Here is a 59,031-nt window from a genome sequence, read left to right on the forward strand (position 1 = left end):
AACTCTCACTAACCTATTAAGTCTTCATTGTTTTACTTTACTACAATATAGTTATGCTATGATACATCAGTTTAAATGTTAAAAGTGGGTCACTGACCTGTTTTTAAGGAAACGGGCAAAAATCTATATAAATATATATATTTATGTATGAATCATGCATCAAGCACAGACATAATTGACCTTGACAGCAAATTATTTACTTTAATTACATTTGGCACCCCAAGCTATGAATGTGTAATTAGCATGAGTTTCAGCTGACAGAAACATGCTAGAGCAAACCTCCAGAGGTGTACTTACCTGCTCTGGTGTGTGACATTGCTACACAACAACAGAGGGTAACAGGGCCAGAGAAGGTCAATGTGTCCCTACAAACTGCCCAGATTTGGGCTCTCAACAAGAAGAGACACTCCTGGCCTGCAGTGAGACACAGGTTACAACAAAATGTGCGCATGTTGACAAACAGATAAGACACGGTCTCACACAGCAATAGAGTGGAGAGGCGAATTATATATATATATATATATATATATAAACATAAAACAACAGTGGAAAAACAGACTTTTTGTGGTATGTTTCCATATGAGTCATGCACTTCCACTGAATCATTACTGCAAAAATAAATTCCATCTTTTGCATCTGGAGAGGAGAATGTTTGTGCTGGAAACTGCCAGGGTGTTGAGAGAGAAAAGATGAAGAAAACACTCACACAGTGCCATTCAGCACATCTCAGTTCCTGCCTGCTGCTCTATGTCGGCGGCTCTTTCTGAGAAACGGACACAATGTCTTACATTTCGAGTCAGACGATATTGCAGTCTTCTTTCTTTAAAGGTGCAGTGTGTTCACCTGGCTCTGTTGAAGCCTCTTGCCTTTAATCACCTGTGTGGCACCTTTAGGTAACCTTCAGGGTTGAAAACAATCCTATTACAATACTTCATATATTTACAGCACAACACAAGTTCTGTTATAGGAGAAACCGTGGAGCAGATTGTTTTTATCGTTAAACTCCTCTAAAGACACACACAGTCTTTGGCCCATACCCAGGCGCTTTACAATTTAGATGTCTGTCCTTAAAAGCTACCATCATTGACCTCATTCTTCTGCTGATGCAAAGGTACTTGTGTGTGTTTCTCAAGGCCAGAGAAGTGCGATTCTAGGAATCCATCCTCCTGCGAACTGAGATAACAGTGCAGGAAGTGAATAACAGACTTGTTTTGCCACATAGCATTTGCAAAATGTTATTTGAATCGGATCCAGAACGCAGATGGACAGCGTGGCTGGCATTACGTGAAGCTGGGACTCTAGAGAGGGACACATCTATTGGGCAGAAGTAAAGAGAAGAGAGGAACGCATCCATTCATCGACCAGTACAGCAAAGAAAACCAACCAGGGCCTCCGATCGGCTCCTCTTCCCGGAGGCCTCGGGTGAGGAGGAGTGAGCGGAGGGGCGGTTGATATGGCAACAGACGGCTCAAGGACTCTGCTCTGACCCAGCGCCGGTGCTTTTAACACACACTACAGGGCACTGCCAGAGAGAGAGAGAGAGAGGGAAGAAAGGAGGGAAGCAGAGAGAGGGGGAGGAAGTGTTAGAGACAAGAGCAAGGAGGGGGAAGGGGGGATGAGAGGAAGGGAAGGAGAATAGAGGTATGGAGGGAGAGAAGAATGGAGGACACAGGAAAAGCAGGGAGGAGAGAGAGAGATAGATGGAGAAAGGGGAAAGGGAGGTGAAGCAAGACAGAGGGGAGAGAAGGTAGGAAGATGGGTCAGGGAGTTAAGTGCATGCGAGACCAAGACAAGGGGAGAGTTCAGAGGAGGGACCGAAAACAGATTAGCGACGGGGGGAGTGACGGGGGGGTGAGCGAGTGCTTTAGAGCGTGTGGGGAAAGCGCAGGGGAGAGAGAGAGAGAGGGCACAGCACAAGACAGCCGGATTAGTTTCTAGTTATCGAGAACGACAGGACAAAGACAGAGCAAAGGCTATTAATAGCGAGAGAGCGCGGAGGCGGGCTGTCTGAATGGAGCCGAGACTGATGGAGCATCTCTCGGCAGACCTCACGATCTGGGTTGTTTCAGAATCGCACAGTGGATATCTGTGCTGCCAGTCTGATCTAGGCTTCCACCATAGCTCTGCTCCCTGGTGGCCCTTTTCCAAGAGGGTTCGAGGCAGCAAAGTCATGAAGTGGCTCTTAAAAGAGACGACAGGTCAACCGATCTCCCAGCACCTCCGTTGTCTCCTTGGCTGAGTCTTTTGGACACTGGAACACTTTGAAGAGGCTGCGAAGGTGCCTAAAAGCAGACCAGAATGTGCTGTTGGATCTTCTCGTTGCATTTTCTAGTTTCCAAGCAGTGGCTGGTGCTTTCATGGTCTTATAGCCCCAAAGGATAGATTTCAACTTCAAGGAGAAAGAAAAGACGGCTCAGCTTTTTGGGTTTTATTATAATATTTATTGTGTATTTGCAAACAAATGTAAAAACATTGAGATTTCCAGTACTAAGGTCTACGGCTACCTATATAAAACAGTATAGACATGCAAACAAAATCCAAGAAATGGGCACACAACACTCACACACACACAGACACAAGTCAAAAGAACCGAGACACAAAATAAATCGCATGAGTTTAAGAGCACAGTTTGTGTTAGAGCAAAGCGTGTGGCTGCTTCCACTCCTTTTAGAAGAACCACTTCAGTTTTCCACTCCTCTGGACCAGCTGCCGTGGCCTCCTCCTCACACATATTCCAGCTCTGCCTTCGAACGCAGGCCAAGGATTTGATAGATGATATACGGATAATTATAAAAACAAAACCGAGATGAGATTCACAAATACTTCCAGATAGTTTTAAAAATACAAAGCAGGAGCTGGTCTTGCATTGTCTAACAGTCTCCTTTAAGAAATAGGAATACATTATACCAAGGAAAATACCAAAACAAGAAAAGATCAATGAATGGTCTCCATGTTAGTACGAGCCTGAGTCTCTTCAAGCTTGGGTGTAAGCTTTCAAATGCTATGAGCCTCTTTCTTAGACGGGGACATCTCATCACGTTAAGCAAACCCTCAATACCTATCTTTATAAAGCTGTGTTGTGTTTAAGAGAAGAAGCTCCCTTCAGTGTTAGCTCATCGTTTGGTGCCTTCTGCTAATTACACCCCATTACTGTCCCATCAATCAGTCAAACCGTGCAACGTGACCGGGCTCAGACTGGCCCTAACTGGTACTGGGAGGTCCATATCTCCAGATTTACAACAGTGAATCACGATAAAATGCCCCGACACAATCCCCCCCCAAAATGCTTTTGACATCCCATGGTCGTCCTTCACAGGGATGCCTCTTAGACCCATTTTCCCAGGACATTTTGAATCCGGAGTTTAAAAGGTGCCCCTAACAGAGAAGGAACCCATTTCTGAATTGTTTTCATTGGCTAAAAGACGCCACATAATAATACAACAGTTTTCTGAAATGTAAATGTAATACAAATCCATCTTTAATATACATACAAATTGAAACTAATTCACACTGACACTCTTTCCTATCATGTGGGTTAAGTGGCCCTGCTGAGCTATGCCTATGCGATCAATGCAACTTGAAAATGAGGATACGGTTAATAAATAAAATCAAGAAAGCATGGTAATGGCTAGAATGAATAATTTAAATAAAAACGTGACATGCAAAAAACTAAAAGTGAAACAATATAGCAAGTTAACAACACTGTTAATGCATTCACAGATTCTTTCCTTCTACACCAGGGGCCACTTTAAAAACTCGTCTCCCTGGGACGGAGGGTAAGGTGTCCACTATTTCAAAACCCATCCCTGGCTTCTCTGAGTGAGTGGCGGTGAGTGGAAAATGCCGCAGGCCGTAAAGATCCACACAACGAACACAGAGCGGCTGCCTCCTCCTCGCCGCTCCAGCTGCTCGATAATAGGAGCCAGACATCTGTGCGGGGTGGGGCTCTGATAGTTTATGACGAGAGGTTTTATTGGCCTGCGATTGTTTTCCATGGCTGTCGAGGGGGAACATTCCGATGCAGCTGATTATATCGAAAATAAAAATAATAATTGGCAGCCGATCCACATGTGGAAAGAGATGCACTGCGGTACACCCAGCATTAAGACCGAACACACACACACACACACGGAGGAGACGCGGCCGCACCCCCAGGTTCGAGTGGTAACACCTCTGCTGTCCCGATCGATGCCTCTGCCGTGACATCACTGACCTGTTTAGAGAAATGTGCAATCCTTTCTACGGCTGGCTATGAACTGGGGATATTTGAGCCCAGTCGTGTTTCCCACTCTGGTTTGCTTTCAAAAGGTATTAACTGAACAGCTGGAGTATTAATGGAAAAACAGCCGTCCAGTATTGCCTCCCAACATCAGGGCAGTTTGCTCGGGGACAGAGACCCCACACCTTCAGAGGGACAGAGCAGAGTCTCACTGCTTTTCAGCTCCCGCGACCGTGTTCCTGTCGCTCCCATTCACCCCAACAATCTCTACATCACTGCCGAGTTCACGGATATCCCTGCTTAAACCCTCCCACCCCCCAAGCCTATAACCCCTGAAACTAAACTACATTGCACACAAGGAAAGGCAATCATCCAATAGCCTATCAGTAACTAAGACTATGTGATTCTTGAAATGTCTTCTAGGACTGCGTAGCTCAGCTGGTATGAATGGGAAAAAACACAAAGATCTGGGGTCCTTGCCTTTCCTGTAAGGCAAAAAGCCGTGTTCTGGGGAGCAGTCGAACACACCGACATGGACACAGACCGTAATCCTGAGCGTGCGCCGACGTGGCCACCGTGAGCGCCCATGATGCCCTGCATGCGCGGGCAGGCCGTGCTACACAACGGTGCCAAACTGCTCAGTCTTCCTCTGGATGGTTTGTCCTCTGTGTTCTCAATGGTATAGTTACATCATTGCTTAACCCCACGGAGCAGTTCCCGTGATACAGCCGTGTGCATAGGCCAAGTGCGTGACCTGCACCTACACAGACAGTTCATTATTTTTTAAAAGGCAACGTATATACAAGCACACCAAAACAAAAAAAATCCAATAAAACCAATCTTTCTTTCCCATCTCTGAGCTACGCGCTATAGCAGCTCCCATGACTTTTAAATTCATTCCTTCTAGTGTTCAACACAATCACCAGCTCCACAGGAGGCTGACCCAACCCTCCACCAGCGAAGGCCACGCCGACCCTCACCCGTATTATCGGATGTAGTAAATGTTCTATTTGTACGACAAGTAACAATCCAGCGTCATCATCGAATGCCAAACATCCAGCGACACTAACTCATGCAGAGTGGGAACACATTACAGAAAATACCGTCTGAAAAATGCTTGCTCTCTCGTGTTGAAAAGAGGTTCCTGCTGGACTTACAAGGCACAAACATTACTGCATTTCAGTGTGTAGCATTGGGTAATAACTGGTACCTGATATAATAATAGTGTCATCTAGTCAGGTACACACCGCCCCTGACCAGTGCTAGCGTAGCAGCTACTGCACCGGGTCAAATTCATATGATCATAAACTGGACTAACAACATCTTTTATAACAGTTCTGATGGAAGTGTGCCCACTCGCTTGACAGCCTGCCCGGAAAGCAGCGGAGCGATCTCTGCCTGCTCGTTTACCGGACACGGAGGGGAATTCCCGGCCGAGGATCTCTCGTGTCACAGCCCCTCCATAGCTGTCCTTCTGTGATTGGAAGGAAAGAGAACAAACGCCGCTTTTAATTGGGATTAGCCGTCTGTACTGTAGCCCCGGCAGTGCGGCTGTGCAAAGTGTGGATGGCAGTCCCTGTGCCCTCTCGGTCGGAGTAGCGGTTGTGGGCTGGTGGAAGAAGTAGGTGAGTTACTGGCAGTGGCTCTGGCATGATGCGGGGCGGAACCAGGGCTCCGTGTGGGTGTGGGTACAGCACACATTTTAATACTGTTCATTAGTGTATTGGTTTAATATTAATCTAAAAAAATACACACTCATCACCAAAGCAGAGAAAAAACAAGGCCTTTTAAGGTTCTGGTCACATGCGATCAATAAGACTGGCTTTAGATACGTAGTGCAATCAGGTTTGCAGCTTCTAAGGTCACTGTAGAATGATCTGTTATATATATATATATATACACACACACATCTCTTTCCCTGGGTCTCTAATCAGAGGGCAGGTTAGGGCCTGCAGTCCTCAGTGGTTTATATCTGGGGTGTGTTGTCAGGCAACTGTGACCAGAATTCCCAAAGGACAGAACTGGATAAGAGCCACAGGGTTCAGTGGTTTTGCTTGTAGGCCAGGAAAATCTACTGGTTTGTCAGTGGATGACGGGGAAACTTGTGCACCTGCAGTGTTATCATTTGTAGCAGCGTCCCGATGTTCTAGCTCTGCCGTTTGCACTGTGGGCTTATAAAAACAAAGAAGTGGCTGACCTGACAGTGCCCCTTCAGAGAGAGCGCGTGTATTCTGGCTTGGGTAGGGAATGAAAACTCTCTCTCTCTCTCAACAAAAATAGATCGCTAAGAAGGATGCTTATGAGGTAATAAACGGCAGGGGGCAGACTGTGACCTGAGATGCTACGGGAGTTTCGCCACAAAAGGTGTACAACATGTACAAAAACTATGTCCCAGAAAAAAGACATGCATTGGTCCCCTCATTTCCTTCCGTAGAGATGATTAAAGATTCTGTATTTTATTTTTATCAAGTCTATTAGGAAAAAACAGACCAAACATGGTGGACAACAGATGCTTCTAGGGTATCTTACGATGATGCCGAATGAAAAACACAGCACATAAATTTCACTGCGCTTATCTAAAGGGCTTTAAACCTGAAATAGAGACATTCTTTAGAACTCAGCCAGTTATAGCACTTAAATCTTTCATAACAGGGCTGGAGAACTAGGACAAACCATGATAATACTTGAGTGCAGCAGCAGCTATAAAACCAACATCTACATCTATGGATCAAAGCAAATATGTAAGAGACAGATCCCTCATAAACGCCTTCTTAGTCAGAAGCAATCATACAAACCATAATGTCATAGCTTTAACAATACAAGAAAAAAAAAATCCTACGGTTCTCCAATGTTCGGGAAAAGTCCATCAAAAACACGGATAACACACAATACAACTATCTAGTGTAAGGAGTAGATTTCATTCACACTGTGCAAACTTATTCCAGGCCTAGTGCTCGGCCCGCTTTTCAAAGCCACGGTCAACTGAAAGTGACCGCAAGGCTTCTCCGCACCATCTGCTTGCAAACATCAAATTATTTACTTCACTTTCGGGATGACGGCAGGGGAAGGAGGTGGGGTCACATGAAACTACACAGGACGGTGTGCTAGTGTGAAAGAAGCTGAAGAGAAATTCCCATCTGGGATATATAATGCCCTACAGATATGACCTGTAGATACTTTTTTTTGCATATCTTACTGTGTGTGCTGTATTTCCATCTCTTGTGTTATCAGTGCTTAGTTCCTAGATTTAACACGGTGTCTTATATGCTTTTAGTAAAAGGTCTTGAGAAGCTTCAGCCGTGTCTCTGGGAAGGAAATGAGTGTGACACAGAAATCCTCTTCAGTTCAGGTGCGACACTGATTTGCTTCCCCTCTGCACTTCCTGACTCAGCTTTGACTTTTAGAAAGAGGTTTAATTGCAGATCAGCTTTGTACTCGGGCTCAGAAACTAGAAACATGAGCAAAAACAACAGAGAATTACACGCACACAAACATTAAAACAACAAAAAAAAAAAACAGCAAAGGCAGGGTGCAGACCTGATTTAGTGGCGAGTGTCTCTGAAAGCATGACCGAATAAGATGTATAGGCATTAAGACACACTGGCTTTACAAAAGAGTTCCCGACTGTAATGCTTCTGTTACTCGATTGTTTTGTACTGTAAGACTGTGCAAGAACAAAGCTTCTTGAGATGCTGGGATTCAGATCTGTCTGGATAAGGACTTAACCAGGCTCTAGCTAAAGGATATGGTGGCAGGTCAAAGAGAAGGAGGAAGTCTTCAGAATCATCAACGCTGCCCAACTGCACAATGTGACATCTTTGACTAAGGCCACTGCTTCCGAACAACTCATTCGACAGATATTACACGCAAACTGAACGACCAAAACAAGACAATGTTGTCGAGGCGGGTAGATTGACATTCTTGGCACGCGTGCGGTGCGTGGGAGACACTGCTGTGCGAAGGCTTTACGACTGCGGTCACACGCCGGTTCCTCCCAGGCAATCCGAAGGAGGTTGGCGTGAGTGAGCCTCGGACAACAACAGGAGACAGTGGGCTCCCACAATTAATTTTGTTGAAGCAGAGAAGGAGTGTTAGATATTGGATTCCCCCCATGGCACTTCCTGCCCACATGGTGACTCTTCCCAGCTGTAGTACCAGTTGTGTAGCTCTCCTGGTAACAGGCTCCCAATACAACTTGTTCAACAGTATCTACAGTGTGCCTAAAAAGAGAGATGTATCTTTATAAAAAAATATACGTTTTCTGTAAATTACCCATAAGGGCAAAGAACATCAGATCATGCTTTGCAAATTTACTAATCCGAACTGTAGCTAGGCTTTCTACCTGTACTACCTCTACTTTCCTCCTGTACTTCCAGAACCACTACTACTTGCCTCCCATGGGCCCACTGATAAAATATAAAAGATCTGGGTATAAAACCAACTTGACTAACAAGATGACTCTCCAGATTGCAGTGTGAAGACCGTCCTTCATATGGGAAGGAATTGAGAAGTGGCCAGGGATTAAGAAAGCAAATTACACCTTCAGAGGCAGGTAGGGACGGCAGAAGTGAATATTGAGCAAGTACTAAGCCTAACTGTAGCATTTTCAAAGCATGATCCCGAGTCCGTCCCTGTACAGGTCTGTTACGAGGCATTTAAGGACAACTTTTATATATGTCTATATAAAAGCAAGGGAGGCATCTGTGAGGGGAGACCCTGACTATTAAGTAGATGAGAGAAGGAAGTGCCAATATCACCGTATTGATGAGAGCGCTCTTTCTCCTTCCCCACCACTAGAGGGAGCCTAGAAATTCAGGTAAACAAAACCACACATACAACAAAAATCCTTCTATCACAGAACTCGCACAACGTCCCCAGCCTGCCCGGCAGAACTGAGGTCTGGTCCACACACCGGGTTCTGGGTAAACAGTTAGGATCTGCTAGATAAACCTAGGCTGAACTCCGTTGAGAAAAAGAAGGGGTAAATAAAAACAATCCCAGCACACCCACACTCACTCACTCACGAGCACGACATCACTAAGATAACAGACTAAGGGAATCAGATTGGTTAATAACAGGACAGCTTAATAAGAGCCACAACTGAGATGACTTGGTGCGTACTGTAAAGGGTGCAGCATTGACTGTAGCTTCTAATAAACATTAAGACGAGTTGAGTCCTTGCTCTGCCACTACTGGAGACACCGGGGGACAGAGTAAGGTCAATTTGAGCTCAATGGCTAAAACCCGAGGAGAATTCAAGCCTCAGAGAACCGCTCTCCTGGCAGGAGCCGTGTAAATCAAACCAGGGGCGTTAATGCTGGCAGTCAACTAGCTCACCAAAAAACAACTGAAATCGGTTTAATACGAAGAGTTAAAAAACAAAACATTAAAATCATAAAAAGAAAGAGGTTAAAACTCTATTAAAAGAACAGCCCAGAGGAACCCTGTTAGGATTTAGAAAATAACAGTCTTGGAGTGTTTTCTTCCATATTGTGTAATTTCAGACTTTTTTTTCTGTATTTTTTGCGATAGGTGTTTTTTTGGTTTCAAGTCTTCAGTGCAAAAATAAATAGCTTGATAAGAATACCGTCTCGGTGCGAAGGGAAGGGGCAGAGGCGCGCTGGGCCCCGTGGTGGGGGGGAGCTCCCACAATGCACAGCAATGTGGCGACCTCTCCTCCCAAGATGCACTGTGCGAGCGCTGCCGATCGTGTCGTCGCCGGGCTGGCCGTTCTGCCCCAGGGTGCTGTTGTGCCGTTGGCTACGCCCCGTCCTGAAGCTCCTTGGCCTTCGCTAGGATGTGGTGGACGTCGGTGATGGGGTAATCCTGCCCAGATGGAGACAGACAGCCAGTCAGTCAGGACCACAGCCCTCACACACACACACAAACACACGGGAATGGCCCGTCTCAACCCGGGACACCCCTACGTCCAGTTAGATGCTGGTTTTAAAATGTTGGTTCCTCTGAAAAGGAGCACATGGTCAACACTGGGAAGCCTGACCTATTTTGCGGTCTAACTGTCAGAGCTTAAACATTCATCAACATCTGAAGTCATGCTCTTCACTTGCACTGCCTTCAGTTAGAAGTATGGCAGCTCTCCACAGCTGACTTCATCACATCTGGGTTTGGTTTCTCCCCCCGAATGACTAATGCGTTCGTATGAAATGTAAACATCAGCAATTTAACTAGACGTAGAACGAACAACACCCACCCACTGTAGGGGTTCGACCGGATTCCCTTGGAGAGGATCAAGGAGCCTCCATTCGAAATGAACCCCAGGTGATCAGTAAACGGACACACACGCACACACAATTACACTAGGGGTCCTTCAATGTGTCCTGGGGATTCATAAGTGGTGTGTGCAAGGAGGTGGGGGGGTGTTCAGTACCTGCAGCAGCCTCATGTTGATCGTGAAGTCTCCTGCCAGCAGCTGATCCCGAATCAGACTGAAACACAGGAGGGATGAACAGGACCAGGAGGCACAGAGCACATGACCGGGGATGTATAAACTCATATTAGAAGCCAATCCTGACTCTAGCTACACATCCTAGCCTTCTACCTGACACAAGCTCTGGCCTTATTCTAAATCCTAGCCCCAAGTCTAGTCCCAGACTAATGCCAGCTCAGAATGAACTATCTGTGACGTAAGTGTCACCCCAGGCTTGACCCGAATGCTTTGGGCTAAGCTTTGACCTCATACCCCTACACTGAACTCTACCCTCAACGGCAGAAGGGAAGAAAAGAAAACCTGATCTTCCCTTTGATGACCATTAGCAGCTAAAGACAGACAGGGAAGCAAGAGACAAATCAGGAGATAGATGGGCAGAGAGAAAGACAGAGAAGCCACAAGGTCACAGAGAAATGGCCCGAGACCGAAAGACATATTAGAAAATAACGGGAGAATGAGCGAAACAGAGAAACCATCAGAGAGAGACAGAGGGATGAACAGATGGACAGAGGGGCGCCTCACATGAGCATGGCGCAGCAGACCAGGATCAGGAAGTCGAAGCGGTCCTTGTCCGAGAACAGCGTGTCCCAGATGCGGATGACGTCGGGCAGCAGGAACTCCTGCGACAGCAGCAGCGTGAGCCAGCGGAACGTGAAGTACTGCGGCTTGATGTTCTGCTCTTGCTGAAAAGGACAAACGGGGGGGAGGACTCGGTCACTTGACCCTGCTGCCGCTGGCGTTGCCCGCCGTTTACACAATCGGCCCGAATACGTGGGGGGAAATAGAGCTGGTATGACGGTATTTTTTAACGGCCATTTCATACTGTTATTATTATTCAATTTAGCATAGAAAACTTTAAAATACCGATATGAAGGTGTAGTAAAAGTCCAAACCGGTCCGTAAATGAATACTGGTATATAGTTTTTTTACGGTATACCGCCCAGCCCTAGGGGGAATGAGTTTAAACAAACAAACAAACAAGCACGCTGTGGAATGCTGAAGCACACGGCCAAAAACAATCCTCACTGTCCGTTCATTTCTCCAAACCACGGTGAGTGTTTCACATGAATGATTAAGGGCTGCGTGGAGCGAGGACCCAATTCCATGCTTTGGAGTTTCTACCTAAGCAGGAAGAAAGGAACAGATAAACCGGGAGGCGAGCTCACCAGCTTGAGGTAGAGCTCCATGTCCTTTTCCTTCAGGGTGGAGTACACGCTCTCCATCTTGTAGGTGATGCCGCACTGGGAGTCGTCCAGGCTCTTGATGAAGTTGTCCCGGTTCTCCGACATAAGGTTGGTGAAGCAGAAGAAGGTGTCGGCCTCAGCGTGCTCTGGGGGGAGAAAGCATGGCGGTACCTCCGGGTTAGGAGCGGTCCTGCGGATTTACCCTCGGCGCAGAGAACCAGGGCCTGGGTCCCAGGTCCCGACACCGCCCCTGTCCTGTACTGAGCTTGTTTTAAGGGATCGGCAATGGCTATTGTGCAAGGAGTTGGGGCTGGGATGCTGTAGGGGTTCTGTGAAGAGTCTCGGCTGTGAGAGGTGAAGACGGGAGGGTACAGGTTTCTGCACTTACCCTTCCACTCACTGTTGGGGTCGGAGGCGAAGGTGTAGTAAATGGGCCCCACGATCTCGTTCATGCCCTGCACGTAGGCGATGCCCGGGTTCAGCTTGGCGTAGATGAACAGGATGCGCTCCACCACCTCCCAGTGCGCCTCGCAGCCGTTGGGCAGCACCTCATACTCGTTGGAGGGGTACAGATTCTGCGACTTCCCCGGGGAGCCCACCTGTGCCAGAGGACACCACCCACATCAGTGCCCTGCTCACACACGGACCGGCAACACCGACCGAGCCGCCCTCCTCATCACAGTCACAGTCAAAGCGGGATCAATCAGAGTACAAATCACGCCGATGGACGCTGGGAACGTGTGTGCGCGGTGAAGACGAAGGGAATGGTTATGAACATGTCCGTGTCACTACATGCCAATTTCGAACTGGTTCACAGGCTTGCCGAAAAGATTGTGCTTCGAGTGAACGACCACGAGGGAGGCTGTTGACCTGTGGCAGGGTAGAGTTTTAAAGCCGCACACAGAGTGGCTCTCCGGCAGTGTGGAAAACATCAGAGCGCTGGCCAATTACAGCTGGAGGGGAGAATCAATTCAGTGGGAGCCACATAGCAAACCCTGTTCCTGGAAGACCCCGATCCTTCAGGTTCTACCGGTCTCTCTAAATCACCAATCATTGGGTCACCGAAATACATGGACTTTGAGCCTGGATCTGGATAAAACATGCTAGCATTGTGGCCCTCCAGGACCAGGGTTGGCGACCACTGTGTAGAAGATGAGATTCTGGCATTGATTAGCTACTTGCCCACAAACAAACAAGATGGACTCTTGGTCACTCCTTATGCCTTCAGAACAACTGTTAAGTGCTAGGCTGTCCTGCAGTTCCTGTAATTTCTCATATCCCTCTGACTATAGACATGTTTCCTTGCATGCCTGCTGAATCACTATGGGAGGAACAGAACTAGATGAAGTAACGCATGAGAAAGACCTAGAAATCTACATGGACTCCTCACTTTCTCCATCTAAACAATGTGGGGAAGCAATAAAAAAGGCAAACACAATGCTAGGGTATATTGTCAAAAGTGTAGAATTGAGAACAAGGGCAGTGATGTTCAGACTGTACAATGCGCTAGTTAGAGCTCATCTGGATACTGTGGACAGTTCTGGGCTCCACACTTCAAGAAAGATATCGCTGCTCTAGAGGCAGTTCAGAGGAGAGCAACCAGACTTATTCCAGGTCTGAAGGGAATGTCCTACTGAGAGACTGAGGAACTGAACCTCTTCACCCTGGAACAGAGGAGACTACGTGGGGACTTGATTCAAGTCTTCAAAATCATGAAAGGCATCGACCACATCAAACCAGAGGAGCTTTTCCAGATCAGCAGGGACACACGCAGCCGGGGACACAAATGGAAATTGGGCTTCAAGGCATTCAAGACAGAAAACAGGAGACACTTCTTCACACAGAGAGGCATCACAATCTGAACAAACTCCCCAGCGATGTGGCTGAAGAGACAATTTGGGAACATTCAAAAACAGACTGGATAGGATCCTTGATCACTTAGTTATTAATGGACAACAAACGAGCACAATGGGGCGAATGGGCTCCTCTCGATTGGACACTGTCTTATGTTCTTATGTTTCTGGACACTGCGGTCAATCAGTTAGTTTTTTATGCTACGCACTGTATGCATTGTAAACCACTACTGTGTTTTGTAACCCTCGCCTAAGCACTTGTGATATACGGTGTCATGCTCGAAATATAGTGTTTTATTGATGGTACTGTACTCCTGCATGGCTTTGGTTAAACAGATGAATGCGAATGCTGTGAAGGAGTAGGAGTAGATGATTATGGTGACATCGGCGACAGCAGCCAGAGGGCAGCACACACTCACGTTGGTGACTCCGCTGCGGTTCCGGTCCACGGTCTGGGACTTCAGGGTGGTCTGCTCCACGCGGCGCCGCAGAGTCTCGTAGTCGTTCTGGGGGTCCAGGATGAGCAGGCAGGGGTAATCTGTGGGCCGCTGGAAGAATGCCATGTCTGGATACAGCCGCCTGCAGGAGAGAGGATGGGAGAAATCAGCTGTTTTGTTGAGAAGTCTGGTTGCTCTCCTCTGAACTGCCTCTAGAGCAGCGATATCTTTCTTGAAGTGTGGAGCCCAGAACTGTCCACAGTATCCAGATGAGCTCTAACTAGTGCATTGTACAGTCTGAACATCACTGCCCTTGTTCTCAATTCTACACTTTTGACAATATACCCTAGCATTGTGTTTGCCTTTTTTATTGCTTCCCCACATTGTTTGGATGGAGAAAGTGAGGAGTCCACGTAGACTCCTAGGTCTTTCTCATGCGTTTGATAGGATTTTAGCAGTATAATTTTAAGGCTTCGGGCCCAGAAACTGCTCTGGGAGCTTGTATGATGTCTGCCCCCTAGTGGGGACAATGTGACGTGCACTTGCTCAGGATGAAGTGATAAGACACATTCTGTTCCCAATTCATTCCTCTAAGTGACAGGAGAGATCAAAGAAACCTCATCACTGCTCATTTCACATGTGTGACCCTTGTATAGACTAATCAGTGCTAATTCACCTTGGCTACAGAGGTAATTACCCCTAATCAGAATAATTTACTGTCATTCCAGAGAGCACCACCTGAAAACACATCTTTTAAGTGTTCAAAATTATAGTGCGAGACACGGCAACAAAGGCCTGCACTCAGAGGTAGAACGCTCTTAATCGCCCCAGTAGGAGAGGGCGTTCAAGCAGATGTCTTATGACAGCGGCCGAATCACTGGCATTGACGTCAGCTGCGAAAACGGGAAACTAAATGAGCAGAAACGCTTTTACACCCCCTCCTTGAATAACTGCGCTCCCTATGATTGAACAGGAAAGTGAACCCCAGGGAAATCTCCATCCTGCTTCACAATCAACGGTTCTCTCTCTCCCAGAAGCTCGTCACCTGCCTCTATCTCTGCCCTCAGCTGCTCGGTCGGCTGTCGTTTTCAATAAGAGGCAGCCGTTGCTCATCTCGGTGAGCTGTGGTTGTGGGTTGTCAGGTCTGATTTGCACAGGGAATGGTTGTTGTTGTTGTACGCAGGATTGGGCTTTCCTGCAGGGCCACAGCTCTCTGGGTACGCTTGGGTTTTGCAGTGCCATCACTAATCAGCTTTTGCCCTTTTCGATCTGGGCCTTGAACCCCTTCCTTTTTAGAGCTCAGCACCCACCTGACATCCTTATCGATCTGCAGCAGCACCTCGTTGTCCTTGAAGTAGTTGTTCCACCGGCTGTCGGGGTTGGGATTCAGTGGCTGGCGACAACGAAATGACAGCAACATGAGTTACAGCAAGGCTATAAACACAACAGGCTTTTCAAATGCTGTTCCTAATGCTATTCCTGTTGTTGCTGTTATGCATGAGTATAAATCCGTTTCCTTTTCTAAATGTAATAACAACATCACACACGGCGCAAATAAAGGCAGCGAAGAGGGAACGACAAAGGAGAGAGGACGTACGTGGTCCTCCATAGTCACGTCTTCTCTGGACAGCCCCATGTTGGCCTTGGCGATTCCAGGCTGGATGATCATCTCCTTTAGGAACTGGGCGTAGACCTCCCTGACGATAGCACAGGGAAACACGGACGTCATTACGATGCGGCGCAAACACACAGCGCTCGGGAGAAAAAGGACTCTGGGATGCTGGGAATCTCAATGCAAGAACCCTACTCTGGCTGGATGATGGTGAAGTGGAGGTGATGGGATTAATCATGGGAGGCAGCTCTAGTATCTCAGACAAAGCCCTGCCGAGAACGTCACTCCCCTTGCCCTTGACCTGGGCTACACTCGCAGACACTTCAAAATGTCTCATTAGGACAGGACATGGGAAGCGAGACAGGGAGAAGATGCACTCAACAGGGCTCTGGGGAAGAGTGGGAGGTGGGGACGAATCTGTTACACAGGTAAAGATCTCAGAAAAGCAGAGGAAACTTAAGAAGTCCATAACAATGCTGCTGCCTTTTAACTTAATATCCTACTATGTTACATTTTCTCTCAGCTTTACGGTTACAACACTGCCCAAGGCGGGAATGCAGTTCATCACAATGAGTGAAGGTGCAAAGCATGTGGACAGCCTTTCTCCTCCGCCATGCATGTGCTGTCAGTGGAGCGGCCTGCTGTGGGGCTCCATTAAACATTTAACAACCGAGGAAATTTAGGGTCAAAATAGGCTGGGTGCCAAGAGAAGAGGAGGTTAATCTCTGAATCAAGAGAGCAGACAGCCATGCACTCCCACTGGCAGTGACGGGGGAAGGAACGCAGGCAGGCGACACCATTAGCCGTTTGGAGGAGAAGGCGAGAGCAACTAGGATAATGAAGGCTTTTCGAGATCAATACCTGCAGACAGTGAGTGCCTGAGTCAAGGGGAACTTCACAGTTTTAAAACAAAACTAGAAACCAAAGAGCTAGAGAGAGAGGTGCCCTAGAGCGACAGGCCTTTCACCTCGGCACAGTGGGTTCAAGCTGGCCTCGGTCCGACAGCTTGGAGAGCCTGATCGGACCTGCTCCAGGGCCATGTTTATAACACGCTGAAGAGACTCATCACCTCATCTTACCCCACAATGCAATGCCAGCGGGACCACCTGAATTTCAAAAGGTGCAAAAGTCCGGTCTTGGCACTGCGTGTGAATTGGGCAGATCGTTTTGAAACCGCTCTGGGCATGACAGCGATTTATCCCGTTAGCGCCGCGAGTAAAGACTGCTGTACTGGTCCCTTTGGCGGAGGCTCTGGAGCCAACAGTCCTACCTCTGCTTCTTCAGGAAGGAGTCCCAGATCGCCTGCTCCAGGGGAAGATAATTCAACAGGATCTGAAAACGAGAGCAGCACTTAGTGACTGACGTCAGCCATCCCGACTCACCAGACGCAGTTATTCCCGAATACTTTGATGGATGCCTTCAGGACAAAGAATTGTTGAGTAAGATCTTGGTTCTTCCGGTCCCGGGCTCTGATGAGAGCAGTTTGCTCTTCACACATTTCAGACCACCTTCAGGTCATGCCTAGCCGTGTTCTCAACATTAAAATCGGTTTGTTGTGTTCAAATCACAGGTATGGGCACTCGACTAGCTGTGGAGACTTGCAGCAGGTAGAGAAGGATTTATTCTAAGCTATTCTGGTGTCCCTAGACAAACAGGGTGCACTCTATTACTTTTAATATGAAGAATAATTAAAAAAACATCTTTCCAATCACCCTGCGATTCTGTTTAGTTTGACCACATAGATGATCACCTTCACAAATCTCCATTTAACACAACCCTATTTAGTGTGTTGATCTCTCTCATTTGTGTTCGAACCCACAGCTGCCGTTTCAATATGTACGAGTCTCTTAGGCATGCAGCAGAATTCAAGACTAAAGGGACAAAAACGAAGCTGCCTCTGTAGCCTGTAAAATGTCACAACACCAAGAAAGATCTATTATTGTGGTACTAAATGGACTATGACATTTACTAATGATTGTATGTGGCCTCTTTCACCATAGGGCCAGTGAGGGAATGAAAGCAGGCGATGAGTCAGTGCTGTGCGAGGCGTGGATAGTGAGAAGAGGTGGCGGAGGGGGGGAGGCACTTTGCACTATTGGCGCTGCTGGGTTCAACTCATTGATTCGGCTCCCTGGCTGGCTGGGAGCTTATTGGATTAATAGGAGCGCTTCAAAAACAGGTGATGTCCCTTCTCTGGCACAGAAGTCAAAACTCCCTAACAATAACTAAGAGGGACAAAGAAAAGGATTTGCTGTGTATCAACAGACAGTGCAAACGTCCTCCAGGGTGGGGTGCAGGCGTATCCGGCAGGCTTTGTTGAGGAACAGGTATTTCCGCATCCATCCTTCGTACTCTAGTGAAGGAAATGATCAGGGAGGGAGGAATGACGAAGACAAACAAACAAAAAAACAACTCACCTTCCAACAGAGCGATCGAATGCCCCCTTCAAAAGGGATGCCTGCCAGAGAGGGGAGAGGGACGAACAAAGTGAGCTCGTGACGCCATATTTCACCCTTTCATCAGGGAACAAAAACAACAGCATTCTGTCTGATTTCACAAAGGGCCCCCCCATGATGGGATTAATCTCAGAGCTCTCCACAATGAGACGGTGTACGATGACTCATTTACAATAAAGAGCAAGTGACGTGTACACTATGTTGACGGGAGTGGAGGCCCGAGTAGCTACACAAGCCTCACTACTGGGCTATGGACTTCCCATTGCTAGTGTCTTAGTGAACTCAGACAGGTTTCACTGATCCGAGACGTTTGCTTCATAACCCTAACAGTGTTTCATATTTTTCCCCACTCAGAAATGGACTCATGCACTAGTTAATGTAGTAAGATGTTACATAACGTTAAGTATATCTGGCACTAATCAGAAGTTATTTCCACACTGCTATATATAGGTTTCTATTGCAATGTTGTATTTTGGATTCAATACTTTGTTTTGGTTCTTTACTGAACCGGAGTCTCCTTGGACCAAGATGTCAGTCAGATCCAAAAATAGTAATAATGATTCAGTCCTAGAGTGAAAGACACTTAAGGTTTTAATGGACTTCTTCAATCACCAGCTCTAGACCTGAGGGTCAGTTGAATGTAGCGGGTCAGGGCTCCCCAGAAGCAACCCACCCTGAGGCAGCTGGAAAACCACCAAGGACGTCACATGACCACAAATTAAACGTAAAGCGCTGCAGTAAAAGGGACGGTGGCAGAGCATGGTTTAAGGCAGTGATCCTGGACGACACACCCACGCATCCTGGATCACATTACCGTCGAGCCGGAAGGCCATCGATCGTTGAAAAGCCTTGCCGCAGAAACGCTTACCGCTGAAACAGAGCTCCCTCAGCGCATGGAGGCTGATCTTCTCCTCGCCAAGCGCGGCGTTGAACTCCTGAATCCTGCACAGGGGACAGTCACCAGAAAGAAGAGATGAGGAAACAGACTGTGGCAATTTCAACCGGCAATTTATTCCACTGATCAATAAAGGGGAAATGAATAGCACAAGCAGCAGCCCAATTTGATCCTGTCCTGGGGCAGAGTCCTAGTAGAGAACTAACCGGGCGCCTGAATTTGGCTCTGCTGAAGCACGAGGGATTTCCCAGTTTCCATTACACCCGGCCTCAGCAGTTTCTCTGTTAAAAGATTTATTGTTTCTATTTTCTGCTTAAGCACGGAGTCATGGCCGGCTTATAGCGATAGTGAACGAGCTGCAAAGATTACACTCCCTGCAAGTTGGCACAGCTGGTAGTAACATGCCTGACATTTTTTCCAAATTGAATATCCTGCTTTTATAAAGTGAAATACTCCAGTCTGTTTTCAAGACTCTCTCTCGCACTGTTTCAGGACTACTTGGTCTCTCAGGTGTTTCCCTTTTGACCCTCTTGCAGAAAAACTAAACTGAATTATAATAAATGCTTTTGTTTCCCTGTACTGTATGATATTACAGATTTGTATTCCTCTGTTACTATTTTGAAGACTTGAACTATTATAATAAACAATTAAATTGTATCCTAAGTATTTACAGAAGTATTAACATATCGCTTTCAGGTTATGTCTCAACACTTATGTCTACCTTGGACAACAAATCATCACCGATGGAGATCTTATGATGAAAGAAATCAAAGGAAAAAAGTGGATGAAATAGGATAACAGAGGGACTTTAATTCACTACGTAAATACATATTTCTTCTATATACACCTCATTGGAGCTCATTGAAACCAACAGCAAAAATGGACTCAATTAGCACCTAGAGCTTCCTATTATCACAAAACTATACCATCCATCTGAATTCTAGAATGTGCTAACATCAAACACTAGCCAAAAAACAACATACACTACATTACATATAATCATTCCTCTGCAAGGGGACAGAGCACATAACCATACCAGACAGACAGTGTTCAGAGAGTGTCATGCTTTTCTACTGTGAATACGATGTTGAAATACAGATGTGTCACTGAAACAGCTGTAGCAACACCTACAGGAAGGCACCGCTCTGTGGCTTGAGGACCGCAGTGCCTGGCGCTTTAAGAACTGGGGTGTCAGGGTCCAATAGTCAGGTTTCATGACCCTCAAGAGAGAGGACAGCAGCGTGGGCCAGGCCTGGAGGGGACAGCCTCCCCTTTTCACCTCACCCGCCTACATATCAATACATCGTCAAAAGTGCTGACTGCCAGCAATGTGTGCCTCACCTCAGGGCAAGGAAAAGGAAAACACAGCAATCTGTTTTTTATCACCCCAGCTCACAAGACTGACACCCTGACCTTGACAGTCCCAGTTACACATGCACGTTTAAATAGGGCTTTTTATTGCAGCCGTCTGCGCTAACCTTCTTGGATTCTTTCCAAACCAGATATTAAAATGCAGAACGGTGTGGAAACAACTGAAAGGAGAAGCCCAGGTTCACTGTTTTTTGGTGTCCACTCTCTTCCCTTTCCTCTCCAGAAAGCTCCATCCTGTCATGAGCCTCTCATTAGGGGTCTTCACAAAACATTTGCCAAGTTGTTGGATTTTCTTCTCTTGTCTTTAACCCTTTATTGTCAAATGTGCATCTGCTTGGCCTGCATAGAAACTGATGGTGGGCACTAATACAGCTCAAGTTCTCATTTTCCCAGTCCACACATAAAGCGTTTAAACTGCATTTATTTTTTTAAACACGTCTAATTAAAGAAAACAACTCCCACATAAACCTAATTAGATTGAGAGTCAGTGTGAATATACTAGGTACGTTTTTAGTCTTACTTGATATTGACTTCCACAGACTAATATTGTGTAACCGTTTTGCACAATTAACTGCGTGTTGCTTTCCTTTATTTCCACTTCTGTAGACAATCGATTCTAGTCCAGCCTAAGCAGGGTGTTAAATAACGTATAAGGTGCTCAGACCGTGTAATTATGGATTTGTCATAAAGCTTTTTACACGTGACAAGATTGACACATCAAGTATACAGTGTCCGTAGAGGAGGAGTCGCTTTGATGATGCTGGCAAAGTTACAGGACACTGTTAAAAATTAAAATGCATAAACAAATGTTGGGCTTTTTCAGATGATATGCATCACCGAGTCTTGAGTTAATTATTATTTTATGAGGCTGAAAAAAAAGGAATATCATGTGAACAACCACTCTTTAAGAAACCACTTAAAGCATGCAGCTACTTATTGTGAAATGCAAGCTTTTTTATATGTATTATTCATAAATAATCAAATGTCCACCTACGAAAGCAAAGTTATTTGTGTTTTAACGAAGAAGAGAAAGACGAAGAAAAGAAAAGAAATGTCAGCTCCTTATTGCATTTGAAGTACAGGCAATCTGGAGGTTTTCCCAGGACTCTGGACAATAGACAACCCTGTGTTCAGATGAATAAAAACTGCATTTTATAACATCCCTGGTGACTAACTCGATTTATTTTATGACGTTGCTTTCCAAACAGCTGCTGCAGTAGAAGCGTCCAATTCTTCTCTATATCCATAAGCTAAAACCATAACCAACCAAATCCACAAGCTATTTCCAGTTGGACATGCATGCATTTATTTAACAACAAGTGTAAACCTTTAGTTTTATTTTCTTCCCCCACAATAACTACACAGTCCATTCAAACACGACCCACACGGCCCCGCGGCTCGGAGCGCTTCCTATTCACAAGGCACGGTCCCTCCCATCCCCAGCTTTTAAAGGAGAAACGCGGCCCCCCAGCCCCAAAAACGCACACCTGAACCCCCTCGCTGCATGACTGCCATTCACACGGACCACGTCACAGGCCGCAAAGCAATGCAATCCGCACGCAAACACCCGCTGGCCGGCGCTGGGGCTCACCTGCTCCTGTATGAACTCGACATGTTGACTTCCTCACCGAGCAGCAGGAACTGGGTGTCGCCAGAAAAACAGTCCGCCGGGAAACAACCGCCCGAGGACTACAAACGAGCCGAGCGGCGGAAGACTGTCGCGCCTCTGATGTAAAGCGAAAGTATGTCAGACCACACACGTTGGGGTAGCTGCTGTATTTTACCACCCAATTATCCAATTCCTGCCCATGCATGTGGTGCCAATGACTTGCACAAGGTCGCCATGTATATGAGGAAGTCATAACTCGATGCATTAGTTACAATGAAGAAACAGCTCAGAAAGCCTGCATTTCAGATGGACTGGGTCTCTACATTATATGTCAAACTGCGGGGGGTGCCCTTCCTTGTTATCAATGACTGATAAAAACTATTAATTATTTAGCTGATTCATTTCAACTGCATAAAAGCTTGATACACTTCTGTGCAGGGCAGCCACCACTGTCTAAGCGTGCAGCGCCCTGGCTGCGCATTGGCATCACTGTGTGGGCTCGTCTGGGTGATAACTGTGCCACTTCCGGTAGCAGGTATGCGAGAGGCTCTCGTGTGTGTTTGTCCGGCTGGGGGCTCGGGTGGGCGTGTGGGGGTCGCGTTTGCCCCTCTGTCCCGCACGGTGCCGGGCAGGAAGTATTTCCCCGGGTCTGGAATGCGTGACCCGGAAGTAGAGGCTGTTTTGTTGACAGCGGAGGAGAGTCGGAAAAAAGCGAAACGGAGGACAAAAAGCATCCGAGATTAAAATAAAAGGAAACTGCCGGGCGCACCCAGCCTCCGTCCAGGTAAAGACAGCGGCGTGCCCGGCGGGACCCGTCCTCGTCCGGGGCTGACAGCTCCTGTGACGCCCGGCGGTGGCGTGATGCTGCTCCGTGCCCGGGTGCCGGCGCTCCGCGGGGCTCGTCTGAGGCGCTGCGGCTCCGCGGTGCCGGCCGGCCGGGTGTCGTCCCTGTCCGCGGCGCTGCACAGCTGCCGTGGAGGACGTGGCGTTTGATACATTGAAAAGTCTAATTTCTCTTTGTGACGACGCGCTGCCTCCTAACCTGTCAAGTAGTGATGTCAAAAAGTTGGCATTCAATTGGGGCATCTCGGACCCTCGCATTAGTAGCTCGGTAGCAGCGAGTTGTCTGGCTGGGTTTCCCGTCCTCAAGAAGGCGACCTTATTATAGTTGAAGCCCATCTTTTATATTTTAAGTTTTAAGGGATTCTGTAAGATAATGACGATGATTATAATGTCGCTTTACGTGTGTGTTTTATTTGAAATCATTGTAACTGTAACTCATCTTCCAGTGCAGACAGCCGTATATGAATTAGTGTTTGTGATGGTTATCGATGGTGGTGATTATAGGAGCAGATTACCTTTACAAACATCCGTGATCCTTTTCACCAGCTTCATGAAATGAATACCTGGTTGTCATTTAAATTCATGCATGCATTACAAAGCAGGCACAATCAGACGTGCTTGACGGCTGTGTCTGGTGCTGCGTGCGTGCTTATGTCTTTATCAAATGCCTATTTAAGCCGACATGTTTAGTATGTATTGCAGTGTGTTTAAGAAAAGCGACCCCCGCAGATGGATGCACCGTCTTGTTCCACAGGCGCCGCTCGCGTCTCTAGCGAGTCTCCGACAGCGCAGTTCCCGTGGCCTGTCCTCCCCCGATGTCTGTGTGAAACCCCTCCGCCTCGTCGGCCACTTCAGCCCTGACAGGAGCTGCCATGGCGTCCAAGGCGGGGGACAACCCGGAGTCGCTGATGGCTCTGTCCACCGAGTACTGCCTGCGCAACCTGCAGGGGACGCTGTGCTACCTGCTGGACAACAAGACCCTGCGCCTGCACCCCGACATCTTCCTGCCCAGCGAGATCTGCGACAAGCTGGTCAACGCGTACGTGTCCGGCATTGGCACCCATGGGCTTAAGAGCAAGAGGGGGAAGGAGAGGCCTTTTAAGTACTTAATTGACCCCCCTGCTTAAGATCACTGAAGTAATTACCGATTAGCGGCTTTACAATGAAAAGAATATCATCTATATAAACAAGGAGTGTGATAGAATGGCCAAGGGTGGGCACAAACCGTGGGAAATAGGTCTGTTCATCCAATAAAGACAAACGCACTAATCAAGATAAAGCTTGTGATTTGCAGAAGAGCAGGGTTTTGATTTGCTGCAGGCCTTTAGTTTTACTCTGAGAAAGTTGCAAGCAAATAAAATCAACCTGCCATGCTTCAAATTAAAGGGATTTTTAAAGACAAAATATTATAACATCCATGTGATTTTAAGTATTCCAACAAAAAATTCTCACCCGCAACAAGAACCCAGCGTCAAGGTTTGAATTTTTTGTATTTGTGGTTTGTGTATCGTTTATATAATATCAACACGCCAGCCATGATCCTGCATTCTGCCATGTGGCAGTTTGCTCACGCTCTGTCCTTATGTTGTATGTGTGTCATGGCGTGTTCAGGTACATGGAGCTGGTGCACACAGATGGCACCTTCGAGATGCACAAGACCTTCTTCCTGCTGTTCTCGGACCCGCGCAGCACCAGGCTGACCCGCGTCCAGCTGAGGGAGAACACAGTGCAGGACCGGGACCTGGAAGCCATCAGAAATCAGGTTGGGTCTCGCCACTCACAGCGGCTCTGAAAAGTAAATGATCTGTAAGCATCTGCACCAATTGAATATAGTGACTTGTAAGCACACTGCTACTGCCTGGTCCTCTCCCTCAGGACTTAATAGAGCTCCACCTGACCAACTGCGAGAAGCTGTCGTCCCGGAGCCTGCAGACCCTGACCAGCTTCCGCCACACCTTGGTGTCCCTCAGCCTGTTCGGGTGCAGCAACATCTTCTACAAGGACGACAACCCGCGGTGCTTCGACGACACCGAGCGCCTGGTCAACCCCATCCGCCAGGTGCTGGTCACGGACTTCACCTTCCAGGGCTTCAGCCGGCTGCGGCTGCTCAACCTGGGCGGGCTGACGGAGCAGGTGGACGTGGAGGCCCTGCTGCGGCCCCTCGGCACGCTCACCTCCCTGGACCTGTCGGGGGTCCAGCTGCCCCGGGGGGCGTTCCTCAGCCAGTGGAGGGATCGGCTGACCTACCTGGTGCTCTACAATGTGGACCTGGCGGAGGAGCACGTCCACACCATCCTCCAGCTAACGCATCTCCGGTGAGCAGGGCGCCGAGCTCTAGCCTGGCTCGTGCAGGGTGGCTTCATCCAGGCTTTGCCCTGTGTCTGTAAGCTCAAAACTACCGTTTGTTATAATCCTCCCTGCTCTCCCTCTCCCTCTCTCTCTCTCTCAGGCACCTGGATATCTCCCGCGACAGGCAGCGTGACCGGCAGGGCTACAAGTTCAAGCTCACCCGGAAGGTCTTGACCGCGATCATACAGAGTCTACTCAACCTGGGCTCCCTGGACATCTCGGGACACATCATGCAGGATAACTGCGCCGTCGCTCTGCAAGAAGAAGCCATGGGACCCCCCAGGTGAGTCCAGTCCCATATGCGCATCACATCCGACTCGAACGTGTAGACATTCGTGCTCAACCCGGGTGGCGGGCGGGGGTGTGTGTGGGTTCTCGTGGGCAGAGACGGGCGCCTCGGAAGGGGGAGGGTGGCCGGGAAGTGTCGTGTTCCGGAATTAGATGCCGAGGGGGATGAGAGGCGAGGGAGCCGGGCCTCCAGCCAAGCGACTGACTGTCCCCTTGTCTCAGCATCGAGCCTTCGAAGAGCAGCATCTCCCCCCTGAAGGAGCTGAAGAGGCCGCTGCAGTTCCTGGGGCTGTTCGACACCTCGCTCTGCAACCTGACGCACATTCCAGCCTATAAGGTACGGCCCGCCCCCTGCACGCGGCTCGGTACGGTAGAGTCACTTTGGGTGAATAAGATTATAGGACAGCAGCAAACGCAACTCTCACACCACGACTTCAGAGCAGCCAGTAGGACCTGTGCCAAGGTTTTGGATGATCAGACCCCCCCCCCCCCCCCCCACTCCACAGCTCTTTTGAAGGACGCAGGTTCAAGGTCCCGTTGGCAAGGAAGCTGCAATAAAAAATCCTTCATCTCCAGCTATAATAGCGATTCAAAACTCGTCAGACAGTAGGGAGGGACGCTGGCGGTAATTCTGCACTTGTGTATCGTTTAATTATTGTTGTGTTTTGTGTGATGATCTGTTTTTCTGGTGGGGGGGGTTCTTTTGAGGGCGCACTGCTACAATGCTGTTTCGTTTTTTTTTCCTGGGCCCCCACAGGTAACTGGTGCTAAAAATGAAGACCAGGTCCTCAACGCCATCGAGGCGTACACCGAGTACCGGCCGGAGGTGGCATCGCACGCCATCAACCACCTGTTTGACATCGCCAGGATACAGCACTGCAACCAGCTGCTCAGGGCGCTGCAGGTACCGGCGCACTTATAGCTACACACACGTACCCGTTGAAACATGACCACGCGTGTTCAGACATCACATCTTTTAGCGTGGTGTGGTATCTCAATAAGATTTGCTCTCAACAACTTTGTTTTCCACAAATCGATACAAAGACTTCGATAAAGGGAGAATAACAAATCTCCTTTGCCAAAGTGGGCATTTGCAGTTTAACACCCAAATGTCCAGATTTGTAGTGGGGGCTCCCAAACTCTTCTTTATAACCACCAAGAGGATGACGCAGCCGTAGCAGAGAGACACGAGCGCAGTCATCAAGCCCCTAGCAAAATGAGTCTGCGAAATACCAAACCTAGCCGGCACTGAGACACCACTCAGCCCCCGCGTGCCGCATCCTCGCCCCGAAATGAGCCGTTCGGCCAACTCGAGGGCCCGCCCGCCCGCTCTGACGCTCCCGTCCCTCTACCACCCCCGCCCTGCCTGTTTCCCCCAGCTGGTGATCTCCGCCCTGAAGTGTCACAAGTACGACAAGAGCATCCAGGTGACTGGCAGTGCAGCGCTGTTCTACCTGACCAACACGGAGTACCGCACCGACCAGAGCATCAAGCTGAGGCGGCAGGTCATCCAGGTGGTCCTCAACGGCATGGAGCACTACCAGGAGGTGACGGTAAGACAGGGGGCAGGGATTCCTTGGTTATGAGTTTTGAATTTCATGGGTGTTCCGGTCCCTGTGTGTGTGATTGTCTTCCCCAGGACCTGCATTCAAATCGAGGCCATTCAGATCTCTACTTGTGTGCAGAGAAAAGTGAACAAGCGACATTTTCCAATCTGGATATCTCCAGATAGATCCACAGGAAAAGGACCAATAATTGCCTCTCACTGCACTTTTTTAAGAGTGTGTATAAGGTTGTTCTGTCCCTGGCTGCCTGGCTCCACTAACTGAATTACAAAGGACAAACAACTGTCTCCTATAGTAGAGGAGCAATATTAAATCGTAAACCCCCTGGCGTGCCGTACCTGAGTGCCGAGTTGAGCCGAATGTGCCGTGTCCCTCCCGCCCCGCTGCAGGTGCAGAGGAACTGCTGCCTGACGCTGTGCAACTTCAACATCCCGGAGGAGCTGGAGTTCCAGTACCACCGCGTCAACCAGCTGCTGCTCAAGATCCTCAACTCGTCACGAGAGGATGAGTCCATCCAGCGCATCGCTGTGCACCTGTGCAACGCGCTGGTCTGCCAGGTGGACAACGACCACAAGGAGGCCGTGGGCAAGATGGGCTTCGTCACGGTACGGGGTGGGGGGATAGGACACCGGGGGTCAGGAATAAGGGGTGGGAGATGAGATTGGGAATAGTGGACAAGGGAAAGGAGAGGGAAGACAAATGCCTTAAATCATAGTCTTGGTAAATATCAGAACAAAAAACTTCCTCATTGTCCGTGAGTTGATACCACAGCGATAATCATCTCAATGACCACTCGCATGTACCATTTCTATTCTCCTCTTTTTCTGTTTTCAGACAATGTTGCAGCTGATTCAGAAGAAGCTGACGGACAAGATGGTGAGTGGATATTTTGGGGCTTTTCTTTTGAAGATCCAGCCTGCTGGGGAGTTTGCTGCCGCAGCTCTCACTGACAGCACTTCAGGGCTCACGGCACCCCCAATAGGCTATAGTTTTAGTCTTGTGTGACAACATGAGGAAGCCCAGGCTAGCTCAAGCCCACCCGACCCCCGAATTGGGTACGTGGCTGTAAGGAATCCCAGTCCTAGTCGGCTCTGGCATAACGCAGTTTGAAACTAGACCTATCTGGAATAAAAATCTGACCAAGGCTGCGATATTTGTACCGATTTAGTCTCTTAATCAAGGTTTTTCCACTAACTGAGTTCAGATCCCAATACAAGCCCATCGTCGCCTTCCTTCCACTGGAATCGCTTTTTTCCCCCCCCAAAGCCTTTTCCTGATTCTGGTACGTTGATTGTGTCCCCCCTGCCCCCCCACAGTGTGACCAGGTGATGGAGTTTTCCTGGAGCGCACTCTGGAACATCACGGACGAGACGCCCGACAACTGCGAGATGTTCCTCAACTGCAGCGGCATGAAGCTCTTCCTGGAGTGCCTCAAAGTGAGACTCGCGCTCCCACACGTACAACTCCCTCTTCTCCCCCCATCTTGGTCGTATCCGGCCTGTAGGAATCGTGATCAGAATGGACCTGATACCAATTAGTGTGTTAGTAGTTGATGAACTATAGGACTTGCTTTGGTTGAAGTGGTCTACTTGTTGCCTCAGTAGTCATCATGAGACACTCATACAGTACAGACCCTCATTGGCACTCTCTGTCAGTCACACTCAGTTTCTGTCCCCCCCGCCCCCCCAGGAGTTCCCTGACAAACAGGAGCTGCACAGGAACATGCTGGGTCTGCTGGGCAACGTGGCAGAAGTGAAAGCGCTCCGGCCCCAGCTGCTGACTCCACAGTTCATCACGGTGTTCAGGTGAGACCGGTGGTGGGAATTTGGTTCCCCCATAGAGGCGCAGCACGGGAGCTGGGGGGGAGTGCCGCGGTGCGAGGGGAGCGGGGCAGTCTCTCAGTGTGCCTCTCGGTCTTGCCCACAGTGACCTGCTGGACAGCAAGGCGGACGGGATCGAGGTGTCCTACAACGCCTGCGGGGTCCTGTCCCACATCATCTTCGACGGGCCGGACGCCTGGGCCATGGAGGAGCCACTGAGGGACACCGTGATGGACCGCATGTGGGCTGCCATCCAGAGCTGGGACGTCAACTCGCGCAGGAACATCAACTATAGGTGGGGGCTTGGGTTTCGAGACCCCTAGGTGGGAGCCTGGGACCACGACCGTCGCAGAGGAGAGCCTGTGTGGGAGAGTCTCTCTGTCTCGCTCTGTGTCTTTCTGTGTCTCTCTCTCTGTCTCTGTCTCTGTTTGTCTCTCTGTCTAGAATGAAAATAACTCTGCTTTTCTCATCTTTGTGATTTTTCCTCCCAGGTCCTTCGAGCCCATCCTGCGCCTGCTCCCTCAGGGTATCGCGCCCGTCAGCCAGCACTGGGCCACGTGGGCGCTCTTCAACCTCGTATCCGTCTACCGTGAGTCCGGCCCCACGCACGCCGGCCACACCCCGCCAGTCTCGCTCTGTCCAGCAGGACCAGTCTATTGGTTGTCAATGACCATGTGCTAAAAAAAAGCCTACCTTAAAAAAAACACACACACCTACATAGATTTTCAGGATCGGTTGCCTTTTACTGACCTGGTCCTCTCTCTCCTTCTCTCCATCCCCAGCGGGCAAGTACTGCCCCCTGCTGATCAAGGAGGGGGGCATAGCGCTCCTGCAGAAGGTGCTGGAGCTGGACACTGCCAGGGAAGAGACCAAGGACATGGCTCGGTAAGGCCGGGACCGCCGTTCGTCTCGATCACACGGGCTGCGCTCGCTCACGGGGCGTGGCGTCCAGAGCTCTTGATTGACTCTCGGAAGAATAAAGCTCCATCAGCGCGAAGGAGCGGTTTAGATCACACCTCCTGATTGGCTTACGATTGATATGTGTTGATTGCTTCTCAGTATATCACTCCAGACCCTTGTTCATCTAGCGTCCTCTTTTTCAATATATATGCATTTTTAATCTACAAGGCCTTCCCTTTCTTCTCAAATGTCCTCTCTCCCTGACTTTTGCAGGAAAGTCATAGAGCACTGTGGCAACTTTAAAGAAGACCCCATGGACACTACGAGGTAGAAGGAGAGGAAGTTCTAAGAGGACGACGACGGATGCGATCGATCCGGAAGAGAGAAAAGTAGCGAGAGAAAGAGAGAGAAGATTTTTTTTTCTTTGTCTCACCAGCCTCTCTTGTCCAACTCGACTGTAACTACAGCAGAACAGAGGAACATTTTCTTCTCCGCTCGTGTTTCCGGAAGGAACCTCAAGTGTGAGACACCAGCAGGAGAGGTGTGGTTGCACGAGTGGGGTTGGGGGGTGGGGGGGTTTGTGTCTTTTGTTTTCGCACACGGCTACACATTACTTGTACAGGTGATCAGGTTGTGTTGAGTTTTCTCGTGGGGGGGGTCTTCTTTTTGGTTTTAAAGACAGAAAACGTGGGAGCTGTTTGTTCATTTTCTGTTGGTGTGAAGAGAATGGGAGAGAGGGGGTGCTTCCTCTGTTTCTCGTGTTCCTGAGGTCTTGGGATTAAAGGCCGTCACATAAGCTTGACTCTAAGGACAGCTGTCCTCCCGCTGGAGAAGCCTTGTCCAATCGTGTGTTTGAACCGTGTCATTTCCCCCACCGTGCAGGAAGTTCTGCGACAAACCCTCGATTCAGAGTCGGAACCTAAGGGCGGATTGCAAATATCAGGATTCTCTCTGCATTGATTCCCGAACCTGCGATTTGTGTGTGTGTGTGTCGTTTGTTTTGTTTCTTTTTTTAATTATTATTCTTTTGAGATGTGCATAAAATGACGAGTCTTGTTTTCCTTCTTTGCGTGTGATCAGAGTGGACGGGAAATGGCTCGGCCGAGTGCCTTCCCCTTCTTTTGAGAGTGCTGGACGAACCTGAGGAAGATATAACTCCTTTTTGTACATAATCTGAGTGAAACACTCCTGTAGTTCTCATCCTACAAAGGTAGAGGTCGCCTTCATTGTGAAAAGACAAAATGCTCCCGGTTGAATTAAGTCACGCGGCATATCGAACGAGTGCCCGCAGTTATGTTTTGGAAACGTTTGCTCACCGCACTTTTGTATGAAGATTTTACAGCTGATTTCTGGGGGGTCTTTTTTCATTTCCTTTTCTTTCTTTTTGATAGTGTATTTATATTGAGAGAGAGATATGAATTCTGTTACTGTTTTAAATGAAAGCGAAGAACAGATTTATATATATATAAAAAACTATATTTGGAGATGTTATGCTCCAAAAACCTCATTTTCTTTTTTTTAGACAAAAAATGAAATCCGCTTTGTTTTAAATGATTTTTTAATTTTAAACCTCTTGTTGAGATGTTACAATTAGACTGACGAAGCTAATCTGAGGCTGAGTGGATGAAAACTGTAGTAATGCTGGGTGACCCTATTCCCACAAGGCCACAGAAACATCTGGTTGTGTTGTAGCAGAGCTTTTGATGACTGATTGGAACCAATTATTTTAAAAGCTTTTTAATCAATTAAGGATCAATAGTAATTTTCCCCCTTCTATCCCCCAATCCGGCAACTCCAGGTGTTACTCAGCACGGCTCGCTGGTAAGACTTCTGTAGCAGTAGGGTAGAGATGAGGACTACTTGAACCTACGGGCAGCTTCTTGTCACTCTGCAAGAAGCACCGTGCAAACAGCGATGCTTGGATATCAGAGACCTGGGCCTCGCTGGCTACAGAGGTCTCACTTCCACTCTGTCAGCTGTTGAGGGCCTCGGGGAGTCCCAGACACAGTGTGGCCAAATTTTACCCAGCGATCTCTGGATTATACCCACACTGCCTCTAGCTATCAGGGTGCTGACCTTCAAAACCAGCCTGGCCCTCCAGTCTCAGAACTTCATCCAGTTCGTGACCGATCTGCTTCTGAAAGCCTTCCAGTTTTCGTGAAGTGGTTTGGCAGGATCCCAGCTGCTCCAAACTAGATCTCCCAGGATCCAGAGGTGCTGGTTCCTACCCAGTGTTTTGCTGATTTCGGCCCTCTGAGCAGAAACTAGTCAGTCGAGGGAAACATCTTAACAAATGAGGTAACAGAGGGAAAACAAACAATAATAATATAACCTTTTGACATCACTTCTCCTCCTTTGGAGCTGGCCCCGCGTGGCAGATGAACCAGGTTGGGGTGCGAGGGAGAGAGGGTGCTGTAGAGTCAGTCGAGCCCGGCCTCCTTGCCCGACGAAACCCTCCACTCTGGGAATAGGAATCTAAATGTACAGTGATTTGCTTATGAAGAATTCACTCGATGTCGTGTGTGTGCGCCCCTCGATTCACGTGGAGACGCTGGCAGTGGTTGAGTGTGCTCTAGTGGACTTTGTGCAGTGTCAGCAGGTGTAAAGAACAATGTCAAGTGCTTCTTTTTGGTTGCAGTGTGGTGCTTGATTCATGGGGATGAGATGGGGAAGTTGGGGGTTTATGTTTACAAAGGGGCCAAGTCATATCTAGGTATTTGCATCAGGATTTTTTTTTCTTGCTATTTCTAACACCAGATTGCCAAAACGTAAATCAAATTGTCAGATGCACAAAGCTATGAAGCCAAGAACATGGGTGCATAATTCTAGGACGCTAAACACTGATGATTGTTAACTGTATGGGAAATACACATTTTAAAAAGTAGGGCAAACACTTCGATGTGGATATCCTTGATAATCATGGCCTAGCTAACTGGAAATGATGAAATCCTGAGCTTTCTGTGTCTTCCTCTGAGTTTTGATTTCCAAAGTAACCCAATGCTTGTACTGTATATAAGGTTGTTAAGGTTGCATTTACATTAACCTAAACCATTAGTATTTGGGATACAGGGGTATTTTTTTTGTCTTCTTCAGGTGTTGCACACTTGGGGTGGGGGGGGAATGTTGTTGCACAGATAAGTTACCGAATGTGAGTGATTTCTTTATAAGCCTCTCTGTGTATTAATCCACAATTGAAATGGTTTTCTCTGCCGTGTCTTCTTGTAAGAATCTACACCTACAATCTACAATAAACGTCATTCTTAATGGTAAACGAGAGTTGTGCGCCAAGCAAAACTTTAATCCCCGTTTAGGCGAGTTCTACTGTTTCCACAGAGAAACGCCATGATTCCAACATGTCAAATTTAGGCATTTGAACTTTTAAACCTACTGCAATGTTGCCCTGGAAATATGTCAATTCTAAATCTATGTTTAGACCATTAACTTACTAAAAACCCTTATTATGTATTCCTTAAGTGACTACTGTTGGGAATCAGGACTAAATGTGGTGTGCTTTTAAAAATGGTACTACACTTTTTACACTCTTTGTGTATCACCAGTTAAACCCTTTGTTATTGTTTTTGGAAAGTGAAAATAATACATTCTGCAGGGGGTTCGGGGATTGAACCAAGATCTGCAGGTCCGATACACAATCCATCTCTCCTGCTCTCAGAGACTCTGAGAGGAGGACCGAGTGGAATACACCTGCAAGCTGATGTCAGATTTCAACGTCTGATTTCAACGTCTGATTCCTCCATGCAGCGTAAATTACACAAACGGCCCCGGATTTGTTTCTGACAGCAGCCTGAGACATGTATCCTCTCATCAGCAGCAACGTTGTATGTGTCGCTATTTGGAATATATGGAGGCAAAGTCTGTTTTAAGATTCAGAATCTGCAGTACCTTTTAAAGACTGAAGACTGAAGTGGACAAGATCTCTGAATTCAGTTAAACACCCCCTCAAACACACACTAAAGAAAGTGAGTTTTATCTTCAGCATACGTCTTCCAAAGCTGGGGAAATGGTGTTTGCAGCTGTAAATGAATGGCCTGTGTCTGGGATGCTTTTAATACTTGTAAGAGAGATTTGTGATTAACAATAAATGGTGACGCCCCATAATGAATGTGATTTGACGTCAGCCTGAAATGATTGCTTCTAGCTATTTTCCATGTATCCTCAGGGCAAGACCTTTCATTTTATTTTTAGATTTATATATATATATTTTAAATTCACAATTATGATTAACGAATATCTTTTTTAAAACTTATAAGAAAATCTGCTTGGCAAAAGGGTCACACAGTTTAAAGTCATTTAAAACTAATTTAAAAGCATTACCCAGAATTCATGGGGTTAATTAATAATGAAATTATATACATTTATCCCGATTACAAACAAAACTGTATAGTGTTATTATATATATAGTTATTGGTATTCATCAAACTTGAATGTAAACCTTTCAAATCATCTTAGTTAAATGGCTAAAAAAGAATATGTTGGCATTGATTTATTTCACTGCACAGAAAATGGGTTTAAATATTAACATAGTGTGAAGACAGAATATTGTGTAGCATCAATAATGCCAGAGCAGCTGAGATAGTAACTCTTGACATGTTAACATCTTGTACCCAGAGTAATTAATTTAGTCAGTGAAGACACTGCAATATGTTCATGAATTCAGGTCTGCTTGGAGGCAAATACTAACACATTTTCCGGAGCGAAGGATTTTGTCACAGCATTGCATGCGTCCAGTCTCTCAATTGCCAACATATGCACAATAGATTCAGTTAAATCATATTATTTTATTGTAATTTAATTTAAGTTATGCATTTCTGTTTTCTGTGGCATGCAATTATATACATTTAATATTATACTATTATATTACAATGTTTAGACACATGTGAGTTGCCACAAGGTCTTCATGTTGTTCTGTGGACACTTTATTGCAAGGATGCTACAAAGCAACTCGTTTAGCTGGGAACCCAGATCCCTGTCAGTGTCAGCGATTAACTTATTCAACTGACATCAAACAGTTTCCCAAAAGGCTTAACACATCGTATAGGTAGTTGAAATACATAGTCTTATATATGTATATAATTTTAAATTACACGTTGTATAAAAATGTACGTTTATTTTATATTAAATGTTAAAATACTTTAAAAGGCGCTCGTCGCGGAATGATCACAAACCATATTATGTATATTATTAACAAAGTATTACAGAAGACTTCGTCTATTTGCGCATTTGCTGCTGGAGTGCCGGCGCTCTTTATGACCCGGGGCATGCTGGGAGAATTGTGTGAAAGCAAGATGGCAGCCGCCTGTGTGAGAGCGCTGGGTCAGGTCGGCTTGCGGGTTCTGCGGAGCCGGGGCGGTACAGCGGGTACAGCCCGCCTCCTACAGCCCCGAGTCCCCTGGCATGGAACCGGCAGAGCCTACGGAACCGGCGGCGGCGGGGTCCGGTCCAAACTGCTGTCTGGCAGCCCGTTTCGAGGAGGCGGCAGGGTGCTGGGCTGTGCTTTCCTGCTGGGAGGCGGGTTCGGGTTGTACCAGACGGTCAGGTTCTCCGTCCAGCAGCACTTTGCACAACAGGAGACGACAAAGGTACCTGATGACATGTGACCCGGTCTGACTCTGCAGGTTTGAACTCGTCTTATGAATGCATGGTGAGAGTAGCCTATTAATGCACCACTGTCACTGTACTGTTAGTCAGTGTGTAGTGAGTGGCATGGTACAGTCCGGCACCTGTGCGAAGACACATCAGATTACAGTATAATATATGGAAGCGTGTGTATGAGTTCATAATTCAGCATATGATGACATGTATAAACAGACAGTGAGTTTTGCAGATTACCATTATATCCTCAATTAAGCAGAATAAGCCACTTAAACATTATAGTGTGTGTGTGTGTGTGGCACCGTATCCATCCTGGACGATGTTTAATCTAGCTCGTTGCTCTCCCAGGCAGAGGGCAGTGGCCTGCAGCTGACCCTCTACCAGTACAAGACCTGTCCGTTCTGCAGTAAGGTCCGCGCCTTCCTGGACTACCACGGGCTGCCCTACAGCATCGTGGAGGTCAACCCCGTCATGCGCAAAGAGATCAAGTTCTCCGAGTACAGGAAGGTGCCCATCCTGCTCGTGGACGCGGGGGAGACGCTGGTGAGGAAACGAAGGCCGTGTGATTTGTCAGTGATTCTAAGAGTAACCCACATGGCAGGCCCTCATAAATACAGCCACTCATTTGCTTACGTTGACAAACACTGTTTACAATTGATTGATCGCTGTCTAAAGAGCAGTCTGTGCTAGAACAACTGGGGTGATGTCTTTCTCTGTCTTCCAGCAACTCAATGACTCCTCTGTCATAATCAGCGCCTTGAAGACTTTCCTGATTTCCAAGTAAGTCTAGGGGCCGGTCGTAGCAAAGAGATGATCAATTCCAGTCAGATCACGGGAGTCGCATCATCTGGGAGGAAATTAAGCTGTCAATAAGTACATCATATGTTTTATGAAATACTAATGGGGATTTATTATTTAATCAAGAAAGACAATGTCATATAACAAAAAAAGAGTATTCTGTACCTTAACCTTCATTGTAGATGCAGATGAGCACCAGTCCTGGTCTCCACAATGTTGCTTTAGGTAGAGTAGTGTTGATCAAGGTCTGCGAATCCGGATAACGAGCATCTGTTTAGTACGATGCATCTGGGCTCAAGATGAAGCTCGCAGTTGGGACGCGGCAGCAGATCCGTTCAGTCCAGCTGGTTCCAGAAGACCAGACTGGTGTGGTAATTGCATTTGCAGTTTGGTGCGGCGCTCTGGCCTGCCTTGCTGTTGGATCCTCCCTTATCTCTCCGTCTCGCTCTCCGTCTGTCTCTCAGGGACAAAACAATGCAGCAGATCGTGTCCTATTACCCTGCGTTGAGGTCCAAGAACGAGAAGGGCAAGGAGGTGGTCGAGTACAGCAACAAATACTGGGTGATGCTGAGCGAGCAGGAAGTGGAGGAGCTGTATCCAGTGAAGGACTCCAGAAAGTAGGTCTCCCCTCATTCTAGCTCATCATTATTTCTATTTCTTAGCTACAGTCAAGTAATTAAAGTAGTAATTGTACCAAGTTCTTCCACTGACCTGGCCTAGCCTATCCATGGTTGCCTCACCCTTTCACACTCCCATCATGCCACGTACTTAGAGCAACGTACACGGCAGCCACAGCCCATGGATGGTAAGACCGTCCCTGACAAAGTACAGCAGTCTGTTCACCCCGCGTTATTGTGATGAATGACCATTGATGGCCGCTTCCCCGCGCAGGGAGGAGATGAAGTGGCGAAGCTGGGCTGACGACTGGTTGGTTCACCTGATCTCGCCCAACGTCTACCGCTCCCCCGGCGAGGCCCTGGCCTCCTTCGACTACATCGTGCGCGAGGGCAAATTTGGCACCGTGGAGGGCTTCTTCGCCAAGTACGTGGGAGCGGCCGCCATGTTCATCATTGGGAAGAGGCTGAAGAGCAGGTGGGTCGGTCTGGGGTGCTGGGTTGGGGAGAAGGGAGGTTTACGGGGGGTGAAAATGGAGCTGCATGAGAGGGAGACTCAAGGGGGGCTGAAGGGCTGAATTCCTTTTAATTTTTGAACCCCTCCATTGCCAGGCACAACCTGCAGGACGACGTCAGGCAGGATCTGTACAGGGCCGTCAACGACTGGGTGGCTGCCATTGGCAAGGAGAGGAAGTTCATGGGGGGCGGCAAGCCCAACCTAGCGGACCTGGTAGGTGGGACCTGCGCCAGTCATGTGTGCCTCACTCCCTCAGTCCTAGAAGAGCGAGCTTTCACAACGGTGATCCTAACCAACGGTCTGACACCTGCACCTGCTCCGCATTAAAAAGCGACATTTGATTTATATTTTTCTCGCATATCTGACAAACTTGTTCTTCTCTGGTTCCCGCTCTCCTGTTGTTGTCCCGTCCTCACTGCTCCGTCCCCTTCCCTGCAGGCCGTCTACGGGGTCCTGCGCGTGATGGAGGGGCTGCAGGCCTTCGATGACATGATGGACAACACCAAAGTGAAGGCCTGGTACCAGCGGATGGAGACTGCCACACAGCGGCACGAGGGGAGGAAGTGACATCGCCGCCTCGCTGGGTTTGCAGAGGAGAGATGGTGGGGAAGGGACACCATTACGGCTCCGGCACGCATTTGAGACCTCGCGTAGTTTTGAATCCAAGATGGCGGCGGCCGGGATGCAGTTTCCTCTTCTGGTGTAGAAACCACAGTGCCAGACGTGACGAGAGAGTGTGCTCAATCTGTTCTGGGACAATTCCTTCCATTTTGGTTTGTTTTTCTTGTCTTCATTTTTGTTTTTTGTTTTTTGTTCTGGCAGCAAATGAAAGCACTTGGTTATTTTTATTTTTCAGTTCAATGATTTGTGATGATGAGCGTCTTTAAAAGAACAAAATGCAAAAGCCAAACGGTTTTCCAAAATTCTAAGATACTGATTAACGGTTTCATACACCAATCTAAGTTTCAGGATACCCTCCGATGAAGAACTTCCTTATATTTATTTTTCTACTTTGTCTTTTTCCCATTTCACTTTAGGAATGCTCTATCTGAACTTACGGCTTGATGTAATTACTCGTTTCTGTATAGCTACGGTGAGCATTTCTGAGTTTTCTCCTGCAGAGGGAGATGGAGACCTCCCCTGCAGCACTGACCTTACAGCTAGAAACCGGTCAGAAGAGCATCTAATGAAACACTACTTGGTCCAGTTTTCTCATATGGTTTACTGAGGAGGAGGTGTCCTGTATCTTCTAAATAAGTAAATCCAGGCAGAGAAATTAGCTTTTAAAATATGTGCAACATTGAACGCTTATGACAGATAGTAGACCTTCTCCCTTATCTTCAGTTTTGCAGAGATGGTGCAGCCTTTGAAATGCAATATACGATGTGATGCAGCTAAATGATTTGGATGTTTTGGTCCAGCAATTAGAGTGACTTGGATCAGAATTCACGATTCTAGTTTAGCCTGATGCGAGCACGTGGTATCTCCTCGATGCCCGGGGGTGTTGGCATCGCTCTGCTCAGGTCAGTCACGCCAGGCCCTGTGCTGGATTGTGTTGTGTTTTTGCGGTGTGGTGATCTTTGATTCTAGGTTCGCATTTTTAAGGCTGTGCCCAGGGCTTTACAGTGGGGGGTGCGCTGGGAGAGTCGGGGGGATTATCCTTATAAACGCACACAAGGTTTGCTGTAGATGCAGTGTGAGATACCTGTGCAAGCATGGCTGGCTATACGTGAGCTGCCCGCTATCTTTGCATCAGTGCTCTACAGTCCTTCTCTCACATGTTTTTAATTGCACATGATGTGTATTTAATACTCCAAGACTGAGTCCTAAGTCCTACAAGCTCCCATCCCTCAAACCTGTCTGCGTCTGATTGTCATTTAATAGTGTAACCATTGTAAATGCAACTGTTTTAATACACTGTGAGGTGTGTGTGAGTGTTGGGAGGGCAGCCTGATACTTCCCCTCGAGGGAAAGTCTCTAACCATTTCTTTCTTGTCGTCCCCCCCCCCTCCTCCCAGGATGCTTTGTTATCTGTTGTTAAGTTCCTGTTGTCATGGGGGTGTTGTAATTCTGGCTGATGCTGTTAAACATTGCAATTAGGATGTCTATGCAAAAGAGAATCTTCACCTTGGATCACGACTCGAGCGTTGGGATGTTTTATGGACATTTCTGCTGGAGCTGGAAGTGAGCGATGAAAAATCAAGCCTGTCAATCATTTAGGAGAACGGACTGGAAGCACCAGATTAACACAAATGATTTAAAGAGGATATCGTAAAATGTACTTGGCCGTGCAGAAATAATAAAGCTGTTGAATCTCCACATGCTTGGCCTCTTCCATTTTTGTGTGTGTGGGAGATAGCATCTCCACTGGATCTCACTCCTCGCCCAGCACTGAACTGGGGATTTGAGTGGCATCTTCTGACGTGACTGAATTCATTATCTAAGCATTTAATCTTGTAATCATCCTGTTAGCCGGATTTAGACGATGCATTGCGTGAGGGGAGAGAATCATGATGTGAACTGAACATAAATAGGGTTGATTTCCAAGGAGTTAAATGTGTGGGGAAAAAAGGCCTGTTAGAACTTTTTTATGTGGCTGATGGCTCCTGGAAGCCAGAAAGAAACATGGATTCATACGGGAACTTCTAGAAGGTAACCGTGCACAGGTTGCTTACTGTCACAATTATATAATACTATAAAGCATCTTCACACAGTTCTACCAGGGAGTAAAATACTGCACAAGACGCAGGATATAATGACGATATCCAGGGATCTAATGCACTTGAATGGTGAGCATGAAGATCTACAAACGAAAGGTGATATGTGATAGGTAGTGTGCATTTCGAGTTTACTGGCGATAAGCTGCCAGAACAGGCACTCATTACATTAGTAACTGGATATAGAGGTGATGCAGTTTGCTTCAGCAGGCAGGGTTAACCACTGTAGTCAGTGCTGCCGGCGTGGGGGTGCGAGTGCGTCACACACAGTTTGGCTTGGCTTCCAGGGCAACGCGACGGCTCCACGTTTCCATCGGCAACATTAGTAGCAGATCCTGGGGTCAGGCGCGCCGTCCAATCAGAGGCCGGCGCAGTGGTGACGTAAATTTGAATGGGCCAATGGCGTGCAAGGAAGCAGCGTGCCGGAAGAGGGCTTGGCAAGGGCTTCTGCTCAGAGAGGAGCATCACGGTGTTCATGCAACAAGTGATCTTTAGATATTAAAGCGCGTTTCGTATGGTAAGAAGTGCATTTTGTTTTATTGTTGCAGCTTATTGCGCTGAGGGTATCGTGCGGTGCGGGATGCATGGCTCCGTGTGTGTACAGGGTCGGGCAAAATCAATGGACATGTTATTGTTTTGATGGCATCGTTTCTCAGTCTGGGTATCTGTGTTTGCATTCATTTAGTTAAGGGTTAGCCAGCTTGAGTGTTGGGTATTACTTGCATTTGTGTTTTACATATAAAAAAATCGCGATGCTTGCCAATATTTTGCATCAAAGCACTAGATAAGTCAGAAGCAGGATTTACTATGACAGGCTGTCACGGCATTTAACCGAGTTGGACAGCTAACCTATTTGTATGTGCAAATCATGGCCAGTTCTGCACGCACTACGAGTCTCATTTCATTTCCAGTCTCCTTCAATTTAAACCTCGTGTGTGAAATATTGAAAGCCTGAACATGATCTGAAAACCAATGCATTCGCTTGACGTTTGGCTTCAGCCTTGCTCTCTATGCAATGACGTGTAATATGATCAACTCTGTTACTAAGCAATATTTGTTTAATATAGTTAATTTGTTTCGTGTTTATCTGTCGTTAGTGCAGCAAAGTCTTAGGGGAATGATATCAGTGGAATGTTTGTTTTTCAAATGAAACCCCCCAGTCTAAGAACCGGCCCCTGTCACCAGCTGCTCATCAGACAAGGGCTCTTTCATGTCCTTTCCATCCTCGTGATTTTAAAGTGTTGTTAAACATGTCTTCATCGCTCGCTTGCAGAGATTTGGTTTACAGCAACCACAACAAAAATCCCAGTTCAGAAAGGTGGTCAGTCATGGAGGACTAGAGTAAAGAGTGGGGAAAATAGGGAAGTAAAAAACAACAACAGTTGAACACCAACTTTAAAATATTGCTTCCTCTTCCTCTTCCTCTTCCTCAGCAGTGGCAGTTCAATAACAATATTCCAAAAATCAATAATCATAAGATCCTGTACTGGGTAATTTTCTTACTCTCGATTACAGTATACAGTATGTATGTTGTTCCAGACTTGCCAAAAGTCAAGTGAACCCCCCCTCTTGATATGGGTCCAGTAGTCTTTCAGATTAAAGAACAAGTGTTGAGTTATTTTTCAATTCTCCTTATGTATCAGTGTAACAGCCTAGATCCTGTTTTACTCAATCCACACTAGACAAACGGTCTGCTAAAAGAAGCACATAGAAAGAGTTCCACATTAATTATTTGCCTCCTAACGTCAGGACCTGCAAGGGATTATGAAGTGCAATGTGACTTCCTATGACAAGCACCAAAGGACACTGACTGCTGTTTGTGATCCCTGTTGGGGACAGCTGTTGGGGCTGTCCCTCAGAGTCCGGGGGGGCTACAGTGACCCTCTAACCACCGATACCCCACCCCTCCCCTCCCTTCCCAGAGCAGGGCGATGAAGACGCGCTCCTCCTCCCCTCCGCTGCATGTCCACGTGGACGAGAGCACGCCAGTTCACGTGCATGTCAAGAAGAGCCAGAAGAGCTCACCAGCCAAGATGGCCCAGGTCAGTAATTGGAGAAGATGAAAGTCCTATTAGATGTTAAATCCCATAATTTGAGCTCAAGTTTCCCCAAATAAGGTTTCCAATTGATTTCTGTCCAAATGATGATCCGGCCTATTAGATAACTAAGGGTGCTCAATGGCTCTACCTGAAGCTACCTGTTATTTATTGAATACGTTCTTCAGCCTTCGGGGCCTGTGTGACAGTGTGGCTTTGTGTGCTGTGCTTCATCTTCCTCAGATGAAGATCCAGGAGGCCAAGAAGAAGAGCGACGTGGGGAACCTGCGCGCCACGGCCCGAGTGAAGACACGGGTGCCCTGGATTCCCCCGGGCAAGGCCTCGCTGCGGGACTCCCTCTACAAGTGGGAGGTGACACTGCTCTTATTCTTTTCTCCAGGCAAATGTTTGGTTCCCTTTTGTGCTCGATGTTTAACGCAGTAGACGGACCTCGAGTAGTAATTCAGAAGTCCAGCCGGGGGGGGGGCTGTGTGGTGGTGAAACATCAGCGTCTCGGCTCTGTGTCTGACTGGAGGCACTCCGTGTCTCGGTGTCTCAGGGGCCGACGCATCGCCTGGAGATCACCCCGGCGGCCGAGCCCGACCCGTCGGCGTTGCAATTGGCCGACCTCTCCACCGACGAGGAGGAGACCCTGCACGGCCGCATCAACCAGTACGAGAGGAAGATTGACAGCCTGATGACCGAGGTCGGCAGTCTCAAGGGCGAGGTCAGCGTCCCGCCGTGGTGGCCTCCCCAGAGCGGGGTTGTGATTCCACTGTAGGATGCTGGTAGGGCGGTGGGGATGAGGGCTCGGGACCTGTAGCTAGGGGGGTTGTGGGTTCCCGAGCTGTTGTCTGCTTGAGAAAAGACCCAGTGTGTGGATCTGGGTGGGAACTCTGAGCTCATGGGGTCTGCTGAGCCACAAGAGGGAGCTGTTGCACGACATTTACAATGAACCCTGTCCTGCCCCGTTTTAAAGCCCGACCGCCCTGGTCCAAACAAAGCTTTGGCACGGACCACAGAGGAGCCAGCACACCTTTCTTTCTAGTCATTTGTTGTTCTATTTTTCTCTGTGACTGATGCACACTCGCTCTCTGTGATTGATAGGCGGAGCTGAGGAAGAAGGAGCAGCTTCTGGAGCGGAAGGAGGAGCAGCTCAGTGTCTCCCACCGGGTCATTGAAGAGCAGGAAGAGGAGCTGGCCGAGGTCACCAAGGAGCTGGTGGTGACAGAGCGCGAGAACAGCCGCCTCAGACACAGCATCGAGAAGATGAGGGAGGAGACCGACTACAGCAGGTATTTGCCTCTAACCCCCCCGGCAGCAATGCACAGGGACTCGGCACCGTTCCCCTCGCCCGGTCGGGGCTAATAAAATGTCCCCCCAGCAAAAGAATTTGATAATTGCTAGAATCGGGGAAATTGACGTTTAAATGTAGCTGCTACACAGTCCTGCACACAGCACTACTCCTTTTTTAAATCTTGCAAGATGTCTGGCTTGATTTATAATCAGATTGTAACATTAGGCATTGCAGTTGCTTGTTAAGGATACAGTCAATGTGATTCGGGTTTTTAAAGAGCCTCAAACGCACCGATTGCTGCCGTCGGTATCTCGGGATTACGCGCTGTAGGCCGTGAATGATCGTTTCCCTCCTTCATCTGCTGAGCGTCTGTTTGTTCTCTGCTTTAGCTCGGACCTTGCTCTGCGTGTGAGGGGCCTGGGCGGCAGCCGGTGAGAGATCTCCATTTAATAGACCAGCATGTTTTCCATCTTTTCCAGCAGGAAGCTAGGGGCAAACATAAAGGCAGCAGGGGAACGATGCACAGCTGCGGTCTGGTGCAGTGTTTTAGACCAGAGCTTTACTCGTTCATGGGGGACTTCACGTCCTATAAGAATCGGGACTCTTCAGCAGGCACTACATCTATGCTGAGCCTCACTAACCCTGGCATCGTTACAGTGCCATTGCGCGCACACAGACCCGCACAATGCTGAAACAAAAAAATTATAAATCATAATTATAAATAATGCTTTAGCATTAGTGGAATACCACACTTTATATCTTACTGTCCAGCCGTTTGCAATATCCCAAAGATTCAGAAGGTTCAGAAGCTTTTCCCTTAGCTAATGTAATGACCTGAATTTGGTGAGGTGCTCGGTGCAGCACCGTCCTGAGACTCCAGGAAGACTTTGGGGGGAATGAAGGAGAGAAAAACAGGCAATGGGACTCGAACCACTAGCAAAGCTGGTTGTAGCCAAACCCGGCCTGGCAGGGTCTGATATGGCAGGGTCTGATGGCGTGGTGGGGGTGCCTGAAGGAGCCCGTGGTTGTAATGGCGGGGGGTCGGCTGTGCGTTGGCAGGCTGGAAAAACAGAACCTCCTGCTGGAAAAGGACGCTCTGCTGAAGAAGCTGGTGGAGGCGGAGATGGACGGGGCGGCGGCGGCCAAGCAGGTGTCTGCGCTGCGGGAGATGGTCGGTAGGATGAAGACGGTGAGTCTCGGGTTAGCGTTGCTAGTTATGGCTTTAAAGGCCATTTAAAGTCCAGTCTTGGGTAGATGTACCCGTAACGCAGGGTTGAGGGTTCGGCCTGTGTTGTTGTACGCGGGTCTATGGTTCCTGGCAGGGTTTTGGCCAGATTCTACGGGGGTCATCGTGCTTGTTGCCCCCCAGGAGAAACGGATGTCCGGATCAGATGCCTCCCTGCTGGCCAGGCAGAAGGAGCTGCTGATGCAGAAGTTGGAGACATTCGAGGGCACCAACCGCACCCTGCGCCACCTCCTGAGGGAACAGCACAGCCATGAGGTATGCGGCTCTGGGGCTCAGGGCCACAGGTGTTGTGAGAGAGAGGGGTTACTGTTTCACTATATGTAGCTCGGCATTGACAGCCTTCTGTATTGTTCTATCGTGGCTTGCGTCATCTTACATAATGTTAGTTACACTGTATCTTTGTGATGTATAGGTCTTGTTTACAGCTTTTGCCATGAGCTAAACGTTAACGAATGTGTTCTGAGATATTTATCCAAGGCTTTATAGGCTTTTATCTGACCTGCTCTCTGCTCTGCTGCTTGTCCTGTCCCCTCTGACCAGACGGATGCGATGAGGCTGGCGGAGCAGAAGGAGGTGCTTCTGAAGAGGCTGATGGACGCCGAGGCGGACAACGCGGTGCGTGCTCTCCCCTCCTCCCTCTCCCTGCGCTCACCGTGTCACAGCGCTCTTGAGTGATGCACTCCTTTCTTTTTCTCTCAGCGTCTTCTGCTGAAGCTGCAGGACAGAGAGAGAGAGGCCAACCAGCTCCAGATGCAGCTGGAGACGGAGAAGGTAACTGCTGGTGCAGAACTATACCACACTTCAGAACATACATCAGATATAAGAGCCAGAAATATCCGTCCCACTTCAAGAGCTCGTGAAATCAGATGTTTTACGAATGCGGCCTGGTGAAAAGTGCAGCCGCTTCCCTCTTGGCCGAGCGGCATTAACCCATACTGTCTCCCCTGCAGGACAACGCGAGGAGCACTGGGGAGCTGTCCAAGGCGCTGGAGTCCACCCGGGCCCACCTGCAGGGCCAGCTGCGCAGCAAGGAGTCCGAGAACAACCGTCTGAGCGTCCAGATCCGGGTGAGCTGCCCCGCCGTGTCATGGATGTCCCATCTTCTGGCCAAGAAGCCTCTGAATTAATGAGCCCCGTCTGCCGTGTCTCAGTGTGACCCCGCGTTTGTGTCCCCTGTCCCTCTCAGAACTTGGAGCGCACGGTGTCGCAGCAGCAGGGTGAGATGGACCACCTCCTGGAGCAGCTGAAGGAGCTAAAGCAGCGCGCCGACCTGGACAAGGAGGCGCTGAAGAGGGCAACCCGGGCGCAGAAACAGCGGGCGGAGCGCAGTGAGGACACGGCTGGCCAGCTCAGCGCCCAGCTAATGGAGAAGGTGTGTGGGGGCTCCCCGGGAACAGGGGGTACCTTTTCGATAACACCACAGAGCTAATGTCCATGTGCAATCTGTCCGTGTGTGTTCAGGGGCAATTGAGTCTTAAGTGTTCCAGGATCTGTTGCTAAGACTCTTCAAATCACATAAGCAGAATGGGCCCCCAGTGGTGGTATCTGACCTCTCTCATATCCAACCACGTGCTTTCCCGGCCGGCTGTGTGCGCGTCTCTGAGCGCGGGCGAGTGCAACAGTCTTCCCTGCGCCGTGCTGACCCTTGACCCCTGTCCTCTGCTCCTGTAGGAGACCCAGCTGGCCGATGCGCTGGCGGCTGCCGAGACCTGGCGCAGCCACCAAAGCCAGGCGGTGAAGGACAAGAGCCACCTGGAGGTCGAGATCAGCGTCCTCAATAAGTGAGAGCGGAACTGCAGGACACCCCCAAACTCACATCGCCTGATATGCTTAGTTTCTTTATTAGCAAACCCCCTTATCCAGGGAGAATTACAGTTTACACGAGAAGCATTTTAAAGCATCACAAAGGTGCAGTAAAATGATCCAGACAAAATCCAGTTTTGACAGTCGCATTGTCCTGTTCTACTGGTTGTTGTTATTGTTGTTGTTGTTGTTGTTGTTGACCATTCCAGCGCTAGGTTTAGGGAGGCCGTACATTAAGATAAGGGCTTGTGCAAGGTGTGCTGCGGTGGGGGGTGTAACTGCGTGTAACCGTGTGTGTGTATTGTGCGCAGTCGTGTGACGGACCTGACCGAGCAGCTGCACAGTGCGGAGGACAAGGCGCGGGCGGAGAGGGAGGGGCTGCTGGACAGACTGCACCGGCTCACCTCGGACAGCACCACCGGCCGCCTGGAGAACCAGCGGCTCAAGGTCCGAGTCTCGCCTGCGTGTCTGTGTGTCATGACGTTAGAGACAGTGTCGTAACTTCACATGAGGTGGTATAGCAGTGCAGTGTTTTGATCAGTACTCGATTAGCTTAGAAATTCCTGCCTTGAACTTTTTGTTGTTGTAGGTTTGTTCTTCATTTGGATTCAAAACTAAAGCAGAACTATTTAAAACTAACAAGCCATAACCAACTTGAATTAGTGCGTCTCCCCTGCTACTGTTACTGGTGTGACTTCAAATCCCAGCACGTAAACACAGCCAGTGCTGAAGAATGCAGAGAGTATTGATACTTATTGTGTAGGAAACCCTTTTACTGGTCAAGATCCCTAATGGACCCGCAGTGTGAGTCTGCGGTGCCGTGCTGCTCACACAGCCGGTGATTTCCACGAGTAACACGCCCCTGGCTTTTGTGGTGCAGGCTGGCCTGTCCACAGTGGATGAGAAGCTGACCCTGGCCCAGTCCGAGATCCAGCAGCTCAAAGCCTCGGTCAAGCAGTACGAGAGCCTGGTGGAGAGCTACAAGACACAGGTGAGTCCTGACATTGGGTGGGGCAGGGCTGTGTGTGTTGTCTCGGTTTCTCTCCAGGGATCATAAACACAGTTGGGTTTCCCTCCCTCTCCCCCCCCCCCAGACACAGAAGACGCGCATGGAGGCGGACGAGTACTGCCTGAAGCTGGAGCTGGCGGAGCGGGAGGGCCAGGCAGTGCGCGAGGAGCTGCAGCGCGAGATCGACCTGGCCCGGAGGCAGCTGCTGGGCCGCGTGGCAGAGCTGGAGCCCCTGCCTGAGATGCTGAAGCGCACCGAACTGCAGCTGCAGGAGGCGCAGGAACAGAGCCAGAGTTACGAGCGGAGGAGCGCCGAGCAGGCTGCCGCCCTCACCGAGCTGCGCATCAAGGTGACGCCCCTCTGGCTGCACGCTGTACACCGCCTGCAGAGAGAGCAGGGCCCTAGAGAGACAGAGAAAGATCCCCACAATCCCCAAAGAAGAGTTCCTACACCCCCATAGAAGAGTCTGGGGGACGGGAGGTCTGAGGTGGAGAGGGAAAGAGATTGGGGCACAGAAATGTCTTCCCATGAGCCCAACATGCTCAACAGGTGTGTGCGTCTCCCTCGGCAGGTGGAGCAGCAGGGAAGCCATGTGGAGAGCGTGCGAGAGAAGAACCTGACCCTGCTGGAGGAGAACAAGCAGCTGCAGCAGCGAGTGGACAGTCTGGAGAGGTCAGAGGTCACTGACACACAGGCCTAGATTGACAGGCGGCTCCTGCCCAAATGTACTGTGATTCCTTGCTTGCCTTTAAGACCTAGAACCTTATTTTCCATTCTGCCAAACATCCCAACTTCAGCCCCACTAAAATCAGTATATTTTAATAGATTTGTTGATCTTTTCAGTCTGATAAAGCCACATCCAGCCCCATGCACCCCCCACTGAGACCTCTCCTGCCCCTCTCCCACCCCACAGGAAGCTGGAGGAAGTCAACGCCCAGAACAGGGACCTGGTGCAGGTGATCGCCAAGCGGGAGGAGAGCATCCACGGCAACCAGCTGCGCCTGGAGGAGAAGAGCCGGGAGTGCAGCGCCCTGGCTCGGCAGCTGGAGAGTGCTCTGGAGGATGCTCGGCGCCAGGTGCGTCCCGACTGGATCCCCTCGGGGGCTGCTGGAGCGCCTCACTCACCTTGCTCTGAGTCTCATGCATCCCCGGCTTCTACTCAGGGCCCCAGCATACTCGGGGCCCCCTGCCTCGAGTGTGCTGGGGCCCTGAGCAGGCGCCAGGGCCCAGGATTTAGTAGACCTGCATGGCTTAACAACCGAGGGCAGAGGTGTCCATCAACCCCTTTGTCTGAACCGTGTGTTTCCATTGGGCCCAGGTGGACCAGACCCGGGAGAGAGCCGTCTCCAAGGAGCGCTCCACCCAGGCCAAGGTTCTGGACCTGGAGACCCAGCTGAGCCGTACCAGAACCGAGCTCAACCAGCTCCGCCGCACCAAAGATGACGTAAGGGCCGTCGGGTCTCGCCTTCGAACCTAACCTTTTTAAGACCAGTTGGTGTGTAGTGCCATATCGGGTGTGTTGACGTGTCCGTGTTCCTGCCAGGCGGACAGGCGCTTCCAGAGCCGGCTGCAAGACATGCGTGATCGCCTGGAGCAGTCGGACAGCACCAACCGCAGCCTGCAGAACTATGTCCAGTTCCTCAAGGCCTCCTATGCCAACGTGTTCGGGGAATCCGCTCTGACCAGCTCCACCCTGCGCGCCCCATCCCCGCTCTGACCGAGCCCCCCTCAGGCCTCTCCACGTCCCCTCGGTCTTCCACTCCAGTCTGGGGTCTGACGCCGGCCTCCCTTTCCCCCAGCTCTGTCCAACAGTTCTTCAGTAGATCTTCACACTTATTTATCTTTGTCAGGAAATTGATGACAGGCAGCACAGGTTACAGTAGGAGGCTTTTGTCAAGAGCAAAGTAAGGAGAGGCGTAATTGTTTACAATCGTAAGGAGCACTCATGCCAAACCAATATGGAGTTCCTCAGGTGCTATTTCTACAGAGTTTCTCACGAGAGATGAGACATCGCTTCAGTAATATCCTCCCCACAGACCTTCACCTGGAGGAGATTAGCGGTGTGTTTGGTGAATAGACCAGGTGATGACTTTCCTGAGCCAGTAATTGACAAGCCTCAGACATGACCCAGTCCAGGGTTTTGAGCAGCCAGTGCCTGATCATTCGAGAAATCTGCTTTGCTATGAAGTTTCACAAATATACACACACCCAACATTTGAACATGCACAAGGGCATCAAAGCTGTCCTATGCAGTTTAAAACTATGACCTGAAGCCTGCATTGGTGATGGGGGGGCAGATAGGTAGGTGTGCATTTGGATAACAGTCTTATATCATGAAAGACACCCTTCAATTAACCAAAGTCCACATTAAACTGATTCATATTCCCAGTCCATCCTGCGTTTGCTTGTCAATTCATAGTATATTTTGATGGTGCTATTCAATGATTCTGCACTGATTCCTGATCTATATGCTACATAATATTGCAGAATCTCCCCTTGTGTGTGTCTGTAATGGCTATAATGACAGGTGAAAAGGGCAGATATTTGTTAAGAAATTAATACCAACGATCTTGTTTTTACCATTTCTGAATGCAGAATATTTAAAACTTTATTAATGTGTCTGTCTGTCGCTATAATTACAATACAATAGCTTTTCCTTTTCAGTGCATCTGTGTTCTTTGGATTTATAACATGGACTGTTTTATATTTATATACATATTGTACAGAAATTTATGATTTATATATATTACAAAAAAAATGCTTGAGGTTTAATAAAATCTCATTTTTAAAAGCTGCCTCTTGTGTTCCTGCATTTGCATACATGTAGTGAGTCATGAGCAATATTGTGTTTTTGTTTTTAAATTTAAAACTGGATCTTTTGGACGAGGGGAAATTAAGTGGTAGATTTAAAGTAAAATTAAATGTACATATATAAGAAATCAGTGTCTGCTTGGACCTGTGGGCCTTTACCTTACAGAAATGGCACACTACAACAATGATAGTGTACGATTGACAAATAGTTCCTATTCACATTTATTTTTTATAAATTGGGTATGCAAATAGTGTATATATTAATAATTATATATTACATACCTGAATTTACCCTTCCTTATGTATATTATCAATATTAATGCATAGGATGACAAGTATGATACCCAAAACATGGGGAATTTGAATAGTTTAAATGTATTGGTTTGTGACACTAAGGGGGGGCTGACGTTGACAAATCTGTTACAATATCTTTAGTGTTGTCTCCTTGTGATGTGCATCCCAACATAGTCTTTATGCATGAATACAATACATAAGCAGAACATCCGCTAATTCGCATTTTGCTGCAATAGGGTTAACAGCATATGTACATACTTGACTATATCACTTCCTCCAAAATGCATAATACGTATATATAATTATAATATATGTGACCTTCATTTAGAGTAACGTAATTATGTTTCACAACGTGCACCGACTTACAATCACTTTTCGTTGAGTAAAAATGTGCCATGGCCCTTTAAGTCCAAATGAAACGTCATTGGTCTGCGTCACTCAGGTGCGCCTCTGTATGAACTCGCCGGTACATGCGCTGGGGTTGCGCAGATCTGCGCGCCTCCTCGTATGAGATCACTGAGCTTCTGCAGATCTGCGCAGACCTGGGACATTGCGCAACAATAGCGCGACTCTAGAACAGCCTCCTCGGAGCTCCGGGCCGGTCCGCTCGGCGCTGAAGTCCGGTGACGGGCTGAGATCTGGGGTTGCAGCTCCGTCAATAGTAAGCGATGCACCGCATCGTGCGGTCGAGGTGGGCTGTGGGCGCCGTGTCCTTGGCTGCTGGGGCGGCCATCGGCGCCTCGTTGATGGCGGCGAGTCCGGAGAGGCAGCAGAGCCAAGGGCAGCTGCCCGGCGTCCTCCGCCGAGCTCCGGTCATCCCCATCCCCAGCGTGGCCGCCGCCGCAGACCTCGCCCGCTACCAGGCGGATCAGGTCGGCACATCCAGAGCCACGGCCATCATGAAGTACGGCTTCCCGTCCCTGTCCAACATCAAGGCCCGGGAGTCCTACGTGGTTTGCTACGAGCCCAGGACCAGGACGGCGCAGTGGGTGCTGGAGCAGCTGAGCGAGCGGACGCTGAGAGGCGCCGCCGACAGGAGAAACAGCGACTTTAAGGAGGACGACTCGGTGCACGAGTACCACCGGGCCAGCAGCGCGGACTACCGCGGCAGCGGCTTCGACAGGGGCCACCTGGCCGCCGCCGCCAACCACAAGTGGAGCCAGAGGGCGATGGACGAGACCTTCTACCTCAGCAACGTGGCGCCGCAGGTACTCAGCCGCCAGGACAGCGCCCTGCCTCTCCGTCTCCCGGTCTCTCCCCGTCTCCCTGCCTCTCCATCTCCCTGCCTCTCCGTCTCCGTCTCCCCATCTCCCTGCCTCTCCGTCTCCGTCTCCCCGTCTCCCTGTCTCTCCGTCTCCCGGCCTCTCCCTGTCTCCCATCTCCCTGCCTCTCCGTCTCCCTGCCTCTCCGTCTCCCTGTCTCCCATCTCCCTGCCTCTCCGTCTCCCCATCTCCCTGCCTCTCCGTCTCCCGGTCTCTCCGTCTCCCTCAGCCAGTAGGGAATGTGTGTATTTTGCCAGTCGGTAATTGTGTTAAGTGGCAGGGTGGCAGTGCGTCCTCGTCCTCGTCCTGCCCGCAGTGCCAGCCGCTGTACAGACACTCGCCCGGACGCGCGGACAGAGCGGCTGCGGGGCATCTGGATGAGCCTGGGAAACGTCTAGGCAAATGAACGTGGAATTGTAATTGTAATTTTTCTGATAATAGAAGTATGATTTGATTTGGTCTGAGATTTGAAAAAAAAAAAAAAAAAAAAAAACTTTATTTTCTTAATTATTCATACCTTTAAACAATGATTTTAACTTTTTTAAATAAAATAAAATTGTGTCATTTGTTTCTACAGAATCCGAATTTAAACCAAAATGCCTGGAATAACTTGGAGCAGTACTGCCGGAAACTACCTCAGCACTATGACAATGTGTTCGTGTGCACGGGGCCCCTGTACCTGCCCAGGTAAGACCAACAGCATTTAAGCCAAATACTGCATTTGAAAAACACTTACCTGACTACACGCTGCCCGCTGTAACTCTTGATCTGCTGTGCCGCTCCAGACAGGAGCCGGATGGGAAGATGTATGTGAAATACCAAGTTCTGGGGAAAAACCATGTGGCCGTCCCCACGCACTTCTTCAAGGTGGTCATTCTGGAGAACCGGAGGGGGGAGGTGGAGCTGCGGCCGTACCTGATGCCCAACGCACCCGTGAGCGAGAAGATGCCCCTGGAATCGTTCCTGGTCCCCATCGAGAGCATCGAACGAGCCTCCGGCCTGCTCTTCGTGCCCAACATCATGAAGAAGACTAACAGCCTGCGGGCCATCACTGCGGGCTCCACATGAGCCAGCGGGGCCCCGGGCGTGCGATGTGTCAAATGGCCTCTTCTTGTCTGTGAACTTTTAGGTTCTTATGACATATTTTTAAATATATGCACAAAAAAAGGGCTGTCAAATGCCAACTGTGGTCACGTGTGCATTATATGATGTGAATTTTTAAACCTGTCAATGTTTCTCTTATTGTAAATTTGAATTTAATTTGAAAATGGAATTTAGAATTCCTGAATCTCAAGGACTTAAGTTAACTAATTTAATATTATTGAAAATCATGTTCAAGGCAATGCATTTTTAAAAATGTAGGTTTTAATTTTATAATAAACTCTCAAAAAGCTGTGTGCGCATCTATAAAAACCTGCAACTAATTGGAGCAGTATCTGTGTACATGTATACACACAGACGCACACAATTAGTATCCAGATACAGCACCACACTGTGGGTTATACAATGTAACTGGGGAAACATTTGTTTTGGTTGTGCTTGCAAGTATGTAGCTCTTATCTAATATGAATTTGTCATTTCTATGAATCAAAACGCATTGCAATCAGGAAATCAATTTGGCATCGATTCTTCTTGGCAGATTACAAATAAATGCAACCTTTCAATGTAGTCCAGTACACATTTCATTATGATCATACTTCAGTTGTGAGATACAATCAGCAATCAGAGATACAATCAGCATCTGGTCAGGGTAAGGTGTCGGAGTTGGTGTTCCTTTAAAATCAGTCTGTGGGAGTATAAATATAGCGCTGAGCACCTTTTAGTCACCCGAACATCACCAGTTTCTGAAGAAGGTCTCAGACAGTTTGGTAAATAAGAATAAGCTAATTATAGACAAAAGCAATATTCTTGTAGGGGCTCCTGGTGTCACTGTGACAGGCCTGGGAAAGTCTTGAGAACAAATCCACCTCTGATCGGTCGTTCTGGACACGCTGGCTGGAGTAGTGTTCTGCGCAGCCGTCATCCTGCAGACGAGTCCTGAAAAGCGGCCGCAACTTTCGGTCTCAAGCCAGAGAGGGAAATCAAGATGGCTTCCTAAAGGCACAGAGGATCAGATGTTAGAAAAGGCTCGGTTTCAAAGCTGAAGATTTAGATCGCTGGCGAAGAGCTTGGATCGGCACGTGACAATGTAAAGAGCGAAACAACAGAACAACACTGCCCTGTTTCGATACCACATTCATATAGAGCGACAGTCAAGTCAATGGCTATTTCTGATGAAGCAATACGTTGTGTCCATTCAATCAAAAGAGCACCAGTTTAGATTTATACAAGTAGTCAAAAATTCACATCCTTCACCTGAAACAGTTTTTTCAATTAAAGTCTATATTGCAACAGTGAATTAAATGGTTTATGTAAATCCATATCTTAACACCACATTAAACCCACTCGGCCGACATATTGATACTGCACCCGCCCTGCTCTGATCTCGGTTCACTGGAAACTTCACAGATCAACAACGATGATCTCCAGGGGCTCGTTTTCTACGAATAAAAATCTGACACTCGCATGCAAACACAGATGGATAGAAAGACCCTCAAATCAAGACCAAGCGTGGATTTACCTCGGTGCGTATGGTCCGGCTGCCCTGCGTCGGACAGGTGTTGAGATACAGGTCAAACAACACACTCGGGTCGGTGACGTTTAAGTTCTGGTCCGTGTCCACGCTGGCTTCCAAGCCCTGCAGCCCCCCGAACACGACCAGCACATGCCTGCGGGGAACGCGGTACAGGCACTTCAGCGAGACTCGACACACAGACGAGGCACTGGAGGAGGGTGGGATGTACTTGGGCCGGGATTATGGGTTAAACGAGACAGGGTAGACTTTACTGAACTCCTGACTTACTTAAAAGGGGACAAAGTGACGCTGTCCACACTGCTTCCCTTCTCCGACGTGCCAATCGTCAGATCGTAGCCTTCTTTATGAGGGCATTCGGCAAACACGTTACCTGCACACAGACACGACCCCAGACTGTTAAAACAATCGCGTAGTTGGGTTTTAAAAACAAGTAAAGGAGTGGGGGGTTTGCATGACCAAGTCAGAAAAAGCCCCACAGAATCTCTCGCAATGCTAGTGACAGAAATAGATGTTATATCGGTCATATATAATACTTTCTGCTAGCACTGGGTTACAATTACCCAATTTGATGAAGAAACAGTGGTGACTTACTGAGGCACGAGGCCAGGCGCACACTGTAGCCCCAGTACAGCCCCGCCTCGGTTCGAGGGAGATGAGGCGCCACCACCTCCCCTTTGTACACTTTGCCATCTAAACAAACACAAAGGGAAGAGTGACAACAGTAGGTATGCGTTCATTTAACACCAATCGATCACTTTTCAGGTAGTGCTTACAAATCTCATACTGTGTAACTGTTTTCAATGATTGCACATCAAAACATTCAGCAGTATCATAAAAAATAAATTGACTACATAACAAATAAGTTTAAAATATATTCTAATAGGTGTGTAATTTCCAAAATGCTCCTCGTTTCCTGCTGCAGGCGCTTCAGATTAAATAATCCCTTTATTCAGAATGGTGCCCGCTTGGCAGAGTTCTAATGGTTCTGTGGGTTCCGTCTCACCTGGGTTCTGGCTGCTGTGGAGACGCACCGTGACTCGGAGACCGGCCTGCAGCCGCCGGTCTATCCGCACCTCCTGGGGGAGAAAACAGGGTTGGCAGTGAGCAAGTTATCAACTAGGCTGGAACCAGCATTCGCACAAGTTGTATCTCATTCTGTAACCTAATTAAAGTATAACGCACAATATCCAGCAAATGCTTTCCGATACACCCCACTTCGACAGGAGCTTTAGAGCCCACCTTTCTCATTCCGCAGTTGACGAAAGATCCCTTCCCCGGCTTGCTCGGCCGGTCCAGCACCACACCCTCCCGAAACTCGGACTCGTCATCCATGCGCATGTGGTGGGGGCTGTCCAGGGGGTTCAATAACCCTGTAACGATTCACATCCACTCATCACATTTTTACTGCAACCATTTCATGAAACGCAAAGTAGCCCGTTGCCATTTTAGTTTAGTTGCGAGTGGACCCTGGGAAAACAGACTTCAATCTCTCTAATCTAAATTGAATGATAGATGTCAATAGGGTGCCTGACAAAAAAACATTTAAGAAAAATATAACTTAACTAACCGGCAAACTGCAGATCTTGATGCTTCGGAAAGAAAGATTTGCGCAGATACCTGTAAAACACAGATACCACACGAATTACACCAGGATGTGTCAGAACTATACAGGTTTCTTACAATTTGTACATTTCTTTCTAATGTAGTGATGTCAGCGATTTATTGACAACATCTTAAACTGTATCCAGGTCTTAAAAGCCACCCAAGTTACTAACCGATACAAGTATAACTGGACTTCTGGACTTCTTCTAATAACATGACAATAAATAATGACAATAAAACTAATGAATATCGATTCTGACACAACTGTCAATGAGTTTAAATCGAAGCTTTGTTTTGCAATATTACTACAATTTAACACTGAAATGTTCATGTAAAGATAATTGAAAACATCTAGGAATGGTTCAATGAGTCTGGACCGTGTGCCACTTACTGCGGACACTCGAGGTACTGCAGGATACGGGCGAGCTGCACGCAGGCCTGCCCCTTCTTCCCAATCCCTGTGAATTCACCTTCCACGCTCCTAGGACACAAAGAATACGATTTCACATGGGAATATTCCCCATAAGGCATATCCCAGAAAAGGAGAAAGGGACAGAGGAGCCATGGAAATATAAGCAATGCAAAGCGTCCTGAAGAGTTATTCATCCTGCTCTGAACTGCAGGGCTGGCTGTCCCTGTTGCTGGAGAGCTTCAATGTTTTCTGGGTTGTGTTCAATGCAAAACCATGAATTACCTAACCGATTCAATGATGGGATGGAATTAGCCAATGCTACCCGTGTGTTCAAGGGATCGATGGAGGATTCGGAGGCTGATAAGACCTGCAGGACTGTGGCTCTTTAGGGTCGGGGTTGGCCACCACCTCTAGTGCTGCATTCAAACTATGCAATTCCACATCACTGCAGTCCAGCTAAACGTGAAGCACGCTACAGAAATCAACGCAATATAAACTGGTGAAAGTAGTCGAGATCCGAATGCACGACGGGCTTACTTTGCATCTTGGTCCTCCTCGTCAAACACCACCACTTCGTCGACGCAGAAGACGGCGCAGGCTCGGGCGATCTGTCCGGCCAGGTAGGTGCGCAGCTCGGGGGACTGGGCGTTGTCCAGCACCGAGCCGGGCAAGGCGATGCTCACCGTGTAGTGGCGGCCTGCAAGCACACCCCACACAGCCATGTTCAGAGCAGCGCACGCAACGCAGGCATCAGACGACTGACCGACCCCCCGGTGTGGATTATCGATTACAATTCAAATAACAGCCCCATCAAGATCAATACACGAAAGAGGTGGACGCTGCAGGTACGCGTTAGATCACCTTTCTTTCTTCTCTCCTGCTGCTGCTGCAGTTCTTGCTGCTGCTGCTCTTCTTTCAACTTCTGCTTCTCGAGCTTCTTAATCAGCTTCTGCTCTCGGATTTGCTTCTTCTCCTCTTTTTCTGCAACGCCAAAAAGGTAGTTAAAGTACACTGTGCCAGCAGGAAGCGCTGCGACCCTCAATTCATATGTCCTCTGGTGCCCCGGCCCCTTCATGGATGTTGATGATGATTCCGGAAGTCCAACATTTAGAATTCATTCAATTCATATCCTCTATATAAAACCCATACATCCTTCACTGGAGCAATCTGCTCTCTTCTCCGCCCGCAGGAGATCAGACCTCTCACCCTCTCCCTCCTTTCTCCCTACGACCTGCTCTGTGCACTAAAGCAAATTGCACACTCACTAAAACTAAGGCAACAACAAAGATGCTATAATGAGCTCCAAAAATCAATCATCAATGGGGGAAGCAGGACTTGCGGAATCATAATCCATACTAAAAAGTGAATGGATGGAGCACAGCTTCTTACTACTGGCGCCAGATGGAAACGCCGCGGCAGTGTATGCTCTGCAGTTGCGGTGGTATACGAGTTTGTGTCAGTTTGTACACAGATGTAATGTGCTCAGTAAAGCGCATGCGTTTAACTCAACAGCTGGCTTACTAGAGCGAGAATGTACTTTGAACCCTTATAGTAATTAAAGATCACTCACTCCCTGCTTTCCACTTCTTCCAAACGATTTTCTGGTCGCCCTGGAGAAATAAAACGATACGGTTTTCATCAGTTATTCCTGTAACAGTGCCCCCCTTGATGATATAACAGCTACACGTGTGCAGCTACAGTCACACACAGTCATGTTTGCCAGTACTTCAGTTAACCACAGCATCTATCGCAACTAAACTGCGTTTTTTTGTTAAAACGAACATAGTAACCTCTGCAACTTACATCGTTGGGCTGCAGTTTGTGCTTTCCGAAATTTGAAGTTTCCGACATCTTTAAACAACCACGCTGAATGCACTTCCGGGTGTTGTAGGACGACATCCGGCATGGAAAGCGACTGATTGGACGCTGAGGGGCGGGGGCGGGGCTCCAAGAACTACTACGTCATTCCCAGCTTTTATGTTTATTATAGTGCAAAACGTGAGCTTGTGTTTAATGCAAATAAATAAAAACACTAAGATCATATACAAAATTAGAATGCATACATTTGATTAAGGTTAATTATAACTTAACAACAGAATCTATATTTTCACTAGTTTTTATAATAATTTTATAACATTTTCTCCCACACACACCAGGTTTGTTAAACTGTGTTAAACAGTTCTACTCTACAGCTCATGTCCACTGAATGTAATGAAATCTGCATGTTTTCCATACTAATGTCAATCATTCTGCATTCTGTTATCACACATATCACAACGATTTCATTTAATTTCATGATGACAATATTGATCCTGCCACAGACATGACACACATGACAAACTGTTTTCAAGACTACATTACTTTATGACTTTTTAATACACATTTAATTGAACATGAGGCAATCAAATGATTCAGTGCTCTAAATAACAAAATGCTCATCAAAATCCATAATCTGTATTCCTCCTTAACATCGGCATTCCTGAGCAATTTCAAAATCACTACATGCAACGCACTGAGAT

General features: G+C 48.2%; 6 protein-coding genes across 10 annotated transcripts; 4 read left to right on the plus strand and 2 right to left on the minus strand.

The window, feature by feature from the left end:
- Nucleotides 1-2,418: 2,418 nt before the first annotated feature.
- Nucleotides 2,419-22,335, minus strand: tbc1d13 (TBC1 domain family, member 13). Its single transcript, XM_066712677.1, has 12 exons — nt 22,067-22,335; nt 19,078-19,151; nt 18,171-18,211; nt 17,024-17,085; nt 15,739-15,838; nt 15,452-15,534; nt 14,124-14,283; nt 12,240-12,450; nt 11,834-11,997; nt 11,190-11,350; nt 10,608-10,665; nt 2,419-10,045 (listed from the first exon to the last, which is right to left on the minus strand). Exons 1-12 carry the CDS (start codon nt 22,087-22,089, stop codon nt 9,980-9,982), a joined length of 1,203 nt encoding a protein of 400 aa, XP_066568774.1. The 5' UTR covers nt 22,090-22,335; the 3' UTR covers nt 2,419-9,979.
- On the plus strand, nt 22,183-33,120 carry zer1 (zyg-11 related, cell cycle regulator). 3 transcript variants are annotated; one of them, XM_066712676.1, is made up of 16 exons: nt 22,183-22,217; nt 23,682-23,966; nt 24,539-24,689; nt 24,803-25,242; nt 25,377-25,559; nt 25,787-25,901; nt 26,322-26,468; nt 26,944-27,117; nt 27,519-27,734; nt 27,964-28,005; nt 28,446-28,565; nt 28,819-28,934; nt 29,056-29,244; nt 29,441-29,538; nt 29,732-29,834; nt 30,123-33,120. In XM_066712676.1, the coding sequence occupies exons 2-16, from the start codon at nt 23,800-23,802 to the stop codon at nt 30,178-30,180; spliced, it is 2,319 nt and encodes a 772-aa protein (XP_066568773.1). In that variant the 5' UTR covers nt 22,183-22,217; nt 23,682-23,799; the 3' UTR covers nt 30,181-33,120. The 3 variants fall into 3 exon arrangements, with proteins under 3 accessions (XP_066568773.1, XP_066568772.1, XP_066568771.1); XM_066712675.1 differs by lacking the exon at nt 22,183-22,217 and adding an exon at nt 22,519-22,619; XM_066712674.1 differs by lacking the exon at nt 22,183-22,217 and adding an exon at nt 22,739-22,868.
- Nucleotides 33,121-35,130: 2,010 nt separating this feature from the next.
- ptgesl (prostaglandin E synthase 2-like) lies at nt 35,131-39,707 on the plus strand. Its single transcript, XM_066712678.1, has 7 exons — nt 35,131-35,446; nt 35,808-36,002; nt 36,184-36,239; nt 36,722-36,874; nt 37,149-37,349; nt 37,484-37,601; nt 37,827-39,707. Exons 1-7 carry the CDS (start codon nt 35,153-35,155, stop codon nt 37,953-37,955), a joined length of 1,146 nt encoding a protein of 381 aa, XP_066568775.1. The 5' UTR covers nt 35,131-35,152; the 3' UTR covers nt 37,956-39,707.
- An 831-nt stretch (nt 39,708-40,538) lies between these two features.
- LOC136758393 (outer dense fiber protein 2) lies at nt 40,539-50,287 on the plus strand. Of its 3 annotated transcripts, none has more exons than XM_066712688.1 (20): nt 40,539-40,622; nt 42,028-42,147; nt 42,385-42,513; nt 42,701-42,868; nt 43,249-43,436; nt 43,828-43,869; nt 44,498-44,627; nt 44,808-44,939; nt 45,225-45,299; nt 45,384-45,455; nt 45,635-45,751; nt 45,871-46,056; nt 46,356-46,465; nt 46,799-46,934; nt 47,368-47,478; nt 47,582-47,845; nt 48,068-48,168; nt 48,410-48,572; nt 48,815-48,940; nt 49,040-50,287. In XM_066712688.1, the coding sequence occupies exons 1-20, from the start codon at nt 40,620-40,622 to the stop codon at nt 49,211-49,213; spliced, it is 2,547 nt and encodes an 848-aa protein (XP_066568785.1). In that variant the 5' UTR covers nt 40,539-40,619; the 3' UTR covers nt 49,214-50,287. The 3 variants fall into 3 exon arrangements, with proteins under 3 accessions (XP_066568785.1, XP_066568786.1, XP_066568787.1); XM_066712689.1 differs by having other exon boundaries at nt 42,701-42,847; XM_066712690.1 differs by lacking the exon at nt 43,828-43,869.
- An 821-nt stretch (nt 50,288-51,108) lies between these two features.
- On the plus strand, nt 51,109-53,276 carry endog (endonuclease G). Its single transcript, XM_066712705.1, has 3 exons — nt 51,109-51,809; nt 52,441-52,550; nt 52,649-53,276. Exons 1-3 carry the CDS (start codon nt 51,270-51,272, stop codon nt 52,929-52,931), a joined length of 933 nt encoding a protein of 310 aa, XP_066568802.1. The 5' UTR covers nt 51,109-51,269; the 3' UTR covers nt 52,932-53,276.
- Nucleotides 53,209-58,412, minus strand: spout1 (SPOUT domain containing methyltransferase 1). The gene is made up of 12 exons (XM_066712698.1): nt 58,316-58,412; nt 58,083-58,122; nt 57,374-57,493; nt 57,050-57,209; nt 56,492-56,581; nt 56,066-56,115; nt 55,738-55,868; nt 55,502-55,574; nt 55,090-55,188; nt 54,766-54,868; nt 54,484-54,631; nt 53,209-53,957 (listed from the first exon to the last, which is right to left on the minus strand). The coding sequence occupies exons 1-12, from the start codon at nt 58,409-58,411 to the stop codon at nt 53,883-53,885; spliced, it is 1,185 nt and encodes a 394-aa protein (XP_066568795.1). The 5' UTR covers nt 58,412; the 3' UTR covers nt 53,209-53,882.
- Nucleotides 58,413-59,031: the final 619 nt, after the last annotated feature.

Source organism: Amia ocellicauda, chromosome 9 (genome assembly GCF_036373705.1).
Source record: "Amia ocellicauda isolate fAmiCal2 chromosome 9, fAmiCal2.hap1, whole genome shotgun sequence".
Classification (NCBI taxonomy): Eukaryota; Metazoa; Chordata; class Actinopteri; order Amiiformes; family Amiidae; genus Amia; species Amia ocellicauda.

Bases quoted from the DNA above. Each gene is read 5' to 3' on its own strand.
- tbc1d13 (XM_066712677.1), bottom strand. From the start codon at position 22,089: ATGTCGAGTTCATACAGGAGCAG. The intron at 11,351-11,833 runs GTGAGCTCGCCT...TGTCCTTTTCAG, and splicing joins TGGAGCTCTACCTCAAGCTG to CAAGAGCAGAACATCAAGCC. The intron at 10,666-11,189 runs GTGAGGCGCCCC...CCTGTGTTTCAG, and splicing joins GTCTGCTGCGCCATGCTCAT to TCTGATTCGGGATCAGCTGC.
- zer1 (XM_066712676.1), top strand. From the start codon at position 23,800: ATGGCGTCCAAGGCGGGGGACAACCCGGAGTCGCTGATGGCTCTGTCC. The intron at 24,690-24,802 runs GTTGGGTCTCGC...CCTCTCCCTCAG, and splicing joins TGGAAGCCATCAGAAATCAG to GACTTAATAGAGCTCCACCT. The intron at 25,560-25,786 runs GTGAGTCCAGTC...CCCTTGTCTCAG, and splicing joins GAAGCCATGGGACCCCCCAG to CATCGAGCCTTCGAAGAGCA.
- ptgesl (XM_066712678.1), top strand. From the start codon at position 35,153: ATGGCAGCCGCCTGTGTGAGAGCGCTGGGTCAGGTCGGCTTGCGGGTT. The intron at 36,003-36,183 runs GTGAGGAAACGA...TCTGTCTTCCAG, and splicing joins TGGACGCGGGGGAGACGCTG to CAACTCAATGACTCCTCTGT. The intron at 37,602-37,826 runs GTAGGTGGGACC...CCTTCCCTGCAG, and splicing joins AGCCCAACCTAGCGGACCTG to GCCGTCTACGGGGTCCTGCG.
- LOC136758393 (XM_066712688.1), top strand. The intron at 45,456-45,634 runs GTAACTGCTGGT...TCTCCCCTGCAG, and splicing joins TGCAGCTGGAGACGGAGAAG to GACAACGCGAGGAGCACTGG. The intron at 46,935-47,367 runs GTCCGAGTCTCG...TTTGTGGTGCAG, and splicing joins TGGAGAACCAGCGGCTCAAG to GCTGGCCTGTCCACAGTGGA.
- endog (XM_066712705.1), top strand. From the start codon at position 51,270: ATGCACCGCATCGTGCGGTCGAGGTGGGCTGTGGGCGCCGTGTCCTTG. The intron at 51,810-52,440 runs GTACTCAGCCGC...TTGTTTCTACAG, and splicing joins TCAGCAACGTGGCGCCGCAG to AATCCGAATTTAAACCAAAA. The intron at 52,551-52,648 runs GTAAGACCAACA...GTGCCGCTCCAG, and splicing joins GGGCCCCTGTACCTGCCCAG to ACAGGAGCCGGATGGGAAGA.
- spout1 (XM_066712698.1), bottom strand. From the start codon at position 58,411: ATGTCGTCCTACAACACCCGGAAGTGCATTCAGCGTGGTTGTTTAAAG. The intron at 55,869-56,065 runs GTTAGTTAAGTT...GAATCGTTACAG, and splicing joins TCAAGATCTGCAGTTTGCCG to GGTTATTGAACCCCCTGGAC. The intron at 53,958-54,483 runs GTAAATCCACGC...CTGTGCCTTTAG, and splicing joins GCCGGACCATACGCACCGAG to GAAGCCATCTTGATTTCCCT.